The following is a 62,454-nucleotide window of genomic DNA, read 5'->3' as shown; positions in this document are numbered from 1 at the left end:
CTGCCATTGTCATTATTGCTCTGGTTTTGTCTGGGTTCGCTTTGATGCCTTCGCTGCTTATGATATATCCGGGCATCTTCCCTTTTGTGACTCCAAATATGCATTTTTCTAGGTTGAGGCGGTGGCCGGCTGTCCTGAGGTTGGCGAAGGTCTCCTATAAGTCGAAGACATGATCATCCTTGCTCTTGCTAATGACCACTATGTCATCGACGTAAGCTATGATGTTTCTATCTAGTTGTGAGCCCAAAACTTCCTTTGTCATTCTGGCAAAGGTCGCGCCAGCATTTTTGAGGCCTTCCGGCATTCTGGTGTAGCAATATGTCCCGAATGGAGTTGTGAAACTTGTCTTGTCTTCGTCTTCTTTTTTCATCCAGATTTGGTGGTACCCAGAGAAATAGTCTAGTAGAGAGAACCTCTGGCATTTGGCTGCCTTGTCGACGGAGGCATCTATTCTTGGCAATGGGAAAGGGTCTTTTTTGCAAGCTTTATTCAGATCTATGAAATCTATGTACATTCTCATTTTGCCATTCTTCTTTGGTACCAGTACTACGTTTGCAAGCCATTCTGAATACTTGACTTCCCTGATCACTTTAGCATCTAGCAATCTTTGCACCTCCGCCTTTGTTGCTAGGATTCTGTCCTCCGATATTTTTCTCTGTTTCTGCTTTCTTGGTCTCATGTTTTCATTGATATCTAGTTCATGCTATATGATGTCCCTGCTGATTCCTTGGAGGTCGGAGGCTGACCAGGCGAAGATATTCTTGTTTTTTTACTAGAGTTTCCATGAGCTCTTCCTCCTCTGCCTTGCTCAATTCTGAGCTGATTGTTACTTTTCTATCTGGTAACTCCTTTTCTAGAGAGATCAGCTTTGTCTGTTCTTGACCTACCATATCTGTTTTTCCTCTGGGCATATTCGGAGGCTCTTGTTCTTTGTCTGCCAACTCGACTGCATTGATGTTTCTTTGGGCTCTGTAGATAGCTTTTTCTATGTTTCTTACTTCTTTTTGGCTGCCTCGGACTGTGATAATACCATGGAGTGCTGGTATTTTCATGCACAGGTAGGCCATATGCAGTGCTGCGTTGAATTTGGTTGTGAATCCTCTGCCCAAGATGGCATTGTATGGGTAATACAAATCGACGACGTCAAAGGTTATGTACTCGGTTCTAGCATTTGCTTGGGTTCCGAACGACACTGGGAGTGATATTTTTCCTAGTGCTTGTATCTGCTTGCCTTCGAATCCTATTAAAGGGGATTTGGAGGGCTGTAATTGATTTCTGCTGAGCTTCATTTGGTCGAAGGCATTTGCGAAGATGATATCTACTGAACTGCCAGTGTCAATCAACACTCTGCTTATCTCTCATGCTGCTATGTTTGTTTTGATCACCATTGCGTCTGTGTGAGGGTAGCTTTCTAGCTGGAGATCTTCTTCTATGAAGGTGATTGGGACTTTGGACCAATCTGTGTATTTTGCTGTGCCCTGGACTGCTACATTGTTTACCAGGCGGAGGTGATTCTTTTTCTGCTTTTTCGTTTGAAACTCCATTGATGATCCTCCGGCGATTGGCAGTATCATGCCTATTGTTGGCAGTGCTCCATGAGGGTTGACTTGGTTTTCTGGGTTTGGCTCGTTTTTTGGTGTTGGGGGTTGGTTGTGAGGTGGTGGCGGAGGCAGTTGTTGCATTTGCTGCTGTTGTGGCGGATACTCGAACCTGCTTTGGTTTTGTGGCGGTTGGTTTGTTTCGAGGTAGGTTATGTGGGGAGTTTTTGGGTTTATGTAGGTCAGGCTTGCCTCCGACCTATAGTTGCCCGCCGGGGGCTGCTGCGAGGGCGCTGACCGCCATGCTGGTAGGAATTCTGGGTAATAGGCGGAGGCCAGTGTGGAGGGATGTATTTGGTTTGCGTTTAGCACTGGGTACATCGGGCAGTACTGCTGGTGGCCAGTTGTGTAGGTGGTGTTGACCTCCCTTGCGTTATGCTGTGCCGGAGGTTGGGCGGTCTGCTTGTTCTTCGTTCTTTCCTGTGTCTCCTTTGTCTCTGGACAATCTTTGGTGGTGTGCCCTGCGCTTTCGCCGTGAAAAATGCAATATGGCCTGCGTTGTTTGTGGTTGTGGTTTTTGTTCTAGTTTTTGCCTTGGTATCCTTGCCTACCTTGGTTCCTGGTTTAGGTCTCCGGCCCTGCTGGCCCTGGCAGTTGCCCTTGTTCGGGGTGAGGTTGACCCTCGATACTAAGCACCTGCCCCTGGCCTGGTTTCTGATTTGATGCGTTCTGGTTCGCATAGCTCTTCTGTGAGTTTTTGCTGTTGTTTTGCTGTCTGTTTTGACTCTGCTCCTTCAGCCTTTTCCGGAGGTCATTGTCTGATCTGCAGTACTTCTCGAACTCATCGTACAACTGCTGTATGGAAGTTGGTTTCTTTCTTGCTAGGTGTGCTACGAACGGCCCGATTCAGAGCCCTTTGATCGCTGCTTCAATGGCGATCTCTTCTAGGACGTCTGGTGCCTTCGCCTTTAGTTGCACGAATTTCCGAAAGTAGTCGTGTAGTGTCTCTCCCTGCATTTGTTTGCATTGGAACAGATCTGTGGATGTCAGCGACTGTGCTGCTAGCCCTTTGAAGTTTGCCAATATCTTGTCCCGAAGATTTTCCCAGGAATAGACTGTGCCTGGTTTGAGCATGGAATACCAAGCCAACGCGTCACCTTCGGCAGCAATAACAAATGACTTTGCCAGGATGGCGTCGTCTCCGCCGGCGGAGGCTACTGCTGCCTCATAACTCATAATGAACTGATGGGGGTCTGTCTTTCCGTTGAACTTTGGTAGTGTGATTGGCTTGTACGCCGTTGGCCATGGCAATTGTTGTATGCCTTCAGAGAGTGGGGACTTGGGGTCGATAGGCCTCCGTATCGCCTGAGATGGCGTCGTGGTTGGGCTGGTCACTGGCGGAGGCATGTTTGCGGTTGGTGTTGCTGTGGAGGCTGGGATCGCGGAGGTTGACGCTGGTACTGCATGCTGCATACTTAGCATCTCAGCATGTAGGACTGCCAACTGCTGCCTTATTTCTACTACTTGTGCTGACGCTTGAGTGGCTTGCTGATTAGCTGTGAATGTTGCTGCCATTCTGTCCCTCTCTTATTGCGCTCTTTGCAACTGTGCTTGCAGCTATTGCAGTTCTTGCTCGAGTGTTGTACCTGAGTTTGGTTGGGCCTCCGGATCCTGGATCTCTGGATGTTGGGGTTCTGGTTGTTGACCCTAGGCATCTGCCCTGGTGCGATCCTCCACTGGCGAGGTTGCGTAGGTGCTGCGGGTGGTGCGCCTAGGCCTTCCTCTCTGACCCATGGTCGTTGCTGCTCTAGTGGTGGTTTTTCTTTTCCCTGCCATCGTTGGTTTGTCTTGGGCAAACCACGGTGGGCGCCAATGTTGGAACTGGTGGTTCTGGACAGAGTGAGGGAGACAGGGGCCTCCACCCGCCAGGGCTCGCCCTCGAGCGGAGGCTCGGGATAGGAACGACAGGTGTACTTGTGGGAAGTTGGCACAAAAAACTAGGGTTTCATTAATTCGTTCACCATTCATCCGCACGGTTACAAGCGTTCCCTATTTATAGGGCTCAACTATTTCCTGACAAAATTTATTACAATGCCCCTCAACTGCTACAGTACATTCCTGGAATATTCTGCCATTGGTCTCTTGTTTACGGGGCAATCCTGCCACACCGTCTCCAAGTAACGGGCCTCCATAAGCGATCGGCCCACCACGCCTCGATCTTCGGCCCAAAGGCCTGGGTTCCCGATGCTGGCCTCCGTCTTCGGGGGGGCGCCATCGCCTTGGCGGGTCTCTGCCGGTCCGGTCGGAGACGTCAACCATGGGTCTCCGCCCGGCCGCGCGGGGGCCATGCTGGCGCGCTCGCGCGGACCACGGGTGCCTGCGCTTGAGTACCTGCACACACTTAGGCAAGATTGTTTGTTTAATTAGTTCATAGGTAAGGCGGCCTCCGCCCTCATCGTTGGAGACGCCCGTGAGCCAAAGCGGGGCGGCGTCCGCCTGAGCATAGGTCGGAGGTGCCCGCGCCCGGCCTGGGCGGAATTCGCGACAAGCCCGCCGAGCCTGGTGTAGTGCCATACGAGCGTAGCCAGGAAAGTTCCTTTAGTCAACGCCAGGTCTCCGCCCTAAGATGCTCGAAGACGCCTTGGCGACGCCTTGCTGTCGGAGGCTTGCTGTCGGAGGCCTTCGTCACCCGCCGAAGCCGTGTTACAACACACCATATAAATATTCCCTGCAAGAGTCATCATCTCAAGAGCCGTGAGCAATTAGATCACTAGTTAGCGAGATGGGAGGTAAAGGGCAGCCTTGCAAAGGGCACCACCTCCCTACAGATGGCGTATAACAACATTATTTTAAGAACATAAGGGGCTACGTCGTGTTGTCGTTTCCTTAACGGTAATGCTCACGAGCGGGTATCTATCCGTCCGAACGCCGCTTTCTAGGCCTGCGCGTACTGGCTCAATAGGCATGCTTACTCTCTGTGTCTCTCCATCTCTCTAAAAAATATTTTCCCATCGCTCTCACCCATCGCGTGCAGCTGTGTCGTGCGCTCGCTGCTGCCGTCTTCCCCGCCGCGCACCCCACCTCGCGCCGCGCGGCTCCCCCATCTAGCACCGCGCTACATCTCCCGCCCTGCCTGCTCCAGCTCGCCGCGTGCCACGCCACCGCTACCGCGCATCGTGCCTCGTCCCCCGCGCGCGGTGAGGTGCTGCCGAGGTGCTACGGTCTCCACTGTTCCCCACCAGTAGGTCGTGGCCGCTGTCGATGTTGTGGCTGTTGCGTTGCGCAACCTCAGCAAGGAGATGTTGCGATGAAAATATATGTTGCAAGCGTATGTTTCAAGTGTTTCAAAGGTATGTTGCAATTGTTTCATATGGATGTTGCAAAAGTAGATCGGGGATGTTGCACACGTTGAATATATTGCAAGTGTTTCATAGGCATGTTGGAAGTGTTTCAGAGGTTTGTTCAAAATATTTCATCTGTTCCAAACGTATGTTGCAAATGTTGTAATCTGGATGTTGCATATGTTTCAACTGTTTGAGTCTTATGTTGCAGTAAGTGTTTTCAAGTTGCATGTTGTAAGTGTTTTATCTGGATATTGCATATGTTTCATACATATATTGTAAGTGTATGTTCCATATATATGTTTTATTTGTTGCATGCGTATGTTGCATTTAAGTATTTCATGTTGTACATTTTTCACGTTGTTCCGAGAGTTAAGGGGCGTGGGGAGTGATGGTGGCACGGCGTGGACACTGAGGAATGGGGCGTGGCGAGCGGGGGCTGATGGACGTGGCACGACGGGGGCGGGGTGCGAGTGTGGGGTGGGGCGAATGGCCTTGAATCAAGACAGAATGGGCGGGCTAGGAGTGTGAGGCGAGTCCTCACGTGTGGAGCGAAAAAAAAATCAGCGGACAAGGGCAGTCTGCATAGGCGTCGGACCGGACATCTGGCCGCTAGCACCTCCATCTTCTTAAATTTGACTTTATCCTTGAAACAGAAGGCAATGGACTAGTTCAGTAAGTTATGCGCGTCGATTTCCCTTTGAGGGGCACAAACTTTTTTCAAAGATAAAGAAAGCTTTATTTCCAGTGGAAGGACACAGACTACAGCTTATTGACAGTGACACCACCGGCACACGCGCAGTGAAAATCACGAAGCAGACCCTTTTGCTCACTTGGGACCATTGATAGGCTTTGAGAACGACCCATAGGTGACGCTGAACTCAACGAACTTGTCGGCATCAGGGATCGCGTCCACCACGACCGGGTGGGTGCAGAGCCGATCGGCCCAGGCCACCAGGTTCGGAACCTTCGCCTTGTCCAGGAGAGTGACCCCGGCGATCTTCTCCACCGCCTTCACCCAGCCGACATACGACACCAGAGCGATGTCCAGGTACCCGACGCTGTCGCCGCCGAAGTAGTGCTTCCCCTGGCTGAGCTTCACGAAAGCCTCCTCTAAGAGCTGCAGGGCGGCGGACAGCTGCTCCGCCGCTTCGTCCTTGCCCCCGTCATCCATTCCCCTGAGAGTGCGGATCGCCGGAGGGAGCTGCGTGAGTGTCAACCAGCCAGGAAGAGCATGATTAGTCTCACTCTAACACCATTATAAATTGGTACTGAAAACTGATCAGAATTGGTCAGAGAAAGAGCTCGATCGACTAGCTAGTTTTGCCTTACCTTGTCATCGACGTACTGTGCCCAGAACCGCTGGACCGCACGGGTGTAAGCGTCGGCGGCGAGGAAGGCCGGCGCGTCGTCGGAGGACCAGACCTCGTCGATGTACTGGACGATGATGAGAGACTCGGAGATGGGCTTGCCGCGGTGGAGCAGGACGGGGACCTTCTTGTGCACCGGGTTTGACCTGAGCAGCAGCTCGCTCTTCTTGCCCACCACCTCCTCCACGAGCTCGTACTTGACGCCCTTCAGCTTCAGCGCGATCAGGACGCGGATCACGAACGGGCTCGGCCATAGGCCGATCACACGCACGGCCTCTGCCTCTGACATTTTTGTGGTTCGAGTTCTTGGCCTAGTGCAGTTGTGACTGAGGAGAAGTTTGCTGCATGTAGTAGTTGTATGTGGATATATATATATTTATATACAAAACGAGCTCGAGCTCTTTCTTTTCCTTTTCTCTGTCCGGGCTATCTAGACGTCCTTGCATGCGTCATGTTCCGGACAGCTGCCTCTTTCTTCAGCGTCTCGTCAAGTCGTCGTACCTTGAGTTTCGAGCTGATGTGATCGCTTTCGTCATCGAAGCTGCTGTGTGTTGGATTTTATACGGCCGATCAGTTTTAAAGATCTTCACTTTGCCAATTAGCCAGCCGTTTCCTAACCATAAAGACAGAAAGATAGAACGAATTGATTTAGAGGTAAGAGAAAGAACAGTCAATTGCAGAGTGACAGTTTCATAAAAAAAAAGAATTACAGCGACACATAATGACACATTTTTTCTCCTTTTCTATAAGCTAACCCTTCCGTCCCATACTTCAAACTTTCTTAAGTTTGATTAAATTTGTAAAAAAATATTATCATCATTTGTATCTCTAAATAAGTTTATTATAAAATATAATTAATAATTTATCTAATGATACTAATTATGTGTCATAAGTATTATATTTGTTCAAGTTGAAAGTGTTCCACTTCTTGGAAAGTAACCATGACACTTTTTGTAGGAAGAGAGTAGACTAGAAGGATGACAGACACTACTATCCAGGATTGGAATGCTCGTGAACGGTTGTATCGTATTGCTTTCTGTTACCATTTTTCTTTTTTTTCACCATTACTGAGCTTGTTTTTTTTTGTATATATAATTTAAGTTTAAGTCATGACACAGCATTCAGATCGATCATCTAGAACTGGATATGCGGTGTTCCATGCTTGTCGCTAAATGTTACTCCCTCCGTTCCAAGTTATAAGTCGCTTTGATTTTTTGGTTCATCAATTTTGCTATGTATCTAGACATATATTATATCTAGATGCATAGCAAAATAGATGAACCAAAAAAGTCAAAGCGACTTATAATTTGGAACGGAGAGAATACAAAACACTTAAAACATTTTACTTTTACCCCAAATCAAATTCCTCTCACTTTGACTAATTTATAGAAAAATACCCTAGTATCCGGAGCATTAGTAATTTCATTAACTCTAACCTGAAATACATCTTGATGATACATTCACTTAGAGAAGCCTAGTAATAGCCAACAAAATAGGTCCCTTACTTTTTATTTGAGGGCTCCCATACTTTTGAGGGCCCTATTTTCTAGGCTATACTCTAGCAGTAGCTCTCAAAACAATGTCCTCAATCCATTCTAACAGAGAACGACCCATATGATCCACTTGTTATCCTCTTTCCTATCTTCTTTCTTTATCTTCTCTCCGTTGATGAACATGGCTATGTTGGGGGCGCAGCCATCAGGAAGGGCTCCAATGCGGAGAGGAATAGCCATGGCTCCGGATGAGAGTGGTGCAGCTAGGGAGGGGCTCTAGCGGGGAGAGGTGACACGGGGAAGTCATCGGGAGAGGAAGGAGCCAGGACGTGACCTCTCTGGCGAATGCCTACTCGGGTGACGCGCTGATGCATGGGGAGGGAAGAAGCCGGGGAGGTGGTCGCTAGAGCTGCCGTGTTGTTTTCTTGCTCGAGGTGTGACCTCTCCCTCAGATCCAGTGACATGTGGACAAGGAAGTGCATGGCGCACGTAGACGGGGGAAGCCGAAAGCGGGGTGGTGCACGGATGGGGAAACTGGCGACGCACGAACGAGGAAAGGAAACATGGGAAACAACCAGAAACAGTGATTTGAGGGCTTGTCCCAGGATCCCCTAGGAATGAGGGGTGGGAGGGGATTTGAGGCTCCTCTCAAGTTTGAGGGTCTAGGAGGCACCCTGTTAGAGAATAGATTTGGTCTCTGAGCCCTCATAAATAGGATGAGGACTTAGGGGCTCTGCTAGAGTTACTCTTAGTATTACATATGTTCATATATCTTTTTATAAATCTAGTCAGAGTGCAAGTATTTAGCCGCTCATCTCTGTAAATCATGTGTATCCAAAGAGTCAAATCCATGATCTTTAGCCTCATGTGACATGTCTCCACCCACTGCAGTATAGGATGTTACTATTTTGTATTAGCATTTTGTAATCTTGGATTAAATATTTTGACCGCTAAATAATCTAAAATAAAAAAGGTTTCGATTACAAAGTTTTAGATCTTGTGAAGCACTACATTCTCCAACTGAGATTGTTTAAAAATTTCAAAAAATTGAATATAAGAATATGATAAATTAAAACATATGTTTGGTACTCTAAACGAATTGAATAAAAAACTTGTCTACTACAAAGTTGAAGATCACATAGACCACTATAAATTGGGTATTGACTATGTTAACAATTGAGGTCTTTTGAAAAATTTAAAATAGATTTCAAAAACTAAACTACTTAAATAAAAAACTTGACAACTACAAAGTTCTAACTAAAATGTGGTGTAGACCATGTCAACATCGAGATCATTCAAAAATTCTTAAATTTAATTCCAAATTGAAGGAACCATGACACCTAAGACGGGGGAGGGGGTTTAAATTAGGCAACTTAATACTAAACACGACCTCTAATGTGTTGCTATCTCTACCGCAAAAGAGTTATGCAACATAGGTTCCAATCCTATCACTAATGTAACAAGTTAGACTAGGAATATAAAGCACACAACTTAAGTACACAATATAAATGCAGAAGCTTAAGGGTAGAAAATGCAAACTCCCGTTGATGACTCTCGATTTTTACCGAGGTATCAAGAACCCCACGCTTCCCTCTAATCCCCATTGGAGCCTCTCACAAGGATGCCCTCACAAGAGCCAAGCTCTTGACCAGGTAACTCCATGGAGCTCGTGGGCCTTCTCCATGTGCAAGTGGGTCCATTAGGCCTTCTCCAAGATGACTCCAGTGCACACCGGATATTAAGGTGTGCACACTGAAACTATGCCCACGTCAGTTCATTGTGGGAGCACTATGGTGAGCACTCCGGTGACACACCGGAGCACTCCGGTGAGTGCAAAACAACACTATCAAGTGCTTTTCTCTCATCTTCACAAGCAAGCATGCTAACTCCAAAATGTTTTGCCAAACATTTGAGCACTAAGTTAGTATTTTTCAAAGTGTTTTAAAATATATTTTCGCCTGCTACTCACCACGTCACTAGGTCTAATGCATATGCATGTATATCAACACCTAGTGGCATTAGATAACCGTGTAGCTTTAGAGCTCTCCTCTTAATAGTATAACTATGTATCCTAAACCCGAGTACCTAACCACGCACTCCATTGCGTCTCGACCGGCAAAAACAAAACCCTTAACATACATCTTTGACTTTGGGCTTGTTTTCACCTCTTCATCTTCTCTCCAAGTGTGAGATTGTTCCATTTTGCATTGATCATGCTTCATCCAAGTCCTAGCCTTCCTCACCACCTTGGTGTGGACTTCACCTAAATTAATCAACACTTAGGCAAAATGTTAGTCCACTAGTTGTCATTCAATTACCAAAACCAAACATGAAGCTTTCAGACAGACTAAGCACAACAAAAATCTTGAGAAGGAGCAACATGGATTTGGATGCTTACAATTAATTGTCTTGTGCAACTGAGATGTTGAAGAAACTTTGCAACACCTTTTCCTCCATTGTCATTTTTGCAAAACAGTGTTGGAGATTCATCAATCTAGACATTCCACCAAATGGGAGTTTCTCTGAAATCACAAGCTATTTCAAGGCCAAGAGAGTCACAATTCTTCATGGTAGCAGTGGCGCTGCTGTGTTGGGTAATTTGGATAGCAAGAAAGGACTTAATTTTCAAACGAGTCCAACCTAGTATAGTGCTTGCAGACTCCTCTTCTTCAAGGAAGTTCTGTTGATCTCCCACAAAGTCAAGTCAAAACTTTCGCTGCCGTTTGATCAATGGACACAAACTATGGTGTAAATGTGTAATTAGTAGGCTACTCTTAATTTTCTTTGTCTCTTCTTTTTTCTTCATTTACTTCTTGTAAGAGCATCTCCACCATGTTTCCTGTTCTTTATCTCCTATAATAAGTTATAGGAGATCTCTCAAAAGCAACTTTAGGATATGAGAGACTTTTGCTCTAGCAGATTGCCAAAACCTCACCCTGCTTTAGGAGAGGAATAGGTCTCCCCTTTCTTTAGGAGAGATGACGGTGAATAACATAGCGAGAAGAGATGTGATAGGAGATGCTGCAGCTGTTACATTTTCTATTTAAGAGATAGGGAAGAGTATAAAAAATCTGGTGGAGACTGGAGATGATCTAACTTTGCTTCCTCTGATTTAATAATTTAATAATACTTAAGTCTCTTGGAATTGCTATCCGTTCTCTACTAAGAAGAGGCAAAAAAAAAAAAAAAAATGCTAGCCTGCGCAAAAGTATAGCTTTATGAGGCGCATGTGGTCACATGCGCGCTATGTCACCGATGAGGTCATTCACGCAAATGTTTAGCAACCCTATCATTGCATCCATTGCGTACTCAGATGACAGGATATTGTTATCTAATATATGGTGACTTTTACGGGAGTTCTGAAGTCAAAGTAAATGAATTATGAGTTCAACACGTAATGCATTTAGATATAATAATAATGTTAGCTTAATCGCAAATCTACCTACATAAAAGTTATTAAGTATCTTACTATATATTACTAATTAAAAGAGCGTTAATCCTCATTAAACATACTAGGAAAAGTGACAAATCCTAAAAATGAAGAGGTCCGAAGCAGGAAAAAATCCTAAAAATTAAACATTGACCGTCAATTTGTTAGATTCTAATTATTATTATTATTAATAATATATAGTCTTCTATGAGAGGTCCAAAGCCAGAACTTTTCCATTTTCAAAAAAATTTAATAATAAGGGGATTGCTATTATACAGGCGCCTGTTTTTTCGCAAACAATCAGGCGACGTGGGTACCATCGGTCATGCTTCTCGTGTTGCTTACGTCAGCTCAGCAGCAAAAAGCCGCAGACAGCGCACGAACTCAACGCCTGAAATCTCAGGCGACTGAATTCTAGCAAATGTGTAATAATAATAGTCGTTGAAAGTATATATTATTCTTCTAAGAATTACTACTTTGATTGCAAATAACAACTTAAAGGAACACCCCTAAATCTGCATCTAAATTATCCACTAATCTAAAGTAGCCGCTATTTACCTAATTTGCATCTAAATTGTCCACCTTTGCCATTGTATCGTAAGTTTGTAACCTTTGAAATTTACATCTAAATTACTCACCTATATCATCATTAAATTAGTGTCCAGTTCAAAGAGACTTTAACCTCACGAGATGCACTTAAGAGAATTAATATATTGGCGTGGCTAGCATCCGGACGCCGCGCCTGCCGCGCCTGCTGCACGCGCCCGCATGCGCATGCTGCTACACGTCTACGCATGCTGCCCTGGCTCCTGCTAGCTCCTGCTACACGCACCCATATGCTCCTGCTACGTGCCCCATGCGCCTGCTGCTGCGTGCCTACGCATGCCATGGCCTCGTTTAGATTACGAAAAAATTTCAATCCGATGAATAGTAGCACTTTCGTCTTATTTGACAAATATTGTCCGATCGTGGACCAACTAAGCTCTAAAGATTCATCTCGTGATTTCGAACTAAACTGTGCAATTAGTTATTTTTTTTACCTACATTTAATACTCCATGCAAGCGGCTAAAAATTGATGTGATGGAAAGAGAGTGAAAAAACTTGGAATTTGGATGGCATCTAAACAAGGCCCATATTGTTGCGTATGCATGCCATGGCAGTGGGCATGCACGCGGGACCGTCTCTGCTTGCGCTCGCTTTCCGTGCAGGCTAATGAAAACACTTGTAGCTTGAAGCACTTGTTGCAACGTATGTCTGAAACAGATGAAACATACGTTTGTAATATGTGTATAGCCACTGCAACATATGCAACATCCAGATAAAACACTTGCAATATACTTCTAAAAACAGATAAAACATACACTTGCAACGTACATGTATAGCCATTGCAACATATGCAGCTTCCACATAAACACTTACAACTTGCAACATGAAAACACTTACCGCAATATAAGACTAAAACATTTGGAACATACTATTGCCATATATGTGTGAAACGCTTGCAAACATATGTCTGAAACAGATGAAACATTGTGAAAACGCTTGTGTCGACGAAATATGGTCGGCAGTCTACCTAGGGGTATGCCCAAGGTAGTAGATTATCGGCAGACAGATGCGCAAGCCCCAAACAAGACGGTGACGCAAGACAGACACGAGGTTTTATCCAGGTTCGGCCGCCAAGAAGGCGTAATACCTACGTCATGCGTCTGATTTGTATTGCTGTATGTTAATGAGAGATATCTTTTAGAGGGGTCCCCTGCCCGCCTTATATAGTCCGGGGGGCAGGGTTACAGATCTGGAAACTAATCCTAGTCAGTTACAACTGCCATATCTGGCCGGATAAGGATTCCTATTCTAACCGACCAGGATCCTGCTTGGTTGCCAAATCCGTCTTGATTCCTTGTGCGGGACTCCGATCAGGTTAACTGGGCCGCACGTCATCTTTCGGGTGGACTGAACCCATCGATCCGGGCCAGCCCAAGCTTAGCCGTAAGGGTATAGGGGTTAATACCCCCACAGCTAGTCCCCGAGCATCATGTATTATGCTGCGACACGCCTTTTGAACCTTCTCCGACAAGCGAGGCTTGAGTTCTTGACGCCTCCGACCACCATCATCACCGGAGAAGTAGGTTGTCCGAAGAATGTATGGTGCTCCTAAGAAAAAAGAAAAAGATATCTGTCCCAGGAAGTGTGCCCACTTGTATTTCTGAAAAGAAATGTAAGTGCATCTTGAAGCGTAGCACCTTTGATCATCAGAAGCGTAGGGGTCGAAAAACAAACACATTCACCGCAAGGTGAAGTGTGCCCACTTAGTCCCCGAGCCTGGTAGTAGGTGACATAGGCACGTGGTGCCAGGGTCTAAAAAGAATTCCCAGTTATGTTGAGAACCCAATCGTCGTACAGGCGATACGAGATGCACCGGCAGGTGCATCGTACCGATGTAGTCCCCGAGCTTGCTGGAAGGCGAGGGATGAGCCTTGTAGCAAGGTCTAAAAGAAAAGTCTCTTAACTGTATGTGAGTACAAATCACATGTAGCCAACGAGAACCACTATTCTAGCAGTGGTCGGGGCAGTCCCCGAGCATACTAATATTCCTCATAATCATTCAAACACAGGGGTCAATTTAAACAAACACATTCACCGCAAGGTGAAGTGTGCCCACTTAGTCCCCGAGCTTGCTGGAAGGCAAAGTATGAGCCTTGTAGCAAGGTCTAAAGAAAAATCTCTTAACTGTATGTGAGTACAGATCACATGTAGCCAAGGAGAACCATTATGCAAGCAGTGGTCGGGGCAGTCCCCGAACACGGCCGTGGTCGGAGCGATCCCCGAGCACAAAAATGACCTGGGCAGCATCCAAGCACAGTAGTGGTCTGGGCAGTCCCCGAGCACATTAGTGGTCTGGGCAGTCCCCGAGCACTTTAGTGGTCTGGGCAGTCCCCGAGCACTTTAGTGGTCAAGGCAAATCCACGATCACTTGCGCTGCTTGTACCATTATTTTGTGTACTTCTCTCTATTCTCTGCCAAGTCCAGTCTGACACGTCTGGTCAAAAAAGTAAATAGGTATAGTACGTCATTCTGTCTTCTCTCTTTTTTTTTTTTGCAAACAGTCGGTTGACACCTGTATTGAGGTGTGTCAGTGTGGGCCCCCTTACACCATCAACGAAGAGGCGCGTACACTGTTAACGAAGGAGCGCGTTTATTGGCGCAGATTTCGAGGTTGTGTGAACAACCGTCTGCGGCGCGTGCGCACGACTCCCAATATTCTCGGGCGGACGAAACGACGGTGATCTTTGTTTTATATAATGCAGATCTGGTAAGTTACTCATACCATTCCCCATTATCATCCGCCGCCGCAACCTTCTTCCTCCTCCTGCCGAACCCTATTCCCCAAAAATCATCACCAATCCCCTCGGTCTCCCGCATCCACCCACTTCGTAAGCACGAACTAATGGCGAAGAGAGACGCCCAGAAGAAAGGCGGGGTCATGGCGAAGGAATGGTGGAAGTCGCGGAGCAACGAGCAGACCATCGAGGACCTCGTCGCCATGGGAGTGCTCCACAACCAGGCACTTGCGGGATGGCGTGCACCGGAAGGAGAAAGCTTCCCCGATCCACAACCAGGTGAGATTGTGGTCTTTGAAGATTTCTTCAAAAGGGGTTTTGGGATTCCAGTGCACCCATTCCTTCAGGGTCTCTGTCTATACTACGAGATTGGGATTTGCAATCTGCATCCCAACTCAATTCTTCTTGTCTCCACCTTCATCCATCTCTGCGAGGCTTATGGCGGCTTCCAGCCCCATTTCGACCTCTTTCGCCACCTATTCTGTCTTCGGAAGAAAGGGAGCGGTGGCTCGAAGATCGCCGGAGGCGTTTACCTGAACCTGCGCGACGGCATGAAGGCTCAATACCTACACTGCCCCTAGAACACCTCGTTGGACGAGTGGTACAAGAAGTGGTTCTACATCCGTGAAGAGCCGAACACCATCACTCTGTGCGATGTGGGCTTGATTCCAGAGAAGAAAAGCAGCTGGTCGGAGAGGCCCGAGAACTTTGAGCAGATCGCCGAACTGCTCGGGATGATCCCGTGGGGAAGGCTTGATGGCCCGAGTGTTGTCGGCAACTTCATCAGCCGAAGAATTCAGCCTTGCCAGAAAAGGATTCACCCTGGCTTCGAGTACCAAGGAGGCGCTGATCCGACGAGGACCAGAAAGGAGCCGCTCGACAAGATGGAGATCAAGGCCAGGATTGGAGAGCTATTCAACCTGGCCGATCCCAATTATGTTGCACTGAACGCCATTGAACACGCCTTCAAGCTGGCTCGCCCTCCCCCAAAGGTAAATGACGCCTCCTTTTAACTTTAAAGTCATGTTGTATCAAGAAAATAACTGTCTTTTCCTTCATTTTGTGTCTCAGTATAATGGCCGTGACCGGGCAGGAGCGTTTGTGTCGCCTCCCCCCGGTGTAGAGTGGCCGCAAGCTACTGGGCCAACCGCCCAGACCAGCGTTAGGACCGACGGCGTTCACTGGGCGGTACTCGAGACCGTAGAGGACGCCTCGACCAGAGCCGCCGGCAAACGTCCGGCTGCCAGCAAACGTCGCCAAGCCATCATCTCCCAGTCGGACGACGAAGCGGAGGATGCGGACATCTTCCGGCTCGTCCCCCGAAAGAGGAGAAGGCAAGTGGGGCCGTCGGAACAGGGTGGCTCCTCTGTGCCGGCAGTGGTCACAGCACCGACCACAGCAACACAGAGCACAGACGAAGAGAACATGCCGCATCATCCTCCGACGCCCGTACTGGAGGTTGAACAAGTCTCGGTGGAAACTGCCGAGCAAGCAGAGCAGGGGCGGTCGAGGAGGCGTTCCTTCGCTACATCCTTCTGCAAGTCAAAACTGTAAGTATATATATTTTTGATGTAAGCTTTGCATTTTGCAGTGGATGCTATTGTCTTCTGAATTTGTCTCTGAATGTATTAGATCCGCGTCCACCGAAAGCCCCGACCAGCTAGCTGGGTGCAGAACGTCCTCTCCAAAAACGGCGGAACAAACTGCTCAGCAACCGGCCGTGGAGGAGCCCATGGCAGGGACTCTGCCTGGGGCTCAGCAGGCGGACGACCAGACGCCAGTCCCCGAGCAGAATACAAGTGCTCCGAGCACAAACCCTGATGAGGCGGATACCACAGCGTCACAGGAGCTGGATCTAGCCGAGGAGCAGCAGCCAGAAGTTGCCCAGAACAAGGGTGCCGACGCGACGGCTCGTGGGAAAGCCTTGGTGGTCGTGGAGTCTGCAAACTCCGGACCACCGCCGCCTCCCGAACTGGAGGCTGAAGAGGATGAAGTGGAAGAAGTCCTGGGCCGTCCCCAAGATAGACGACAACATGTATATGTGTCGCGCTATCGGAACGACGAATGGGTAATGCACGAGGAGATCCCAGAGGCCGAGGAAACCTTAAGAGTTGAACGAGCGGCCAAACGCCTGGTGACTGAAGTCCAGGTATATTTGGCTTTAGTCTTTAAACCTGTTTTGTAGTCGAACTATCTGACGTAGCTTGTCTGTATGCAGGACGTGATGAAAACTGCAAGGTACCGAAAAAGGTGCTTCGACCAGATAGAAGTAGTCATGAAGACCAATAAGGAGCTGACGGCTGAAGTGGAACGCCTACGGCGCCAACTTGAAGCCACCGACCAGGAGAGGACAAACCAAGAAGCACAGAACCAGAACCTGGTCGGCCAGCTCAAAAACACAGAGCAGGAGAAAATAGGTAAGTATTCACCGTATCATAGCAAGTGCAGGACTTGCGTTATTTTGTTCTTGACAGCAATAGCTGTGATGCAGGTTTAGAAGCTGAAGTGACCCGCCTCCAGGGGGAGAACGGCCGCGCGCTTGCAGAATGTGGTCGCCTGAAGGAGGACAACGAGAAACTGGCACGCCGCCAGTTGGAACTCCAAGACCACACCAACAAAATGAAGGACGACCTGAAAAGTAAGCACTCCAGACCACCTTTCTCGTTCAATTGCCCACATTGCCTTGTCGTGTCATCATGTTTGATGTCTTGTACTGTTTTCAGTTTTGAAAGTCAATGCCAAGAGGCACCTTGAGGCCGTGATCAAGGAGCGCGACGACTGGAAAGCACAATGCCTTAAGGCCACCGAGGAGCGGGACACGTGGAGCAAGCGGTGCCAAGAAATGGCAACTGGCATTGTTCCCGTCCTCGATCCTTATCGACCCGGCTCTCACAGAGGAAGAGCTAAGGACGCCTCAGCTCGGACTGGTCGAGAGATGCAAGCAAGCATGGGGATGGTTCCAAGACTTCGTGAAGGAGGCGGGTGAGTACACGGGTGCCCATGTGCTAAGCATGGTTCGTGCTCACTACCCCCTGATCGATCTCCAACGCTTGGAGGCTGGGTACCCGAAGGAGATAGACCCAGACCAGGCCGAAGAGCTTCGGACGACCCATCTGGACTTGTCGTCAAAGATAATTGGCGATATTAACCTGTGCGGAGGTGGGACAGCACCTGTGCAGGGTATGCCATCGACAAGCCAGCTGGAAATGCCATCAGCTACAAGCCAACCAACGGAGCCTGCGGTCTCGACCAGCCAGGCACCGGTGGGGCCATCCCCTTCAGCTTGACTAGCTCCAGAGTCCCCGAGACTCGAGTAGGGTATCAGAGGCGGCGAGCAGTAAATGCCATGCGCCCCGACCAGCCAATGTAATAGGCTTAGAGCTGTAGAAGGAGGACATAGTTGTGTTATTGTAAACTTGGGCCTTTTCAGGCAAGCTTGTAATAACGTAACTGTATATCATTATAAGCTTGTTTGTTTTATACAAAACGTACTTTAAGCTTGAAATTTTGTGTTGGTGTAACTAAGTGGGAACGTGTTAACGTTCTGTTTAGTTGTACCGTTTTGCTCGACACGTCATCCTGAAAAGTTTGTGCGGCCCTAGTCTGGCATGTGGTCGGAGTATGAGGTACTATGACCTGTGCACACGTGAACGCAGACAAGCCAAACCAGGGGGGGACCTGCCGATCACCCGCAACGTAGAGAGCGGATCCCGCGCACACGTTGGGAGGAACCGGAGACAGGGCCTGCTCCGAAAACCGTAGAAGGAGTGGTGGTCGGCTTGTACTGGCTTAAGTTAGAATAACCATAAAATTTGGAGTGACACATTAGAGTGGTCGGAGAAATCATAGTTGCTTTAGTAAAGTAAATAAAAAACACAAGTATAGTACATATCTCAGTAGTTAAGCATAGAAGCGTCTAAGCTTGTCGATGTGCCATGAGTTCGGTACGTCCGTGCCGTCTAGATGAGCTAACCTGTAAGACGTTGGACGTGTGACTTCCTTGATCATGAAGGGTCCCTCCCATGGGGTTGCGAGTTTGTGGACACCAGCCTGGTTCGTCTTCCACTTCAAGACTAAGTCCCCGACCACGAAGAAACGCTCTTTAACGTTCTTGTTGTAGTACCTGCGCAAAACAGCAAGGTACTTGGCCGTGCGTACGCAAGAATCAAGCCTTTTTTCTTCTGCGCTGTTGACTTCTAGCTCCCGTACTTCGTCGACCTTGCCTTCGTCGAAGTTCTCTACCCGTGCTGATCGGAAAGCTATATCTGGTGGGAGGACTGCTTCAGCGCCGTAAACCATAAAGTATGGTGAGACGCCAGTGTTACGACTGGGCTGAGTTCGGAGGCCCCAGACAACGGCTGGTAACTCCTTGAGCCATCTTCCAGGAGCTTTATCGTTTTCTCTGTACATCCTCTTTTTTCAATGCGTCCAAGATCATGCCATTTGCCCGCTCGACTTGTCCATTAGCTCTAGGATGCGCCACCGAGACGTATTTTACAACTATGCTCCTTTCATCGCAGAAGTCCCAAAAAGCTGTTCCCGGTGAACTGAGTACCCAGATCAGTAATGATGCTGTTGGGCACGCCGAAACGGTGGATGACCTGGTCGAGGAATGTGACGGCTTTCTCTGAGGATGCCTGTACCAGAGGCATGTATTCTATCCACTTAGAAAACTTATCAATTAGCACGAAGACGCATGTAAATTTCCCAGGGGCTGGTTTGAAAGGCCCGATCATGTCCAGTCCCCAGCATGCGAAGGGCCAAGAGGCTGGAATCGTCTGGATCTCGTGTGCCGGTACATGGATTCTCTTGGAGAAAAACTGACAACCTTCACAGCGGCGGACTAGCTTCTCTGCGTCGGCCACTGCTGACGGCCAATAGAACCCTGCTCGGAAAGCCTTACCGACCAGTGTTCTTGATGCCGCGTGGTTACCGCAGGAGCCAGAGTGGATTTGGTCTAGGAGATGCTTGCCTTCTTCCTGGGTTATACACTTCATCAAGATTTCCTCCTTAGCGTTTTTGCGCCATAACTTGCCATCGACGAGCAGATACTGCTTACTACGACGCATCAGGCGTTCATTTTCTGTTCGATCGATATAACCGCTACCGTCTGTTAAGTACTTGATGAAAGGTGTTCTCCAGTCTGGCTCATGAGTGGTCGGAAGCGGCTCGGTTGTGCTTCGGCGCTGGAACCGTAGCCACTAATTGCTGGTCTGAGACTTTGTCGGTCGTTGAATCTTCGTCTTCAATAGAGGGCGTGAGCAGGTCTTGGACGAATACGCCATGTGGGATTTTGGCTCGGGATGATCCTAACTTTGACAACGCATCTGCTGCCTGGTTCTTGTCCCGGACCACGTGTATGTACTCGATGCCATAGAACCTGCCTTCCAGCTTTCTTATCGATTTGCAATATGCGTCCATCTTTTCACTGGTCGTGTCCCAGTCCTTGTTGAGTTGGTTGATGACCAGAGCCGAATCTCCGTAGACATAGAGACGTTTAACTCCAAGCTCAACCGCAATGCGTAGACCATGCAGGCATGCTTCATACTCGGCGGCATTATTAGATGCTGGGAAATAAATCCTGAGGACGTACCGGAGCTTTTCCTTGGATGGTGATACGAAAAGAACTCCTGCTCCCGCACCGTCAATGTTGAGAGAACCGTCGAAGTACATCGTCCAACATTCGTCGGATCCCGGAGAGGCGGGAGTGCTTAAGTCTGTCCACTCGACGATGAAATCGACGAGTGCCTGAGACTTGATTGTAGTACGGCTTGCAAATTCCAAGGAAAGGGGGCATAGCTCCATTGCCCATTTGACGATGCGCCCGTTCGCGTCCTTATTGCGAATAATGTCCCCCAAAGGATACTCGGTCATGACCACCACACGATATCCGTCGAAGTAATGTCTCAACTTTCGGGATGTTATCAGTATGGCGTAGAGCAGTTTCTGAATCTGTGGGTACCTGGTCTTGGATTCGTTGAGTACCTCACTAATGAAATAAATTGGCCGCTGTACCTTGTAGGCGTGGCCCGGCTCGTCACGCTCGACCACCAGTGTAGTGGAAACCACCCGATCGGTTGCCGCAATGTAAAGTAGGAGAGTTTCGTCTTCTCTGGGAGCAGTAAGTACCGGAGGTGACGTGAGGTATTGTTTCAGCTGCATGAAGGCAGCGTCTGCTTCCTCCGACCACTCGAACTTCTCGGACGCTTTGAGCAGTTTGAAGAACGGTAGTCCTTTTTCTCCTAATCTTGATATGAAACGGCTTAGAGCAGCCATGCAGCCGGTGAGCTTCTGGACATCCTTCACCTTTTTTGGGGGCTTCATGTCTAAGACAGCTTTGACTTTCTCCGGGTTAGGGCGTATGCCGTCGTAACTGACGACGTTGCCGAGCAATATGCCAGAAGGGACACCAAAGATGCACTTCTTTGGGTTTAATTTCCATTGGAACGTATTAAGGGCTGCGAAGGCGCGTTCCAGATTGTCAACAAGGGTATGTGCTTCCTTGGTTTTGACAACTACATCGTCGACGTAAGCTTCGACGAGGCCGTCTCTTATCTCGTCGTTGAGGCAGGCCTGTATAGCGCGTTGGTAGGTAGCACCGGCGTTTTTGAGCCCGAACGACATGGTCGTGTAGCAGTAGGCGCCGAAAGGCGTGATGAAAGATGTCTTGATCTGGTCGTCCTTTTTGAGAGCGATCTGGTGATAACCAGAGTAGCAATCGAGAAAGGAAAGCAGCTCGCAACCGGCGGTTGAATCTACGACCTCGTCTATGCGAGGTAAGCCAAAGGGGTCCTTAGGGCAGTGTTTGTTGAGATCAGTGTAATCAACGCACATTCTCCATTCATTATTTTTTTTGCGTACAAGAACCGGGTTGGCTAACCATTCCGGATGATACACTTCTTTGATAAACCCGGCTGCCAAAAGCCGTGTAACTTCTACCCTAATCGCCTCCTTTTTGTCGCGAGCGAAACGTCGTAGCTTCTGCTTGATTGGTTTGGCTTTGCTGTTGACATTCAAGGAGTGCTCAATCAAGTCCCGAGGTACACCGGGCATGTCGGAAGGTTTCCATGCAAACACATCCACGTTGCCCCTCAAGAACCTGACGAGCGCGTCTTCCTATTTGGGATCCAGGTCGGCCCCGATGAGGGCCGTTTTGCTGGGATCACCCTCGACCAGCTGGATCGTCTTGTGCTCCTTGCACCTGATGTTCTTGCGTGGAGCCTCGAGCTCTGGGATCTCCAAGTGGTCGGCCGTGGTCTTCTTAGCGTCGAGAATGGTCTCGGCCATGCGAATAGAGAGGTCGTGGGCCTCTGCTATTTTGAAGCTGTCGTCCTCGCAGGTGTAAGCTGCGTATACGTTGCCCCTGAGGGTTAAAACTCCTTTCTCAGTAGGCATCTTGAGCACCAGATACCTGTAATGAGGTATGGCCATGAACTTGGTGAGCGATGGTCGACCAAGAATAGCATGGTAGGTGCCGTCGAAATCAGCGACCACGAAATTGACGTAGTCGGTGCGGAAGTGGTCCGGAGTCCCAAACTGCACCGGTAGCGTGATCTGCCCGAGAGGTGTAGAGCTCTGTCCAGGGAGAACGCCCCAGAACTGTGCCTCGTACGGCTTCAGGTCCGCCTGGGCTATTTTCAGAGCAGGCAGGCTGTTCTTGAACAGTATATCAATGGAGCTGCCGCCGTCGATCAGTACTCTGTCGAATTGAACCTTGTTGATGCAAGGATCGAGGACCAGGGGAAAACGCCCTGGCTCGGGTATGGCGGCCCATTGGTCCTTCCTGCTGAAGTAGATTTCACGGTGAGACCACGGAGGAAGCCGCGGATCGGTAAGAAGGTTGTCGTTCTTTGCCACGTTCAAGCAGGCGCGGGCGAGCAGCTTGCGTTCTCGTTTGGTCTCAATGGACACCTTGCCGCCGATGATGGTGTGCACGCGATCCGTCGGCTTGACGTATTTATGACGAGGATCTGCATCGTCGTCGTCGTTGTCCTCGTTGCGCTGTTCCCTCACGTCAGTAGGCTTGTCGGACATATCCGGAGCCTGTTGGCGCGTGTAGATAGTCTTGAGGACGCGACAATTCTCCATGGTATGGTTCGACTTGGGATGGAGCTGGCAGGGGCCCTTCAATGCCTTGGCGTAATCGTCCTCGTAGTTACGACGTCCCCCGCCCTTTTTCACAGTATTGACCTCGCCATCATCTTCCCGAGCACGCTTGCTTCTGTAATCGTCACGGCGGTTGCGCCGCTGATTACGTTGATCACGGTGGTCGCGGGAGTCGTTGCGCTGGTTGCGGCGGTCAAAATTGTCGTTCCGACCACGGTTGCCGCGGTAATCATCGCGGTGTGGGGGGTGGTCGGAGCGTGGGACCCTTGCTTCTTCTTCGACGATTATCTTTTTAGCGTCGTCGGCGTCCGCGTATTTCTTAGCGGTGGCCAAGAGCGCTGTGACTGACTCAGGTCTTTTCCGGAGGAGCTTGTCTCTCAGGGCGTCGTGGAAGCGGAGGCCGGTGACGAAAGCCTCGATTGCTTCGTTGTCGGATATTGATGGGACCTTGATGCGCATCTCCGAGAAACGCCGAACGTACTCGCGCAGTGGTTCGTCTTTCCGATCTCGGATCCGTTGCAGATCGTACTTGTTGCCGGGTTGTTCACAAGTAGCGATGAAATTGTCGATGAAGGCCTGCTTGAGTTCCTGCCAAGAGTCAAAAGAGTTTGCCGGCAAGCTAACTAGCCATTGGTGACCTGCATGACCAACGGCGACTGGGAAGTAGTTAGACATAACGTGCTCGTCAGCCATGGCTGACCGGCACGCGGTTTCATAGAGCATGACCCATAATTCGGGGTTTTCTTTGCCGTCGTACTTCTGAAGCTTTTCGAGCTTGAAATTCTTGGGCCATATGACTTGGCGCAGGTGTGGAGTGAACTGCTTCAGACCCGGCGGACCGTGGACGGTGTCGTACTCCATACGGCGATAGCTTTCATGGGATGCGCGATCGTCGGCTCTCTGGTTGATGCGAGCACGCAAATCACGTCCACCGAGGTAATGGCGGAGATCGTTATTGCCATCGCGGTGATCTCGATTGCCACCTGGATTAGCGCTGCGACCGCGGTTATCACGGCGATTGTCGCGGTTATCTCGGCGGTTATCGCCTCGAACGTCGTGGCGGTTATCCTCCCGGCGGCGGTTGTCGTCCCGACCACCATCGCGACCACCGTTCCCGCCTTGACGGTTGTCCGATGGGTCATTATTGCGCGAGCCACGTAGGTTGAGTGGCTGTGAGCGACTTGAGTATTGGCGGCTGTGGCTTGATTCGACAGAAACGGATGGAGCCCGGGCTTGGTTCATCTCTGCGGTCTGAGCCATAGCAGCCGTCAGATAAGCTTGTATGTCATCACGGATTACTTGAGTCTCGGGAGTGTTGGGCAGCCGCTGCATCGTCGCCATGGCGACGGCTACGTTGGCGCTTGGGGTCCTGAAGACTTGTTTATCCCCCACCCTGTCGAAAGCATTGTTGAGGTCGCGCGGTTGGACTCTTATGCGTCGTGCCTCCTGGTCTGCTTCAGCTTCGATTTGCCGGCGATTAAACCGGTCAATATTGCGTGCTTCGCGTGCAGTCTTTTCTTGTTCTGTTTCGCCAACTGCTGGCGGCTCGTCGTTGCTGACAACATGGATCAAATCCCCTCGTCTTGGCGGGAAAGACGGAAATTGGGGGAAACCCGGGGCGTGGTCTGGTAGATCCAGATCGTATTGGGCGCCTTCATCTTCGTGACGCTGAAGCTCGGTGTGGACAGATGCGTTGGATGCGATGCCGGATGAGGAGCTGGAGTCACCTTCTCGGACTGTGTGGACGGATCCTTCCCGATAATCTTCGATCCGGACCATGTTGACGATGTTGCATGGCTTCGGCCGAGATCGGTGTACAGGACACAGATCCGAGCGGTGTCGCAGGTTGTACGCGTAGCAGGAGGCAGCGTTTTGCAGGCCGTAGGGCTGGACCTGGTGGTTCTCCGTCGGGGCTTCGTACTCGCAGAGTCGGAGATCCGTCGCAAAGGCTGGCTGGCGACGAGCGGAGCGCCCCTCAGGAGTAGACACTGACCACAAGATCTGTTCCGAGTCGTGCAGGACGACTGGTCCGAGCTGGTCGGATAGATCTGCTGTGGGGAGATGTTACCTGCTCATCAGGTTGGCTTTGAATCGTACTTACCAGAGCTAGGGTTTCAGCGAGTTTGATGCCGACCCGATCGATGGAGTCGAGCAAGTCAGTATCGTCGATCTGTTTTCCTCTGTAGCGGGGAAGCAGACGACGGGTTGTCGGCGTGGCTGTAAGCGTGGTCGGAGCCAGATGTACCGTGGTCGGAGCCAGATCCATCGTGGTCGGAGCCACGTTCGTCGTGGTCGGAGCCGTGTTCACCGTGGTCGGAATCGTGTTCACCGTGGTCGGAGCCGTAGCCGATGCAGGTGAAGTAGTCGTCGGCGCGAGTTGAATCCACGCCTCCTCCGCGGTCATGGTGATGGAGACGTCGGGGCCGGTGGTCCAGGTGATCTGGCCGACGGTGAACGTGAGGCCGTTGGGCGTAGCCATGGAGCCGGAGACGATGACCATCTTGTTTGCTTGACGAGCAGTACGCACACCCCCTACCTGGCGCGCCACTGTCGACGAAATATAGGTCGGCAGTCTACCTAGGGGTATGCCCAAGGTAGTAGATTATCGGCAGACAGATGCGCAAGCCCCAAACAAGACGGTGACGCAAGACAGACACGAGGTTTTATCCAGGTTCGGCCGCCAAGAAGGCGTAATACCTACGTCCTGCGTCTGATTTGTATTGCTGTATGTTCAATGAGAGATATCTTTTAGAGGGGTCCCCTGCCCGCCTTATATAGTCCGGGGGGCAGGGTTACAGATCTGGAAACTAATCCTAGTCAGTTACAACTGCCATATCTGGCCGGATAAGGATTCCTATTCTAACCGACCAGGATCCTGCTTGGTTGCCAAATCCGTCTTGATTCCTTGTGCGGGACTCCGATCAGGTTAACTGGGCCGCACGTCATCTTTCGGGTGGACTGAACCCATCGATCCGGGCCAGCCCAAGCTTAGCCGTAAGGGTATAGGGGTTAATACCCCCACAGCTTGTAACATTCATACGAAACACTTGTAACATATGCAACATCCCGATCAACTTTTGTAACATCCATTTGATACGATTACGACATACCTCTGTAAACTCTATATATACCACCTCTCCTCGTTTGCCATCCGCCAAGAACAAGGAAACACAAGAACAAAACCAAGGTCGAATCGTTCACACGAGCGTAGAACAAGTTCTGCTTGAAATGGCCGGACAAAGCAATGAGCTGAAGCTTCTAGGCTCGTTCGCGAGCCCGTTTGTGCTGCGAGTGAAACTTGCACTAAGCTTCAAAGGCTTGAGCTACGACTACCTCGAGGAGAAGGATCTCCACAACAACAAGAGCGAGCTCCTCCTCAAGTCCAACCCTGTGCACAAGAAGGTGCCCGTACTCATCCACAACGGTAAACCTGTATGTGAGTCCATGATCATCATTCAGTACCTCGAGGAGGCGTTTGCTGACGCCGGACCCTCCCTCCTCCCTTCTGAGCCCCACGAACGCGCTGTTGCTCGTTTCTGGACCGCCTACATTGACGAGAAGGTACATACCACACCACAGCACGTCAAATCATAGTCTCATATTATCCCTGACTAATTAATTTGTTATAAATCCTGATGCGTGTGTGATTTTTGTGCGTGTGCAGCTCTTCAGCTCGTGGATGATGGTGTTCAGGGGCAAGACGGATGAGGAGAAGGCCGAGGGCACGAAGCAGTCATTCGCCGTGGCGGCAACGCTGGAGGGAGCCCTGAGCGAGAGTTCCAAGGGGAAACCCTTCTTCGGAGGCGACACCGTCGGGTACGTCGACGTCGCGCTTGGAGGGTTTGTCGCCTGGATTCACGCCATCGAGAAGCTATATGGACTGAAGCTGTTCGACGCTGGGAAGACCCCGCTCCTGGCGGCGTGGCTGGAGCGCTTCTGCGAGCTGGATGGTGCCAAGGCGGTCATGCCGGACGTTGAGAAGCTGGTCGAGCTCGCCAAGATGAGGCAAGCCCAAGCCGCCGCTGCCGCCGCCGCCGCCGCCGCCGCCGCCGTTGCTCAAGATTATTGAAGAGGTTGAAGTCAACTTTGGGTTCAGTCTGGTGTCCAAAATAAACATATGTAGTTTGATGCCCTTTGCTGTGAATGGTTTGTTACTTTTGTCCTCTCCAGTTGATTCTTCGTCGTGTTATGTCTGGTGAATCGTGTATGTATAGTTCTTTGTGAAGTTGCATGTGATGTATCTATATATGTGTGAGCTATTTGGCCGCCATTTCCAAAAGAGAGAGAGAGAGAGAGAGAGAGAAAGTTAGGAACACATGTCCATGTATAATCATCTAACGCCTGAGATGTTGTGGTCCTCCTTTTTTTTTAGCATCAATGGGAGGTGCTCTGCCTTTTCATTTAGTAGATAGGAGTATCAATATGTACAGAGAGTTTAACAGTAAACAGGAAAAAAGAATAGCAGAAGAAGCAGGCTAAATAAGTAGCCGAACAAAAGGAAGGGAGGAAAAAGAGGGACAAGAGAAAAAAAATCCATATCTGCGGCTTACTCCTCCCATGCCTGCTGAACTGCCTGAAAGTCTTCTCTGATTGCCGCAAGCAGCTGTTCTGCAGTTCGCGCTCTGTTCTCAAACACTCTTCTGCGTCTTTCTTTCCACAGATTTCAAGCTGTGTAGATGATGATTGTTGCTCGCTGGTTTTGTGCGTTGCCTCTTCCTGGGTTCAGCTTAGTCCACCCAGTCACTGACCTTTGTTACATTTTGGTTCAGTTGCAGCTCCTGTTTTCCAGACCAGCCTTTCATTCCTTGCCAATTCAGTTTCGCGAATGAACAGTTGGCAATCATATGTGAGTGTGATTCCTGCCTGGTTAGCATAATTTGCAAATTGGGTTTGCCTGGCCCCCCGCTTGTTTATTCTGTCCGCCGTCGGCAATTTTCTTTGTAGCAGAAGCCAAATGAAGAAGCGACATTTTGGTTCAGCCTGGAATTTCCAAATACTCCAATCGAGTTCTGTGTTGTGGTCCACCTGAATTTATGCAATAGTTTTTTTAATTGCTCCTCCTGAATTTATGAACGTTGGATGCTTAAATGTGGACATGTGTGGTGAATCTGTGGCAATTCCTCACAGCATCTCCATGCACTACACCACATCCCAAGAACAATGACTAGTACATTGGAGTTGTTAAAGCCGCTGTACCAACTTAACGTCAGTCAATATAAATGACAGCTCCTCGCATAAGTCGATGAAAGTGGCATTGGTATCGACCAACAGAGTTTTACCAACTGACAGTTCAACTCCCTAAGGATGTTTTACCAACCAACAGTTCGACAAGATCATTAAAATCGATAAAAAAGAAAACTAACTAGACCCAAAATTTAAGACTAATTTGGTACCCATATTATGAATTTTATCACATCATTGACTCATTCATGTATGTTCAAGTCTCTTTAGAATCCCACAATCAACATCGATTACACTCGATACTAAATTACACATCCTAGATGAACATAGCTATCCATGGAAGGATGGAAGCCATCAAACTAAAACTAAAAAGCTCAAAATTTTTCACAATAACCAAGCTAGATACTAGGTTGCAAAAGATTGGTTGAACACAACAAAACATGTCATCTCCAATGAGTCCAAAATAAATCCCAAACTCGCATCCATTAGCATTTTGGTCAGCTTGATGCTTGCAAGCTCCTACATAACGTCTCCTAGTTCATGAAAAATCAAAATTAGCATGCAATTAGCAAGATCTACAATCCTCTAGTCTCAATGCATGAGAACACAACCTACACAATGGCATTTGCCTTGCAGAACAATAAAACTGTTTTGATCCTCTATGATGGACTGAAACGGTGACAAGAGGAGGGGGGGGGGGGGGGGGGGGGGGGGGGGGGGTGGGGGGGGGGGGGGGGGGGCGGAATGAGAGCCAATCAAAATTATCTAAGAACTTGGGCTATATCTCAAACTTTGCCAAAAACTTCTCTCCTCTAATAAAATCAAGTCCTCAGTCATGACAAGGCTACAAGATTTATTAGATATAGTGCTAGGAAAGACCAAAGATCAAGCAAAAGCAAGAACAAGTCAGACAAACACTTGAGAAACTCATGAAGTCAATTTTCAGGTCAGCATGTGCGGAGGCTCAGCGAGGTCCGCGCAGACAATTTTGATCATGTCGAATCCAAAGAGAAAACAATGCAAAACTCAAGTCCAAATGACACAAAATTTTGTACACACCTTCCCTATAACATGGAGAAGGTATCCACAAGTGATCTTGCCCATTGTTCAGATATTTGGAAAAACAAAATACGGTCAAAGTTGAATAGCCGGTCAACAGAGACACCCGTTTAAAATGGTTCTCCTTATGTAAAAGGTTATGGAGTATCTGGTGATCTTATCCTTCCAACATGTGCATGTGCCATTGCACAATTGTCTATGCAGCGATTCTAGCAGTATTGATGATACAAAAAAAAGCCATATCTTAGCCAATGACCAGGAACCATAAACTACAGTTACCTCTCTCTCTCTCTCTCTCTCTCTCTCTCTCTCTCTCATAACAACAGTTACCTCTTTGATAACAGCAGTGAGAAACTGATAACACACGCGAAAAGGAGCTCAAGCTCAAACCTCTGTACGCCAAGCAGAAAATGGCTGGGGAAGAGGAGCTGAAGCTGCTGGGTATGTGGGCGAGCCCGTTCGTCCTACGTGCGAGACTTGCGCTGTGAGCTTCAAAGGCCTCGATCAAGTATGAGTACGTCGAGGAGGAGATCTTTGGAAACAAGAGCGAGCTTCTTCTCAAGTCCAACCCGGTCCACAAGAAGGTACCCGTGCTCATCCACAACGGCAAGCCCATCTGCGAGTCACAGGTCATCGTGCAGTACATCGATGAGATATATACGGCGGCGCCGGTCCTTCTCTCCTCCCCGTCGACCCCTACGACCGTGCTGTGGCTCGCTTTTGGGCCGCCTACATTGACGACAAGGTACATATGCCACCATTGTATAATCCCGCTGTTCCGTGTATTTCCAATGTGTGTTTGGCGATTGGCACACTCCTTTTTTTTTTTTGCCAAAGAAGAGTAAACGTGTGTGTGATTTTTTTTGGCAGCTGTTCAGCTCGTTCATGACGATGATAATGGGCAAGACGGACGAAGAGAAGGCAGAGGGGACGAAGCAGTTGTTTGCCCCGGCAGAGACCTTGGAGAGGGAGCACTGAAAGAGTGCTCTAAGGGGAGACCCTTCTTCGGCGGCGACAGCGGCGGGTACGTGGACATCGCGCTCGGAGGCTTCGTCGCGTGGGTGCAGACGAGGGACCTGTTGTCTGGCTTGAAGCATTTCAACGCCGACAAGACCCCGCTCCTGGCGGCGTGACTGGAGCGCTTCGGCGCATTGAACGAAACCCAGGCAGTCATGCCGGACGTGATATGAAGCTGGTCGAGCTCTCCAAGAAGAGGCAAGCCCAGGCTGCTGCTGCGGCTGCCGCCGTGGTCCAAGGTAATTGAAGTGGCTGCCGCGCCCATTTTGGAATTAGCTTGGACTCACGTATTTGTTGCTGCATCCTCTCAGAATGAAAGAACAGCTATATGTTTTTTTTTTGAACAAATCAGCAGGGAAGCTCCTTACCTGATTTTTTTTCATTTTCATTAATAAAGGATACAAAAATTTACAGATATATACATGTTACAAGGGCTACTAGGACCAAAAGAAAAGCGAAATACATCTTAGACTCTCTCGCCACTGTTTCAAAAGATGGCCCCTGCTGGGCTTTGGCTTTGGTGCACACCAGTCCAAGCTCCTCTTTGAAATTGCTCTTCCAAACCGAGACGCGCTAAATAAAGTAATAATTTCTAAAAGTTCTTACAAAAATCAAAGAGATTTTAAGTGTAAGGCTTTAGAGTGTAAGCCGGCACTAGTCTGTTCTACACATTGAATGAACCACACATTTTCATCAACTCACTTGCATTTTCAACTTCACCTCTTGTAAAAAAATTAACCCGGAGTTACGGATGACATTGACTCTACAAAGCTTATATAGTAGTCTAGTCCATGCTCAACGACTAACCAAAGGTGGAACTACCCCACAATCTCACATTATCGTACAAGTGAAAGTACTGTGGACCAAATCTAATCTCCACTAGGATGTCACACTAGAGGCTAGAACTTTGTTCCCTTATCTAAAAAAATAACACTTTAAATTTGCATCTAAATTGCCCACTTATGCCGCTATTAAAAATAAACTAAAAATATCTTATTAAATGTAAATCTAAATCACCAACTTTTTCTATTATGAAAAGTTTAAATAACGAAAATTATGTCTATATATATTTGTTTCTTAGTAACCCACTTCTATGGCTATTACTCCCTCCATTCATAGTTATAAGACGTTTTAGCTTTTTTAGATACATGAATTTTGCTATGTACTTAGATATACTATATGTCTAGATACATAGTTAAAACATTAGAAAAGCCAAAACATCTTATAATTTAGAGCAAAGGGAGTAGCACATAAAAGTAAATTTTAACTGAGAATACATGTTATCTCATCATGCCAATCAAGTATCCATGCATGAACAATAAACATACTATTTTAGTAATCATGAAAATTAATATTCCATTCATGATTCATATATCAATAAAATCCATGAAAATAATTTGTGCAGTTTGTAACTTTCAATAAATTTGTACATTTTGATTGAAACATTGTGATATACCTCTGCCCGGTTTGGATACCCCTCTAATTATAATAATCAGATTATATAATCAAATTTTAATCTAAACAAGATTGCTTATACGATGAATTATTATAACCAAAACTCTTGATTACCATAATCACATAATCCAAATGAGACTAGATTATAGGGAATTTTGGGTGCTGAAGTCCAACTTGCCCTCCAACTGATTGTCCAACTTGCCAAAGTATAAAAGGAAAAGATAGGAGTTTCTCACTTTAACCAATTATAATCAATCACCATATAATCCATAGCCCAAACACTCCGATTATTATAATTCATATTCTTTAATATAATAATTGAGATTATAATAATCTAGCTACAATCCAAACAGGGCCCTATATTAATAATACAATCGTATGTACTTTTTTTGAAAGAAAAATATACTACCGCAGTAACCTTAAGATTGTTGTGCAGTGGAGAAAGTCTAATTTCTTACTTGGCTAGACTACAGTGTTTGGCAAAAGTTCTAAACACGCCCGTATTGGCATTTGGCAAGCTTCTCCCTCGGGGGAGTCTACATGACGCCCTTTCACGGACGGCATCGTGTGACGCCGATTCCTTCAACTTTACAGAGTCGATGAAGTCACCGTAGTTTGTACCATTCTCAGATATTTCGTGGAAATATGACAGAATTGATTTAGTCAAATGACTTGCACCACACTGCATACACACTGACAAATAAATGCGTCGAGTCACACGTCTCTTGCAACCGATTGGAAATTAAACTTCTCTATCGACGGGTGGGATTAATTATTGACCGCATGGAAGAATAACCATCGCATTTTTCTTTGATTCATATCCACGTAAAAAGGTCTGCAGATTGCTGAAATGTCAGATTATGCAACTGATCGAGGGAAAAAAAAAACTAAACCTGCAGAAAAAATAAACGTGATATGCAACCAGTCAAACACGTACTCTAAGCAAACACAGGAGTCGTCGTCTCAGCCTAGGTTGCTTTAAATTTGTAGTCATTTGGGACTACCTCCATTATCTCTGCATATACAAAAACACAAACAACAACTCATCTTAGTCGGGAAGCTTGAGGTATCAGCAAATGGCTGGAGGAGATGAGCTGAAGCTGCTGGGCTTTTGGGGGAGCCCGTTCGTCCTGGGAGCGAGGTGCCCAAGTACAGAACAAACGCACGCATGTGACTCGTGGGCATGTGGCAGTGCTGAACTCCGCCCCTGCTTCCATTTCGCACGTGCGTACGCCACCATCCATCCGAACAAAAGTCAAATTCTAGTCTTCTTTTTTTTAAGTCAGTTAATCAAGTTCGACAAATCTATATTAGGCCCCGTTCAGCTTGCTGAATCTTGGCTGAAACTGGCTGAAAAACACTGTTCTGGCTGAATTGTTGTGAGAGAAAAATACTGTTCCGACTGAAAAAACAAGCCGAAGAAGCCGAATATAGGGTAAGCCGAACGGGGCCTAAAAAGTACTAATATTTATAATACTGAATACATTTTTCATGATAAATCTATTTGGAAACATAAATGGTGACTCTGTTTTTTTATAAATTTTGTTAAGTTTTGAAAAACCTAAAATTACACTATTTGTTTGAGGGAAGGTGGACTGTTACTCTCCTTTGGTCAGGACGTGCTGACATCACTGATTGTGCCGCAGTGCCTACACAGTGACCAGAAGTCAAGAAGAAATACATCGACGATGACGGACTGGAACGGGCACGGGATTTTTTGCTCACGATTTACTTGGGTCCTTATCCAAGTAATAAACGGATTCTAGGTTGTTTCAACAATCAGAAAAAATGAAGTGGGACAGTCAAACAAAATACAGTCAAACACGTAAAAAGGTCTGCAGATTGCTGAAATGTCAGATTATGCAACTGAGGGGAAAAAAAAACTAAACCTGCAGAAAAAATAAACGTGATATGCAACCAGTCAAACACGTACTCTTAAGCAAACAAAGGAGTCGTCGTCTCAGCCGAGGTTGCTATAAATTTGTAGTCATTTGGGACTACCTCCATTATCTCTGCATATACAAAAACACAAACAACAACTCATCTTAGTCGGGAAGCTTGAGGTATCAGCAAATGGCTGGAGGAGATGAGATGAAGCTGCTGGGCATGTGGGCGAGCCCGTTCGTCCTCCGGGTGAAGCTCGCGCTCAGCTTCAAGGGCCTGAGCTACGAGTATGTAGAGGAGGACATCGTCCGCGGCAAGAGCGAGCTGCTCCTCAAGTCCAACCCGGTGCACAACAAGGTACCCGTGCTCATCCACAACGGGAAGCCCGTCTGCGAATCGCTGATCATCCTGCAATACATCGACGAGGCATTTGCCGGCACTGGCCCGTCCCTCCTCCCTTCTGACCCCTACGAACGCGCCGTTGCTCGCTTCTGGGCCGCCTACATCGATGACAAGGTATGAAAAGAAAACCCCGTCTTCCAATCGATCGCATCAATTGACTGCGACATTGCCTGTTTCGTTGATAGATGGGGCATGCCATGCGTGATGTTGTCTTGCAGATGCTGGCCGCTTGGATGCAGGCGTCGAGGGGCAAGACGGAGGAGGACAAGGCTGAGGGGAAAAAACAGTGGTCCGTCGCGGTTGAGACGCTAGAGGGAGCGCTGAGGGACTGCGGCAAAGGGAAGCCCTTCTTCGGCGGCGACAGCGTCGGGTACGTGGACGTCGTGCTCGGCGGCTTACTTGGGTGGGTGCACGCAAACGAGGAGGCGTTCGGCATCAGGTCCTTGGATCCCCAACGGACTCCGCTCCTGGTGGCGTGGTCGGAGCGCTTCGGCGCACTGGAAACCGTCGAGCCTTTGATGCCCGACGTGAGCAGGCTGGTCGAGTTGGGCAAGATGGTGCTGGCCCGTGAAGCGGCTGCGGCGGCTGGTGCAAGCAACTGAAAGTGCTTGTTCTATCGATCCAGATTTCCCATGTGTTTCAGCCTTTCAGGCGTTCAGCTAGCGTTGAAATTTGTGCGGGGGAAGGTTGCAATTGGGATTTTGCCGTTTGACCTGTAACTTCAGAAATATCCGTTTGGTTTAGTAATTATTCATTGAATAAGGAATTGTATTTTTTTAAGAATTACACAATACAACGTAGACGCCCACAATGCACGCACACTCATCCGTATGAACACACGTACGTAAACCCTACCTCTATGAGCATCTCCGAAGGACTGCCGACAGATCTCGAGATTCATGAAGTCACCACAGGCGCCTGCCGTCGATGGGGACGTCGCCTACCACTGAAAGCATAGCGCCGTTAAACCCTGAAATAAATTCAGGAAAATACGAGCATCCGTGTCAAATCGAGGACTTAACCCAGGTGAACAGGTTCCACCACAAGGGACCCGACCAACTGATCTATGATCAGTTCGCATATAAGGAATTGTATTAAACTTGCAAGACATGCACGTGGGTTGCAACGGAAGAAAAAAACTATCAAAAGATACGTGTATTGATATATTTTTATATTATAAATTTATAATTTATTTTGTGTAAATTAATATTGGTAATAATATGACAATGCTCCATTAAATCCATATCAAATTAAAATGGGAAAATTAGATTTGTACCATGAAAGAACCAGAGTTTAGAAAAATAGCATCCAAAGATTCAGCTTGAGCAATTTAGCATCAAAAGATTGCTCTGATGTTGCCTTCTACCATTTTCGTTAAATTGACGTTAACTGGAATGCTGCGCTCCACTACGACCACCACCGCCCCCATAATGGTGCTGCGAATGACATACGTTCCCATGAACCCCAAGGGGGCTGCTCCTGTGTCTAGTCCTCGTCATCTAGGTCCATCACGGCATAGAGCTTTCCTGCTCTGCGTCTCCGCTAAGATCTCCTCAGGGGGCTGCTCCTTCGACTTCAACGGGTAGCCGATGGATGCTCCATAGCCGCCGGCCATGGAGCAAGAGCTGCGCGGATAAGGAGGGGTGCGGCGTCTAGCACGGGGAAGAGGAGATGACAATAAGCACCCATGCAGCCGTAACCGTCCTCCTCCGCCACATTGGCCTGCGCGTCTTCAGCCTGGTTTCCTCTCCGGCTACTGGGACGCTGAGAGGTAAAGGGTAGAGGAGGTGCGCGCACCATGTACGAGAGGTTCGAGAAGCCAGTGTCCCAGGCGAGGAGGCCTGCCAATGGTCCTCGCACACCCTTATGCTGCTGCGTGCGTGTGTCACTTCCTCCTCCCTTTTGCTGTGTGTGTGTTCTGTTCTTACGAGTTGGGTGGTTAATGTGTTAGCGGGGAGTTAACAAAATTATAATGGAGGCATCTTTAAATGCTATGTTTCTAAAGCTTAATCTTTGAATGGTATTTTTCTAAAGTTTGCATCTTTTAGTGGTACAACCCCAATTTTCCCTTAAAATATAGTTTTGACAGATGTTTTCTCTGTTATGATGTACATGAATATTTACTCGCTAATATAACATAACTTTAATTTCCTTACTATCAATGTGTCAGTAGAGTTAAATATAAGTTTCAAGATTTCCTTTAAGACCCATGAAAATATCTATACCTAATACTTGTTTATTAGAGAAAGATCAAGGTTCAAAGAGTCATAATAGTATATTTATAGCAATGGAGTTTGATCCTTGCAACGGAACCTACGGTTTATGGTGCAGTCAACGACTTGCGGCTCGGTGATTTATTTAAGGATTGCGCCATCTATCCCAATGCATATTGGTGTCGGACGCCATAGCATTGTTGGACACATCTTGTAGTCGGACACTATATCATCATTGGACGCATGTTGTTCTAACTTACATGACCATGGCTCGTGAGTACAAGTCACATGGGGGACATAAATTAATTCCATATCGGTGCTGGACAGCATATGGGCATGAGTTCAAATCATGGATGGGACAAAGAGAAGCGCAAAGGTATTGTAAGAAGTAAAAAAAAAAGGCAGTTGGAAGAATCCTTTGCTCTCTAATATCAAGTATGTAGATGTAGAATATAGATATAAATTAGACCGGACAACGAACTGCTCAAGATTTCAGTTTACAACTTCATTAGTACCATTGATTGATCTAAGTTGTAATAAAATTAAGTTTTATTTCTAATCAAAACTATATCAAGAATCTAGTGGTGAGAATATTTGTTTATTAAAGATACAGAAGGGTTAATAAGGATTCAAAGACTGATAATATTATATTATATTATTGGAGATGATCCAGTAAAAAATTATTGAAAAATTGAACAAAAAGGACACGAAAGAGACTCAAGATATTCCTCCAAAACATAAGAAACAATGAATGAGAAAAGAAAAATAAAAAAACAGAATGGGAACTGGAAACAAACGCCGAACAGAAAGAAACAGAACAAACGCGGAAAACAAACCTGAATGGGTACGTGGTGAAACGATGAACAGAAAAGGTAATCCCAGCCGAAATAGAAAAGAAAAAAAAGCTCCGAACAGACACGGGAAAAACAGGCGAACAAAAAAATAATCATAGGTTACCGAGCGGTGGAAAGTTGGACGAAAAAATTTTAGTGGCAGAAATTTTGCCTCGATAATAGAATAATAGATAATAGATAGATATAGATATAGATTTGAAAGCTGAACTCGTCATATGGATAGCTGCAAAAATGAAAACGTAGGAATTCTTAGGCTCTTCCAATCGTTTTCGAGATCAAATTCCAACAACATAAAAACATCTCCAATACTACTATCTAAAACATGGTTCCTATTTTTTTTGTTTGAGTAGCCACCTACTTTCAAAGGGCTTGTTTTCACATGACTATCAAATTTATCTTAATAGGCACTATCATGTGGGACCCACTTTCCATTCTCCAATTATTCTTCCTCGCTCTATCAACTAAGCTATGCGTGTCATGCATGAAGGGAGACCACAATGAAAGGGCCGACAGGGAGGGAGCTCTAGTGGGCGTTGAGGAGGAGCCGGCGAGGGCCAGTCGCATCTAGGCTTGCTGGACATGGAGGCACCAGTGGTGGAGAAGGGGCCACCGGCGGTTGGCGGTCCCGCAGAGGGAGGTGTCTCATGGGGTGGAGAAGTGCCAGCGGTGGCTGTGGAGGCATGGCTAGGCCCGCGCACCAAGATCCGGCTGCGGGGATGGGTTTGATGACGGTGAGGGAGGCGTGTGGTGGTGGCAGACGTTGCGGCAGCAGGGGAGGTAGCAACGCAGGCATTCACGAATGGGCAGAAACCGTCGAACTAATTTTTAGGTGCCTATCTGTTACATAGATGGTCTATTGGGTAGTGCTGCTGGAGATGCTCTAATCCTGTTTTTTCCTTCCTATACATTCAGAGAGTCGACCGGGGTCATTCGGACTATCGCTTCCTTTTGGGGGACTTAGCATACTCCCCAATGCTAGGCTCTCGTCACAAAAGCAATATGAAATCCCAATAGATCTAGGCTAAAGTAGCTAGCTAGTCCCTATACATAATAGGTCTTATTCTAACTGATCATCACCATCACCTATGTCATCTGTAGTCTTGAAGTTGATATATCCTGAGATAACAAGTAGCAATGAACATAAATGTCTACTTTTTTCTTTGTGCTAGTTAGTTAGTTTTGGTGTTGCTGGCTGAACCAGAAGGGTCAGTTAAGCATAGTTGACAGAAAACACACCTTTTGGCTCTAAACCCATGGAGACATGACAAGGCTTCTACATTCTTTCCTGTACTCACTAACAATTATCCAAGTAGTAGAGAATGCAGCCTCTGATGCTATAGTTGAAGCCGCTACAGGAAGTACATCTATTGCCATGCGTGAAATTGTAGGGTATTTGGTAGAATGCATCATCCGCCATTACAAAATATCGAAGCTCTTTTATGAGGGAAAATATCATTTTGTCTTGGCTGAGATTTTTTCAAAGCTTTTTGATAATACACATCAAGATCATTTTTCAATTTCCTCCTTTTTTGTTGTGTAAGGTGTTGTTCCCTTTTTGTCTAGTCATCTTTGTCATAAGCAATCTCATTAGTTCGCCTTGACTGAGAATTGTTGTTTACATCAGGCAGCATTGGTGAATATGTAGAGAACAAATCCTTCATTGTTGTTTTCACTTTTTCAATACATATGAGACCTTTATCAACAAAACCAACATCCAATAGAAACACTACAAAATTGAACTTGAACCTAAGATCTATTACAATTGGAACACAAATTTGCAGCAAAGATAGGTTCCATTACTTCTGAAACTTCTCTTTCATCTTAACCAGCATAGCTACAATAGAAGGACCTTTATATGAAACCTCCTTTACTATCCTTTCTTTGACCTTCTAGAGGACATGGAATAGAGGTTTGATGTTGGGAACAATGAAACTGAAACTGCATTTGTGTCAGCATAGAAAATCTTGGATATGATACAAAGTAGATATGTCATTTCCCATTCTAGAACAGATGGTATATCTATAATGTAACTCAGATCATGTGAGTTCAAACATTCAAATATTGTCTTGTAATAATCTATTGCAGACTTCAGTATTAGGCAAGTTGAATTCCAACGTGTTTATATATCAAGAGGACACTTCTCACACCACTACAGGAACTGCTGGATTCCCCGAGTGCCGGTTGCACTCGGGGAAGGCCAAGTTGCACTCGGGGAAGCCTTCCCCGAGTACAACACTCGGGGAAGAGCCTCCGGTTAATCCTCTCACAGGAAAGTCGCCTTCCCCGAGTGTCAAAAATCGTGCACTCGGGGAAGGCTTTGCCGAGTGCCGTGCTGGCACTCGGGGAAGACTTGACGCCGTTGGCCGGCGGCCGACGTTGTTTTTTTTTTGATTTTCTTCCCCGAGTGCAACACTCGGGAAAGATTTTTGAATTTTTTTTTAAATACTCTTTGTCGAGTGCCGAAGTTCAGGCACTCGGGGAAGAAATTTGTTTTTTTTTATAAAAATCCCTCTTCCCCGAGTGCCACAACACAGGCACTCGGGGAAGCCACCTCTAAAATTCTTTTTTTTTTGTTTTTTGCTTTTCCACGTAAACAACAAAGCATATATATATATATATATATATATATATATATATATATATATATATATATATATATATATATATATATATATATATATATATATATATATATATATATATATATATATATCACAAACCAAACCACAAATCAACACCAATATGTCACAAACCACATTTATATATCACAAACGACCAAATTTGTCCGAAATCCACAATATATTACAAACCACACGTTCAAAAGTACACACTATTCCAAGTTCACAAGTTCAATAAAAAAACGACTCCGAAGGCGGCTCACGGCGACTGTGAGGGGTGGGACGCCCCAGCGTGCGATCCCGGCGACGGTCCAGGTGGGGATGGCCCGACGTGCGATGCCGGCGACCCTTCGACATGGTTCGACGCCCCACCCGATTGATGCTGCAAAAAAGAGAAGAGATTGCATGTGAGTGACAAGATAAAAATATAAGGAGTGTAAAGAAAAGTTGAAAATTTCGGCAGCACCTCCCCTGCATGGGAAGGTTTCCAAAACCTGCAAGAAAAACGTCGGCACGAAGGCCGACAACCACATTTCCAGCACGAAGGCCGACACATCAACAAATCCGGCACGAATGCCAACACATCAACAAATCCGACACGAAGGCCATCACTAGGTTTGACACTAAGCATGAGCAAAGAAAGTAAAACATCCGTACTCATACTCACCGGAGTAGACTCTCGACTGATATGGTGGTGGTGGTGGTGGTGCAAGCAGCTCTACTGGAATCTCCCAACCTTGTTTCTGCCCAAGTTGTTGCACGAACTTGAGCAAACCATCTTGCTGGGCCTCCAAAGCTTGTACCCTCTAACGCTCGGACTCCCGCTCGGCCCACTCAGCCTCCCTCTCAACTAGCAAACTCTTCTGCTGAGCCCTGAAGTTGCTGCAGCTCGGCCTGCAACATTTGACCCCAATGTTTCAATAATGCAGAGCTAAGGAACAGTAAAAGTGAAAGAACGATGAATGAAACTGGAATACTTACCTGGATTGAAGCCACCGCTGTCGGACCGTTGGCTTATGGGCACGCTAGAGCTCGTGCTCGCTGCTCGTAGGCGGTTGAGAGGAGGAGTACAGCCCGTCTCGAGGATGCCATCGCCCATGTAAAACCGCCCATGCTTCTTGCCTTGCCCAATCCTCATCACTAGCTCAGGATCAAGGCGCTCCTCGGTCCTCGGATCATAGTCCGACCCGTGGACTAACCTTGATGCCTCCGTGTACGAACTGAGGCGGGTGTGGACGCTGGAGTTGGTGTACGCCTCTGGGCCCGCATCCGGGTTGTACTCGATGTTGGACTTTGCCGGGCCCATGTGGGCCAGAGCATACGCCGTGAGTTGGCCAATTGGCTGGCCACCGTGCGCCGCCTCCTGCGAGAAAGACAACAACATGTGGTTAGAAATCATGCAGAATTGAGCGCGGCTAGATTAGACAAGTGGTGGAGACTTACATATGTCTTTTTGTATTTGCTGAGGGTGGCGCTGCCCTGATGGTGAGGTACACCTGGCATCAGCATACGGTGCTCGCTTTTCTCTTGGTGCGCCTTCTGCCAGTCCGCGTCCAACCATCTATCCACTATAGCAGCCCTAGCAATCGGGAAAGGTGGCGCACCAGCTCAGAATCATCCTACAAGCCATCAGAAGATCAAATTAGGCATAGTTAATCTAAAAAGAGATCAATAGGAGATGTTTTCTATTTACCTGTAGGTACTGCTCCCTTGTCAGAATCTCTATCTCTCTTCTTGCCTGAGTTCCTGTTCATTCTTCTATTACGGTAGGTGACATTGTAGTCAATGTGCGCCTGGAGGCGGGACTCGTGATACAAGTCCAAGACACGCCTTCTACAGGAAGCGGCAGCCACCTCATGCGCCCTTAACTCCTGTCCCGGCTGGCATCTGAAGAAGTCCTGCATAAAGACACGAGGTATCCATTATTTTATTTCAAGAATGTCCAATGAATGCAATGAATTGAGGGTCGTAGAGCGAGAAAGGCTTACCCACAACTCCGTAAGCACCTGATCCGCCAAGTTTAGGTGCCCAACGACGGGGAAGAGGGCGTAGTGGTCGAACGAGGGTATCTCTGGGTCCTCATCCTCCGACATCCACACTAGGCCAGGGAAGTGTTCCCTGCACAGAAGTCCTAGGATCCCATTGACATTGTGAGCCAGGACCCCCTCCTCCACAAGCATCCAGTTCCTACACAAGTGGTTAACAATAGTTATTATTAGCTCTAATTATGATTTTTCAACATATCAAATGAAGAACATATGAAGTTACTTACCTATCCCCCTCGGGTGCAATCAGTGGGCGGCGGTCAACAAGAATCGGTCACTTCGGGAGCTGGCTGGGACCTCGCTTATAGGGTTTTGAGGCTGCAGAGGAAGTCGAACCCCCTGCCCCCTCCTCGGACGTGTGCGGAACCCCCTCCTCGGACGCGTGCGGAACAACGTCGTCGTACATCTGTGGAATGGCGTCCTCGCCCACCATGGGGAGAGGTACGTCGTCAGCCCTAGCAGAGCGTGAGGAGCCGAGGTCGTGGTCAGTCAGCGGCAGGCCCCCCGCCTGGGCCTGCCCCTCGGATGCCTCTGCCTCTCTAACGGCTCTGTCTCTATCTCCTCAGCCGCTGACGTGTCCCTCGGTCTCGAGTAAGTCGAGGGACAACTCCTCCTAGTGGGTCCCATCACCTGCAATTAAAAAGAATAAACCATTATTAGTCATGATAAACAAGAAATACTTAGCAAGGGATGCAAAATAAAGAAAATGTAATTACAAAATAACATAGTATTACATGTATTTCTAATATTCTTCATGATCGGGATTATCTGGACGATAGGTATCGTCATCACTATCAAGAGCCTCCAAATCGTCAACAGCCTCATCCTCATCGCTGTCTAGTTGTAGTCCGTCAAGCATTTTCAAGTCTCTCAGATCATGCACCTCATCTGCAGCTTGCTCGTCAACAACCCATTCCTCGTCTACTTCCATTTCAATCTCCCCAGGTTAAGTCTATCTCAAGCATCCCTGGTAGTCCCTCGTCTTGTTGATAGAACTCCCCGTCATGCGTGGGTGGGTTCAAGTTGTAATCATCATCGTTTGGGCGAGGTAATTTACCATGTGGTGATACCTTGTGCACAATATACCAACCCTGAAGACGTGGGTCGGTTTTGCACGCATATGGACAATAATAAACTTGACTGGCTTGTTGAGCCACAATATAGACATCATCTCCTTCATAGAAGGAATCCTGTCTAGTTTCGACTATTCCAAGTTTAGGGGACTTTCTCTGTACTGCAGGTTTAAACCACTGGCATTTGAATACGACAAGCTTAGGTGCATTTTCACCATGGTATTCGAGCTCGTATATTTCTTCAACTATGCCATAATAGTCCTCCTGATCAGCGTCGGGCGTAACTACTCCGGGCGTAAATACTCTGGTATTTGTGGTCCTTGCATTGGCCTGATTCTTCTCGTAGCCTGTTGTGTGAAAGCGATATCCATTCACATCATAAGCGTTAAATGACGAGACCTTACAGTAAAAGCCTTTGGCCACTTGTCGTAATTCGGCACTTATAGACAAATCACTTTGGCACTACAAGATCAAGCAGGAGAGAAATGAAATTAGGCAACTAGGAACGCCAAACTTGGAACGAGCTAAGTTGGTCAGAAGGTACCTTTCTTTGGAACCATGTAATGAAATCAACCTTGAAATTAGGCGAACCATGTTGAAGAAGGGTATCTCGTTCATGGTCAGAAGGTGGACTTGGATGATGCCAGTATTGATTAAAACATTCTCTGCACCGACAAGCAACAAGGTTGTTGGATGCAGAAAATTTACGGAGTATGTAACAAGTTCATTGAGAACTTACCCTTGATACTTGTCGACTTCCTCAAGGTTCGTCAACACGTAGAGCATGATCTTGTGCCACTCTTCATTGGTCAATATCTTTTTGGACGCTCCACTTGATCTCCCATGTTGCCCTTTGAATAGGCTGAGGGTCGATTCATTTTCGTCCTCGTTGTAACGAGGGGGTGGATTATGCACACTTGGAAGGTTCTCATTATAGTATGATGTTGTGAAGTTTGACACCTCCTCACGAATGAATGCCTCTGCTATGGAAGCCTCAATCCTGCCTTTGTTTCTACATTTCTGGCGAACAGTCTTTAGACATCTCTCTATTGGATAGCACCAATGGTTCTGCATGGGTCCCCCCATTCGTACCTCATTCGGGAGGTGCAAAATCAAATGTTGCATCGACAAGAAAAAGCCAGGTGGAAAAATCTTCTCCAACTTATAAAGCAACTCGGGTGCCGTTTTTTCCAACTCCTCAACCACTCTCAGAGATATCTCCTTGGCACAGAGCTGGCGGAAGAAAAAGCTCAACTCTACCAGCACCTTCCAGACATGCTCAGGGACGTAGCCTCGAACCATCGATGGAAGAAGCCACTCAATCCATATGTGAAAGTCATGACTCTTCATCCCTAAGACTTTGCCAGTTTCTGGGTTCGCTCCCCTCCTCAGATTCGCTGCAAACCCATCAGGGAAACTTAACGTCTGCATCCATTCTATCACTTCCGTCCTGTGCTTCTTTTCCAAGACGTAATCAGCCTTAGGCCTTTTCCATGGTTTGTTGTCTCTTGGAGGCAGCATCTGTAGCTTAGGTCTATCGCATAGTGTTGCCATGTCTACTCTGGCCTTAGGGTTGTCCTTTGTCTTGTCAGGAATGTCCATGAGTGTTGCCCAAAGTGCTTCGGCGATATTCTTCTCAGTGTGCATTACATCTATGTTATGTGGAAGGAGAAGGTCATCAAAATAGGGAAGCCTCTCCAATCCCGGCTTATGAGTCCACATATGTTCCACACCATAGCCCACAAAGCGATCTTTCTTTGGCTTATCTTTCTTTGGATTACCTTTCTTTCTTTTACCCTTCTTTGGATTATCTTCCTGTGCTGGGACCACGAGAGCATCTATCTGAGCATGAACCTGGGCACTTGTCATCTTCTGAGGTGCACTAGTCATCACCGTGGCACCTTTCGTGAAGTTCTTGGTGTCTCTTCTGAATGCATGGTTAAGAGGGAGGAACTGTCGATGCTTGTCGAACGACGAGAACTTGCCACCCTTCTTCAACCAAATGAACTATAGAGCTGCCTTGCATACCGGGCATGGATACTTCCCGTGGACACACCAGCCGGTGAATATCCCATACGCCAAAAAGTCATGCATAGAGTATTGGTACCAAACATATATTTTGAAGTTCCTCCTTGTAGCTCGGTCATAAGTCAATACGCCTTTATTCCAAGCCTTGATCAATTCATCATAAACAGGCTCCATGTACACACCCATTTTGTCTCCCGGGTGTCTAGGAATTATCAACGTCAAAAATATATTTTGCCATTGAAGTAGGTCCCCGGGGGGGGGGGGGGGGAGATTGAGGGGGATAGCGAACACGGGCCAACAAGTGTATGGGGCCGACATCATTCCATAAGGATTGAACCCATCTGTTGCCAGCGCAACACGTACATTACGGGCCTCTTCATCTTTGCCACGATGCTTGGCATTAAAGCTTTTCCATGCTTCACCATCTGCTGGATGTATCATCTTGTCTTTATTGTATCGAACACCATTCTTGTGCCATCTCATCTGTTTCGCAGACTCCTCTTTCATGAATAGCTGTTGGAGCCTCGGTATGATTGGAAGGTGTCGTAGGACTTTCATGGGGATCCTCTCATTCTGCTCCTTCTTGCCATCACCTTTGTCTACCTCCACATATCTAGAGGATTTACACTTTGGACAGTACTTTGCATCCTTATGTTCTTTCCTAAATAGGACGCACCCCTTTGGACAACAATGTATCTGGTCATATGGCATCTTCAGTGCCCAAAGGAGTTTTGTTGACTCGTACAAGTTTGGAGGCAGCTGATGACCCGCCGGAAGCAGATCCCCAATAATTGCCACCATATCATCGAAGCATTTTCAAGTCATGTTGTGCTGTGACTTCAACCCCAATAGGCGCCCAATGGCATCTAGTTGAGAAATCGATGTCTTCTCATGTAGGAACTTCTGTGCCGATTTCAACATGTCCAAGAACACCTTAGCGCTTGGCTCTGGCTCCTCCTCCCCATCCTCCTGCTCGTCCTCCATACGTCCTTCAGCGAACATCGCATCCGCATAGTCACCTAACCATCCTGCTACCCCGCCATCACCATCAAATGCCTCCAAGCCTCGTCTCATGACCTCCTCTCTAGGACGGTAGGGTTCACCATGGTGCACCCACCGGGTATAGTTTGGCATAAATCCATACTTACAAAGATGCTTCATCATGACTTCCCTTGTTCTTCTTTTCTTGTTTTCACATTCGCTGCAGGGATAGAACGTGTCTCTCGCTCCCTTAGCTACCTTAAATGCATGGTCCAAGAATTTCTCGGTCTTATCCATCCATTCACGGGTGATTTGAGACTGACTTGGGCGTCCCATGTACATCCACTCACGGGTATCCATCCTCTAGCATATTCACATAACGGAGTAAAATAACCATCAGTCGCATCTGCACGGCGTGCCTACTGTCTAATAGGTGAGGATAGGTCCTAATCCCACCCGCGGATGCGTAGATGAGGTTAGTTTCCATGCTCTACTCCGATCCGAGACAGAATTTCGGCAGCACCTACCCGCTGCTCTCCCGATACACGTCCTGGAAGGGAGTGTGTATCTAGAGAACAACAGGTAGGTGGTGCCGAAACTCCGTCTCGGATCCGAGCAGAACATGGAAACTAACCCATCTACCCATCCGCGGGCTATCCAATTACACCTGGACAATCCGAAATAGATACGGTCATAGATATGCAGAGATCCGCATACCTCCAATCGTATCTGTTTCGGACGGGAGATGCCTAACTGGGCTACACCGATCTACGTACGACAACGGTAAGGAAAAGAGCTTAATTATACCTAGGGTGGCGGTGGAGAAAGGCTAGCGACGCAGTGGCGATTCGGTGCAGTGGCGAGTTGGCGCTGTGCAGGTAGGACCGCAGCGCCGACGAAGACGATCGAGGTCGCCTAGGTGCTCCGATTCCCCTGCGACAGGTCCTGCTCTGCAAAAGAAGAAAAACAGCACTATAAGTACAAAATTTCGGCAGAACCTCCCCTGGATGGGGAGGTTTCGATAACCTGCAAGAAAAACCGTCGACACGATGGCCGACGTCCACATTTAGGGCACGATGGCCCACACATCCATAATTCCGGCACGAAGGCCGTCAACACATAAACGGCGCGATGGCCGACAACTAGAACGGGACGGTTCGTATACCTTGGGTGTTGGCGGGACGTGCACGCGGAGAAGAAGACGCCGACAACGGGACAGGATGTGGCGACGGTGGCACCTCCTCCCCTTCTTTCTCCTTCTCCTCCCCTTCCCCTTCTTCTTCCTCCTTCCTCCTCCTTCCTCCACCTACCTCCCCCTTCTCTGCTCCTTGACCAGCGCCAGGGGCTGGGCTCCACACGGACAGACGGATGGATAGGGGCCAGGCGGCTTGCCTCAGGGCTGGGGAGGGGGCGCGCCGGCCGGACGGGCCCCGACGCGTAGGGACGGGCCCCGACGCGCCGGTGGGGCCGCGCCGTCGTCTCGGGCTACGGGGGTGCGCCGGCGGGGCCTGAGGGGTCGACGCAGCGCGGGGGCTGCGGGGGCGCGACGCCGTCTCGGGCTGCGGGAGCGCGCCGGCGGGGCCCTGTCTGGGGCGCGCGGCGGGGGGAGGGGGGGGCTGCGGCGGCGCTCGCGCTGCGGGGGGCGCGCGGGGCTGTCGGGGGGCTCATGGCAGTCTCGGGCTTGCGGGAGCGCGCCGGCGGGGCCTGCTGGGGCGCGCGGCGCGGGGGCTGCGGCGCGCGCTGCGCTGCGGGGGCTGTGGGGGGGGGGGGGGGCGCGCGGCGAGCTGCAGCGGCGCGCGGAGGGAGCTGGCGGCGGCGGGGTAGCACACGGACGGGGCAGGCTGCGGGTGTGGGGTGGGGTGGGGTGGCCGGTTAGTTTAGATAAGGCCTGTTGGGCCTTTTTTTTAAGTCTTCCCCGAGTTGCCCTGTCCTGGCACTCGGGAAAGAGCCTCTTCGCCGAGTGCCAGGGAAGGCACTCGGGGAAGAATTTTTGTTTTTTTTTGTTTTTTACCTCATTTTTTTTGTGAGGCCTTCCCACATTGTTTGAAACTGCATGTTCATATTTGGGACAATTTTGACTTATTTTGTTATATTTCGTTAGTTTTTTTCGTTTCGTTGAATTTTTTTGCATACTTCGAATTTGAACTGCAGGTGCATGAAATAATGGAATTTGGTGATTCAAAAAATTATATTAATGATATTTGGCGTATGTTGATGCCTTATCCAGGAACTCGCATGAAATGTCGAGCATCTTGTTGACGTAACATGACGAACAACTTGCGGGAAAAGTGTATTTAAATTATATAAAATCCGAATGAAGTCCAAAAATCACGAAACTTGTCTGGGCGTCGTGTTATCGCATGTAGAGGCTATGATAAAAAATCGAGAAGGTTTCGACGAAGTTGCAACGTCGGATGCCTAAAACCCAAAGGCATCCGACGTTGCAACTTCGTCGAAACCTTCTCGATTTTTTATCATAGCCTCTACATGCGATAACACGACGCCCAGACAAGTTTCGTGATTTTTGGACTTCATTCGGATTTTATATAATTTAAATACACTTTTCCCGCAAGTTGTTCGTCATGTTACGTCAACAAGATGCTCGACATTTCATGCGAGTTCCTGGATAAGGCATCAACATACACCAAATATCATTAATATAATTTTTTGAATCACCAAATTCCATTATTTCATGCACCTGCAGTTCAAATTCGAAGTATGCAAAAAAATTCAATGAAACGAAAAAAACTAACGAAATATAACAAAATAAGTCAAAATTGTCCCAAATATGAACATGCAGTTTCAAACAATGTGGGAAGGCCTCACAAAAAAAATAAGGTAAAAAAACAAAAAAAAAAACAAAAATTCTTCCCCGAGTGCCTTCCCTGGCACTCGGCGAAGAGGCTCTTTCCCGAGTGCCAGGACAGGGCACTCGGGGAAGGCAGCCTCTTCCCCGAGTGTCCTGTTCTGACACTCGGGAAAGGGCCTCTTCCCCGAGTGTCTTCCCTGGCACTCGGGGAAGAATTTTTGTTTTTTTAAGTTTTAACGGCGTGGGCGGGGTGAACCGTCAAGTAGCATGTTTCTTTGCCGAGTGCCGATCTTCCCCGAGTGTTGCACTCGGGGAAGAGGGCCTTTGCCGAGTGCTTCTCTTTACCGAGTGCCAGGTTCTCTGCGGCACTCGGGAAAGCCTCTCTTCCCCGAGTGCAATTCTTCCCCGAGTGCAACACTCGGGGAAGATCCTCTTTCCTGAGTGTCCGATTTTTGGCACTCGGGGAAGCCAGCGACACTCGGGGAATTTTGTCTCTCCCGTAGTGCACGATATATCAATTTATGCAATGATCTCCTCAAATCACTGCTTATGAGCTTGTGAGCTTCTAATATACTTCGCACTGTCTCGAATGTCCACTAACACTATCAAGTATAATAAATCCATCTTGGACAATAAGATTCAGAACATGTAATGCACACTATCAAGATTTTCTCACAAATAAACAACCATTTTGTTATTGTTCTTTGCACTGTCTAGCTAATGTGATACTAAAAAAGCTTACTCTCTAATTTCCGATCCTGTAAGCTCTTCAATAAAACACTAAACATTGTAAACACATCATGGGAAGAAGAAATAAGACCAAAACTTTTAATTATTTTCTGTAATTTAGAATCATTGTCAATGAAGTGACATTTAACACACAAGCAACCCACATTTTGTATTGATGCTTACAACAAGTGCTTTTACGAGTCTCTCAGTTTGTAGATATCCAAAAAGCGAGTTCATTTAGCTTGTACAATTAAATTTCCATCATAAATTGGTTCGACCTCTTTCCAGACAGAAAATCTAAGTTTACGCCTGTTAGTTTTTAATGCATCTATACCATAAGTGAGCAAGTATTGGTCAGAATAGGATTTTCATCTATACACAAAAACATTTTTTATTACTTCAGTTGAGGAATATACACATACTGTAAAAAACTGCAAGCTACGAAGAATTGGCACACAACAAGGACTAAGCATGAATAAAACTATAACAATGTCGCATGAATTCCTTTAATCTATGAATTAAGGCATGACCAACTGTTGCATTCTAGAACTTTGCTTATACCTTGATCGGGTGAAGGTCAAGCTAAGGTACCAAGACCCACATAGGAGAGAGAGGGGGAAGGGGAATAAGAGATCGAGTTTTGGTTTATATAAGTGGGCAAAATGCCTAGCTCTATTTATATGGGATGGGGAACGGAGCCATCTTCCTCCCAACGCCCTTTGGTTTATGAATTATAATATGGGTCCCTAGCCCTTATAATTTGGGCCTTTTATAAGCACTACAAGAAATCCGTGCTTCTATGACAATTGTCAGATGACAGAGAAACTTATCTATCACAAACAAGTCCTATTTATGATGATTTTGTTGGAGATGACAGATTCTTATGAAAGAGTCATGTTTTGGTCATAAATGTCAGCCCAAAGTCATCATAGCTTGCTTCTATGATACATGTTTGACTGCCATTGTCCCATCCTATTTAAAGTTCTTATATTTTGAATTCAAATTATCAAATTACTCAAACAAACTTGGATAGAAACATTACCAAAACAATATTTGTAGACCTCGATGAGTTCTACCACTTTGTTGTTGACAATTTTTTTCATTTGAAATCATTTACTGTCCCAAAATTCCTTTTAAAATTCTCATATTCTGAAATTCAAATTTTGAATTACTCAAACGAACTCGGATGAAGAAATGATCAAAACCAAAGTTGTAGATCCCGATAAGTTCTGCAACTTTGTTTTTGACAACTTTTCATTTGAAATCATTTACTATCCCAGAATTATGTTCGAAGTTCTCATATTTTTAAATTTAAATTTTGAATTGTTCAAACAAAGTTGGGTAGAGAAATGACCAAAACAAAAGTTGTAGATCCCGATGAGTTATACAACTTTGTTGTTGAACTTTTCATTTGAAATCATTTAATATCCCAAAATTATGTCCGATGTTCTCGTATTTTAGAAATTCAAATTTTGAATCGTCTAAACAAAATCGGATGGAGAAATGACTAAAATAAAAATTGTATATGTCAATGAGTTCTACACTATGTTGTTGACGACTTTTTCGTTTGAAATCATTTAGTATCCTAAGATTCTGCTCAAAGTTCTCGTGTTTTGAAAATTCAAATTTTGAATTGTTTAAACAAAGTCGGATGGAGAAATGATCAAAATAAAAGTTCTAGATCTCTATGATTTGTACAACTTTGTTATTGATGATTTTTTCATTTGAGTTCATTTGATATTCTAAAATTCTGTTCGAATTTCTCATATTTTGAAGTTCATAATTTCAAATTATTGGGCCAGATTCTGGGCCTATTCTAATCATGGTCCCATTCTCATTTGTGACCCACTTCATTTTTCCCATTATCAAGTGAATAAAGAAGGCACCTTGTGAAAGTTCAAACGATTTTTTTGAAAAATAACCAAAACAAAAGTTGTAGATCTCAATGAGTTCTACAACTTTGTTGTTGACGATATTTTTATTTGAAATTAGTTACTATACCAAAATTCTATTTGAAATTTTTATATTTTTAAATTGAAATTTTGAATTATTCAAACAAAGCCAGATGCAAAAATGATAAAACAAAAGTTGTAGATCTCATTTGTAGATCTCAATAAGTTCTACAACTTTATTGTTGACAATGTTCCCATTTGAAAACACTTACTATCCAAAAATTATATTCCAAGTTGTCATATTTTGAAATTTAAATTTCAAATAGTTCAAATAAAGTAGGATAGAGAAATGGCCAAAATAAAAGTTATATATCCCGATGAGTTTTACAACTTTGTTGTTGACGCCTTTTTTATTTCAAATCATTTACTAGCCTAAAATTATGTTCAAAGTTCTCAAATTTTGAAATTTAAATTTTGAATTGTTCAAAAAATGTTTGATGGAAAAATGACTAAAACAAAAGTTGTAGACTCGATGAGTTCTATAACTTTGTTGTTGACTAATTTTTCATTTGAAATTGTTTACTATCCCGAAGTTGTTTACTATGTCAAAATAAATACATCTGATACTTTGTTATACGACTAAGTGAAAGATGGTTATAATTGTGAAACATATATAGTCTCACTTTATTAAAATTGCCTGAAGTTTTTATGGAATACTTGTGGACCCAAAATATGTTGTTGTGTCAATTTGAAGAATTTTCTAACCAAATTTAATTATCACTGTAATTATTTGTTGAATTACCATAGAATAAATGTAATAATATCTAAAATTGGTTAGAAAATTCTACAAACTTGCATGACAAGATTATTTTGATGTACAATCATCCCATAAAAATTTCAAATAATTTTAAGAAAATGGTACTGCATATTGTTCACAAGTGCACATATCTCTCACATAGCTATAAGTAACTATGTGAGAGATGTATGAATTTGTGAACAATGTACAACCCTACTTTATTAAAATGTTTTGAAATTTTTATAACAAGCTTATACACTCATAGTATGCCCACATACTAATTTTTAGGATTTTTGGACCACTTTAGGATATGATTACTTTTTTTCGTCGGAGCCACCAAAATACAAGTTCGAGTAATCCCTAACGAAACACTTTATTTCCATCAATTTTCAGGATGTGAGGTCAAATCGAACCTGTATTCTTGTATAAATTTTTGTCTAATTTTTGGATATTGGTTGGCATCACATGTAGTTCAAGTTGGATTTATCTTTAAGACAGTGCAAAAAGATCATTTAAACCTTAGAAAATAGCAAATCACTTATGTTTAGGTAGTCTAGTTCGTATTGAAATTATGTTGGGGCACATAGAGATCATGTTAAAAGCAATATATAGCTAACTAAGTACTAGTACATATCTGATTTAATTTCAGTAATGCAAAGAAAAAGCAGAATTTTTGTTCCTAACTGTTAGATGAAAATTAAATTTTCATACATGTTAATTACGTATCATATTTAATGCGAGCATCTCAGATATTTGATATTTGTTTCACTACCGGAAACCGGCGCTTTGCCGAGTGCCGGAGGCTTTGCCAAGTGTATTTTATCGGGCACTCGGCAAAGACGGTCTTTGCCGAGTGCCAAATAAAATACACTCGGCAAAAAAAAAAACACTCGACAAAATGCGTCTTTGCCGAGTGCATTTTTTCTGGCACTCGGCAAATATGTATTTTGCCGAGTGCTATTTTTCGGCACACGGCAAAATGCGTCTTTGCCGAGTGCCTTTTGTCTGGCACTCGGCAAATATGTATTTTACCGAGTGCTATTTTTCGGCACACGGCAAAATGGGTCTTTACCGAGTGCCTTTTTTCTGGCACTCGGCAAATATGTATTTTGCCGAGTGCCTTTGTTTGGGCACTCGGCAAAGAGGCATTTTGCCGTGTACATTTTTTTCCCTCGGAAAATCAGTTTTTCAAAGCAATTTTTGAGGCCCTAAATGAATTCAAAAGAAAAACTTTTCAACTATAAAGTTGTATAACTTCTCAAAATCTACAAAGTTTATTTTGGTCATTTCTTCATTTGACAAAGCGACAATAACGTTGTTCATAAAATCTACATATCTCATATTAGTTTCATGAAAGTAAAAGAGAGATATATAAGATTTGTGAACAATGTTACTACCACTATGTCGGATGAACAAATGACAAAAATAAACTTTGTAGATCTTGAGAAGTTATGAAATTTTGTAGTTGGCAACATTTTGATTTGAAATCATCTTGTCATGCAAAAACGACATTTGAATTTGAAAATTTGAATTTTTCAAAAGACCTCGGATGGAAAAACTTCCTAAATGAAAATTGTAGATCTCCAAAAGTTATGAAGTTATGAAACTATGTAGTTGACAACTTTTTGATTTGAAATCATCTTATCATGCAAAACTATGTTTGAATGTCTCAAATTTGAAATTCGAATTTTTCAAACGACGTCGGATGGAAAAACTTCCTAAATGAAAATTGTAGATCTCGAAAAGTTATGAAACTTTGTAGTTGACTACTTTTTTATTTGAATTCATTTAGGGCCTCAAACAAGCAATTTACTCTCAGTTTAGTATAATATATGAGGATAGATAACGAAATCTAGATACAAGTGACAGTGTAGTGCAGTGGTAGAGCAGCAGACACGCGAGGGAGAGGTCGTGAGTTCGAATCCCGCCGGCTGCGTTAGCCGCGAATTTAACGCAAAAAAAATGCACCAACTTCGATGAAGACAGGCTGGTGGCGGCCTCCCTCGAATTTTTTTTTGAAAAATTTTACTATTATTTTTGGGTTTTTTCGTATTTTTATTTTGCCGAGTGCTTTTCCGGCACTCGGCAAAGGTTTTGCCGAGTGCCCGACAAAAAGCACTCGGCAAAGAAGCCTTTGCCGTGAAGGGATATGTCGACAGCTCTTTGCCGAGTGCAGCACTCGGCAAAGGCTTTGCCGAGTGCAAAGCCTTCTTTGCCGAGTGCAATTACACTCGACAAAGCACGCGTCTGCTGTAGTGTTTCAAGGATGATGAAGCAAACTGAGTGATGGCCTAGTACATATTTTTTGTCTCCAATGTAATCTGAATACCAATCGGCAATCGTTGATGCAGTTGCAAGGTTGATTAATGTCGCAGAGCCGATTTGATGAAGGAAGCTGAGGAGGCCAATGTTGTTAGATATTTGGTTTGTCTCAGTTCTGAACCGTATTTTCATCATCGGTATGATTTTTTTGTTAATTCTTACAAGCTAGGTCATACATATTTTATCTTATATGTCGTGTTTTTTTTCAATGTTTAAGTTTTCTACCACATGGGATCATCTAAAAATTGATGCACAAACTGAAACCATGTCATCTCTAATTAATTGGGAACCTGCCTAACTTCTCTATCTGAAAATATTCTGATGTTGTGAAATAGGATTCTGTACTAATAGAAATACTCCGAGTATGCATATGGCACATAGGAATACTTTTTTATGCTGTTAACTACGCACCTAATATTTTAAATTTTGGTATATAACCTTCAGATGTTTCGCATCTACTTATATAAGGATGGAATAATATATTTGAATATTCATGTATATGTAACAAGCACTTCTATTCCAAAGAAATCCAACATCAACAAGAGCTGGTAGATCTAAGACAATTGCTCCTGTTGCCCCTTCACTTGTGTGCGCTAATCGTGCTAACAACAGGAAGGAGGTGTGCATATAATTTTCTTGTATTATTTTCAGATGATTGCTAAATTCATACTGATTATTCACAATTAACAAGGACTTTTATTCCAAAATGGGTTTGGGTAGCAACCTAGTTTTTTATTTACTAGCACTTCGACATGTATATGTGTACAATGTGACAATCTTGCGCTAGATAAAGTAGTTTACCTACTCATATTTCTGTTTTCGAAAACTTTTCTATGAATAGTGTTGTATCCAATGATGTCAATTTGCACGTGACTAATACTGTTTTTATGATGCTGATATTAATATTGTTCTTTATTGTTGAACTTGATAGTGTTGCAAGTTGAACTTGATAGAGCTACAAGAAGCGGATCGAGCTGGTGGGTTAGCTGCAACGGTGTCATGTGATAGCAGAGTGTATAGTGAAGTTCAATTTTTTTTTTCTATGAAGTGCTTTGTTACTACTGCTGACTGATCATGTAAGCGTACTGATGCCTCAATGTTAACAGGCTATTAACGTGCTCCTTGTTTTGATTTTCAATCTTGTCTAATGGGCTTGTAATTAGTATGTACGTGAAATGGGCCTTAAATTAGCCATTCATTAGCCATAATAATTTGTTTCTTTATGATTGTTTAAATATGCGTGTTTTGTCCATGTCACAAAGGGGCTTGGCCCACAACTACACTTGTTTAAATATGCGTGTTTTGTCCATGTGACAAAGGGGCTTTGCCCACAACTACAATTGTAGAAAGCAACCGTCATGGATCATCTCCACCAAATGCAAATTTATGACGATTATTACTTTTATTATTGATTGATGTATATACAACGTCACCTGCCATGTCATCTACTACATCAGATATGACATGTCACTAGGCACATGTGTCAACTCCTTGTTTTCAACTGCCAGATCATACGCCAATCCGGCAGTGAAAACATTTATCACCGCCAGTTTGTCACCCCACTACGCCTTGCCTGCCTTTGAATCGACGGTCAAAGTTCAGGTAGTGGAAACACAATCTATAGTAGTGTAACCGGTGTACCATTAGATTTTAGCTTTGCTAATGGATATAAGAGTAACAATCTATTTGACATTTGTACCCACGCTTTATAAATACAGTAATAAGTAAGTCTATGGAGGAAATTTGTTAGTCAAAGGTGCTCTATTTTGCATAGTGCTTCTGCTATGTGCAGCCACGGGACAAACAATCAATTGTTTAGTGCTCTCAACTTTTTCACCAACGTATTATCCAGTGCACTGTGCTCCTAAATTCGCAGCCTCTGTTCCTCGTCTGATAAAGTATAACTGTGCAGTGATCTTCTCCTCCCTTCATAGGACTATTCGGTATTCACAACTACACACTGTTCGCAGTCACTATGATCACTGGACAAATAGTTGATTGTCCTATCACTACGGGAGACGCGCTCTTTGCCGAGTGCTCGGAGCTTTGCCGAGTGTCGAAACATGGGCACTCGGCAAAGAGACAGTTTGCCGAGTGCCGCACTCGGCAAAGCCGGCACTCGGCAAAAGGCCGTCTTTGCCGAGTGTCAAACACTTGGCAAACGTCCTCTTTGCCGAGTGTCAGGCACTCGGCAAAGAACAACCCTCAGCAAAATACCTCAGGCAACGCCGGTGGCCCCTCCGTCATCCTTTGCCGAGTGCTGGCCGTTAGCACTCGGCAAACGTGCTGTCTTTGCCGAGTGCTGCAAGCCCGAGTGCCAATTGCGACACTCGGCAAAGTATTTTTTTTATTTTTTTTATTTTTGTTTTCAAATTTTTTCTGTGGCATTTATACAGTACCTAGAAGCACATGTTCCAATTTGAATCTTTTCTATGACTTTTTGGTATATTTTTTTATAATTTTTTATGTTTACTTGAATTTTTCTCGAAAAAGTAAATTTGAACTGCAGGTGCATGAAATATTTGAATTTAGCGATTAAAAAAATGGTATTCATGTTTTGAGGCCATGTGTAGAGACATTCGTGAAATTTCGAACATTTGTTTCACGAAACATGACCACCAACTTGTTAAAAAAAGTTTTTTAATTATATAAAATGCAAACGAAGTCCAAAAATCACGAAACTTGTCGAGGTGTCGTGTCATCGCATGTTGAGGTTGTGGTAAAAAAATTAGAAGTTTTTGAGCAAGTTGTGACGTACGATGCCTAAAATCCAGACATCTCCATATGTGATTGTGGACCAGGCGGCCCCGGCACGCAATGTGAATGGCATCCTAGGACTTCTGTGCAAGGAACACTTCCCTGGCCTGGTTAGGAAAGGAGATCAGGATTGGGAGCCAGCCTGGATGTTCGACCACTATGCCCTCGTGCAGGATGCTCCAGATCATAATGGCATCCGCTATAGAAACAAGGCAGATCGGGTGATTAGGGAGTTGTGGGTAAGTCTTTCTTGCACCACATTCCTCAATTCCTCGCATTTATTGGACATTCTTCAAATAAAATAATGGATACCTTGTGTCTTTATGTAGGACTTCTTCATAATCCAGGAGGGACAGGAGGAAAGTGCGTATTAGGTGGCTTACGCTTCTTGTAAAAGGCGTGTCACGGACTTGCACTACGAGTCCCGCATCCAGGCCCACATAGACTACAACGCCAAGTTCCTACTCAGGCGTGTCAACAAAGAGGAGGCAAGACGGATGACGCTGATAAGGGAGCAGTACATACAGGTAAATACAAAACATGAATATTCATTTCTTTTGAGATTAAGTATGCCTAATTTGATCTTCTGATATGTCGTCTACTTGATGTCCTGTAGGCGATTCCAAGCTGGTGCGCCACCCACCCCGATTGCTGGGAATATATTGTGGACACCTGGTTGGATAGGGACTGGCAGAAGAAGCATGAGGAGGCCCACGACAGGCGTTTGCAGATGCCAGGTGTACCTCACCATCAGGGCAGCCGCAGCCTCAGCAAATATGGAAAGGCATATGTAAGTCTCCGCCATTGCTCTAATCTTGCCGCGCTCAATTCTGCATCATTTCTAACCACATGTTGTCTTTCTCGCAGTCGGATGCACACGGTGGCCAGCCAGTTGGTCAACTCAAGGCATATGCTCTGACTCACATGGGCAAGGCGACGGCCGACATCGAGTATGACCCAGATGCCCCGGTTTAGGTGTACACCAACTCCAGCGTCCACACCCGCCTCTCTTCGTACACGGAGGCGGCAAGGTCAGTCCATGGGCCGGGCTACGATCCGAGAACCGAGGAGCGCCTTGATCCTTAGCTCGTGATGAGGGTGGGGCAAGGCAAGAAGCATGGGCGGTTCTGGATTGGCGATGGCGTCCTTGACATGGCCTCTACTCCTCCTCTCCACCAGCTCTGAGCATCGAGCACAAGCTCAAGCATGCCCATACGCCAACGGCCGACCGCGGTGTCGGCACTCCAGGTAAGCATTCCTGTTTCATTCATTGTTCTTTGACTTTTACATACCTTACCTATGCATTATTAAAACATTGGGGTCAAATGTTGCAGGCCCAGGTGCAGGAACTGTAGGCCGAGCGGGAGGTCGAGCGGCAAAGGCTACATGCTTTGGAGGCCCAGCGGGAGCAAGATCAGCGGCAGATGGTCGAGATGATTAAGTTCATGCAGCAAATTGGCCAGCAACAAGGTTGGGCGATCCCACAGACGCTGCTTGCTCCAGATCCACCTCCACAACGTCCTGATTCTACCCCGATGAGTATAAATACGAAGTTTTACTTTCTATACTGAAACTTAGAGAAACCTAGTGAAACCTAGAGAAACCTAGTGGTGGTGGTGGTGGTGGTGTGGTGGTCATGGTGGTGGTGGTGGTGTGGTGTTGGTGGTGGTGGTCACGGTGTTGTGGTGCTCATGGTGGTGGTGGTGGTCATGATGGTGATGTGGTGATGGTGGTGTGGTGGTGGTGGTGGTGAAGTGTTGGTGATGGCGGTGATGTGGTGGTAGTGGCGGATATTTATCTTGCATATTTATCTATTCTCTTATCGCTCACGTGCAATCTCTTCTATTTTGTGTAGCATCAATCGGGGGCGGCGTCGAACCACCTCGGAGGGTCGCCGAGATCACACTTTGGGCCATCCCAACCCGGACCGTCGCCGTGAGCTTCAAATGGCAGCCATTGTGATATAATGCACTTGTGAACTTTGTGAACTATGCTTGTGTGTTTGGACTTTGGACTTGGGAGTCGAGATTGTGATACTTGTATACTATGTTTGTGTTATATATAGTTATGTTATATATATATATATATATGTATATCATGTATATCTTGTTTGCAACGATGGAAGACTAAAAACAAAAAAAAATTGAATTTTTTCACTTCCTCGTGACACTCGGCAAAGCTGGGAATCTAGGACACTAAGCTTCCCAGCTTTGCCGAGTGCCTAACTACAACACTCGGCAAAAAAAATCCAAAAAAAAAAGAAAACAAGCTTTACCGAGTACCACATTCAGGCACTCGGCAAAGCATTTTTTTAAAAAAATAAAAAACACATTTCTTTGTCGAGTGCCGACGCGTGGCACTCGGCAAAGGGGCCGTCACTGTGACTTGGCGGCGGCTTTTCTTTGCCGAGTGCCGTCGTGACACTCGGGAAATCCTTTGCCGAGTGCCCGACATGCGGCACTCGACAAAGAAGCCTTTGCCGTGAAGGGATATGCCGACACCTCTTTGCCGAGTGCAGCACTCGGCAAAGGCTTTGCCGAGTGCAAAGCCTTCTTTGCTGAGTGTAATTGCACTCGGCAAAGCATGCGTCTGCTGTAGTGTATGTATGCATTCGATTTTGCCACCCTTGGATCCTCCAGAGTACATATTTTTCTGTGTTTTCATGGTTGAACTTGGTTTCTTCTCCGAACTTTACACCACTTGTTATTATTGACTGTGTTATCTCAATCACCAAAAATACTAAAAAACATGGCATTGAGTCTATGTTTGCTACAACATCAAGTGAAAATTAAAATTTAAGCCTAACAATCATTATTTACTTTAAGAGAATTTCAAAAGCCCATGAGGCTGTGGCCACCTTTGGCCCGCACTAATCTCCTCCATCGCTCAAGATGAACTAATCTCTGCATTAACTATTCACTGATGAGGCAGAGGATTTGCTTCCTTCTAGCTGCTTTCTGATGATCCAAGAGCCGTCGCAGATTGTCACTATCCCACAGGAATAATAAGTGGCCGCGCGGGAAATCCTGATCATCAAATAAACAACGGCAAATGCAAAGCAAGCATCTCGAGTATGCACGGATGAGATCCCTTTTTCACCCCAAGCAGGCAAGCAGAGCATGTATATATATAGGCATGTCTCAAGAGCACAGCAGAGGAACACAAAGTAAAAAGAGCCAGAACAAGGAATAGAAAATGGCCGGAGCCGGAGGTGGAGGTGGAGGTGGTGATGAGCTGAAGCTGCTCGGTAGCTTGGCGAGCCCATTTGCTCTAAGATTGAAGCTCACTCTTAGCTTCAAGGGCCTGAGCTACGAGTACATCGCGGACGACCTCCAAAGCAAGAGCAACCTGTTAGTTGATCTCCACCAATAGGCGCCCTTGTCTCTGCTCCCTGATTGGGGGAGCCCAACCCTAATACGGTTGGTGGGCCCCTGTCGCACAGCACACATAAAAGGAAGGTGGGGATCAAGGCTCGGGCTACGAGGTTCACTGGAGCCGCCATCCCACCCATAGAGAAACCCTAATCCGATCCTAAAGAGGTGCTGCCAGCGATGGGATGTGCCCGCTCACCGTCGCGCCTGTAGGGTTCCACCATTTTCACTGCAGCACCACCGATGTCTTCTACACCGTTACAGCGGTGTCTACCCGCTGCGGTGCTACTGTCCCAGGCGAGTGGAGAAGCCCTAAAGGGAGGAGATCGTCCCCGGATCTACGGGTTACACAAAGGTACACATTCGATACTAACAATGGTACCAGAGCTAGTTGCCTCTGTGTAACCCTAACCCTAACCGGGTAAAAGAAAAGGGAAAGGACCGGGGGTGGCGGACGTCACTAGAACCCCGGTCACCACCGCCACCACATGGGGAAAGAAGCCGCACCATTCAACGGTGCACGGCAAAGAATAGAAAAGATCAAATCCAGTTCGGATCTGACAAGAAAGAGGGTTCTTCCCAACTCTAACCCTAACTCGCATGAGAAAGAGAGTGGGTTCGGATTTGGCTGAACCCTAAGACCTAACCCTAGATCCCCTTTTTTGGATGAACAAGCGAAAAGAAAAAGAACAAAGAAAAGGGGTCGGCACATGAATCCTAACCCCAATCGGTCAAACAAAGAAAAGCAAACAAGATCTAGATCCGATTGGGGAAGAAAGAAGAGAAAAGAACAAGGGTCGGAACCCTAATCCTAACCCTACTTTCCCATTTGGATGAACTCCGAAAAGAAATGGAAGAACAATACAAATCCAAAAGGGGAAGGGGTGGATCTACCTCGCCGTGCGTCAGGATGTCCCTTCGCCGACGCGGAGAAGAAGCCGAACCAGGGAAGCTGGCTCACCGGGCTCGACCAAGGAAGCACCGCGGCCAGGCCACTCGGCGGCGGCGTGCTCACCCATTGGGGAGCAATGCGCGCCGGCGAGGGGGCCGGCAACGGCTCCATGGATCGCCCGCTCCACCACCTTCGAGTCGCTCTCGGTTGCGCTCGCCTCGCTGCTGTGTGAGGAGAGAAGAGAGAGAGCAAAGAGAGAGAAAGGAAAGAACCGAATGGCCTCTAGGGTTTGAGGACCGCGACCGGAGAAGATTTTTATTCGGCCGAAACGAACGGATGACCGTCGGATGAGATCTAACGGTGATAGAAGCACGGGCCGCATCGTGGCCCAGGCGAGCGCGTGGAGCTTTATTGGCCTAGGCTCAGGTTTGCGGCCTGGGTGCAGCCTGCGCGCGCCCGGTGAGGTGGGCCGGGCTGGCTTTTGCTGGTTTTGGGCCGAGAGAGGCAGAATGAGCCCGTATTTTCTTTTTTCTTTTCTGGAAAATTGAAAATGCAAAATGGCTCAAAAGAAAAATAGAAAAAGTAATTTTTCCCTATGGGTAAAATTCAAGAAATTGAGTAAGAATTTTTTCACAGCCAAAGAAATTGTTTATTCTCCAGTTAATTTGTACCAACGTGATATTTAATTGGAGAAAAAGAAAGTTTTTCCACTGCTAAAGAAATTATTGATTCTCCAGTTATTTTGGAACCAATGTGTATTTAATTGGAGAAAAAGAGATTTGACATGATTATGATGTTGTTATTTTCTGACAAATGTTGTTAATAACAATATCATAATTTTAATGATTTATGCATTAATTCTACTTCTGCCCAACGGTGATGTAGAATTAGTGTATAAGAAGAGTTGTAAATTTTAATGATTTATACATTAATTCTACTTCTGTCCAACGGTGATGTGGAATTAGTGTGTAAGAACAGTTGTCAAAGTTAATGATTTATGCATTAATTCTATTTCTGTCCAACGGTGATGTAGAATTAGTGTGTAAGAACAATTGTGAAAGTTAATGATTTATGCATTAATTCTATTTCTGCCCAACGGTGATGTAGAATTAGTGTATAAGAGTAGTTGTATGTTTTGATTTTGACCAACATTGGAATCAAGGCATGCAAATGGTGTTAATTTTATATTAAGAAAAGTTTTGACCTGGTTTTCATCTTGTCTAAGGTGGACTGGGTAGTCACCTCACCGTGTTCTACTGAGTTTGTGGCACCGGTGAGGGAGACAAAAGAGAATGATGCCACTTAGGCAACTAAAGAGAGGGATTTTAAATACCAAAAGATAGTCCTATGACTTTTGTGCATAGGAAGTGGGTCACTGCCAATAAGAAATATTTGGCTATGATAAAGAATATGATTGAATCTACAATTGTGGGCTTAAACCTAGAGTGTGACACGG

At 46.2% G+C, this 62,454-nt stretch overlaps 3 protein-coding genes and 1 pseudogene across 3 annotated transcripts; 3 read left to right on the top strand and 1 right to left on the bottom strand.

Moving 5' to 3' along the window:
* Nucleotides 1–5,594: 5,594 nt before the first annotated feature.
* LOC136539470 (glutathione S-transferase U17-like) lies at nt 5,595–6,597 on the bottom strand. Its single transcript, XM_066531430.1, has 2 exons — nt 6,212–6,597; nt 5,595–6,083 (listed from the first exon to the last, which is right to left on the bottom strand). Exons 1-2 carry the CDS (start codon nt 6,536–6,538, stop codon nt 5,709–5,711), a joined length of 702 nt encoding a protein of 233 aa, XP_066387527.1. The 5' UTR covers nt 6,539–6,597; the 3' UTR covers nt 5,595–5,708.
* A 19,206-nt stretch (nt 6,598–25,803) lies between these two features.
* Nucleotides 25,804–26,837, top strand: LOC136539468 (probable glutathione S-transferase GSTU6). The gene is made up of 2 exons (XM_066531429.1): nt 25,804–26,181; nt 26,285–26,837. The coding sequence occupies exons 1-2, from the start codon at nt 25,849–25,851 to the stop codon at nt 26,687–26,689; spliced, it is 738 nt and encodes a 245-aa protein (XP_066387526.1). The 5' UTR covers nt 25,804–25,848; the 3' UTR covers nt 26,690–26,837.
* Nucleotides 26,838–29,270: 2,433 nt separating this feature from the next.
* Nucleotides 29,271–29,993, top strand: LOC136536936 (probable glutathione S-transferase GSTU6; annotated as a pseudogene).
* A 3,366-nt stretch (nt 29,994–33,359) lies between these two features.
* LOC136539467 (probable glutathione S-transferase GSTU6) lies at nt 33,360–34,358 on the top strand. The gene is made up of 2 exons (XM_066531428.1): nt 33,360–33,732; nt 33,837–34,358. The coding sequence occupies exons 1-2, from the start codon at nt 33,406–33,408 to the stop codon at nt 34,218–34,220; spliced, it is 711 nt and encodes a 236-aa protein (XP_066387525.1). The 5' UTR covers nt 33,360–33,405; the 3' UTR covers nt 34,221–34,358.
* Nucleotides 34,359–62,454: the final 28,096 nt, after the last annotated feature.

This window comes from Miscanthus floridulus, chromosome 2, assembly GCF_019320115.1.
Source record: "Miscanthus floridulus cultivar M001 chromosome 2, ASM1932011v1, whole genome shotgun sequence".
Lineage (NCBI taxonomy): Eukaryota > Viridiplantae > Streptophyta > Magnoliopsida > Poales > Poaceae > Miscanthus > Miscanthus floridulus.
The sequence above is the reverse complement of the archived record's forward strand: the minus strand, read 5'-3'. Positions and strand labels throughout refer to the sequence as shown.

What these genes read in the sequence shown, in the direction of transcription:
- LOC136539470 (XM_066531430.1), bottom strand. Translation starts at nt 6,538, where the DNA reads ATGTCAGAGGCAGAGGCCGTGCGTGTGATCGGCCTATGGCCGAGCCCG. An exon ending in CACAGTACGTCGATGACAAG is followed by an intron (nt 6,084 to 6,211) that starts GTAAGGCAAAAC and finishes ACACTCACGCAG; the next exon opens with CTCCCTCCGGCGATCCGCAC.
- LOC136539468 (XM_066531429.1), top strand. Translation starts at nt 25,849, where the DNA reads ATGGCCGGACAAAGCAATGAGCTGAAGCTTCTAGGCTCGTTCGCGAGC. An exon ending in CCGCCTACATTGACGAGAAG is followed by an intron (nt 26,182 to 26,284) that starts GTACATACCACA and finishes GTGCGTGTGCAG; the next exon opens with CTCTTCAGCTCGTGGATGAT.
- LOC136539467 (XM_066531428.1), top strand. Translation starts at nt 33,406, where the DNA reads ATGGCTGGAGGAGATGAGATGAAGCTGCTGGGCATGTGGGCGAGCCCG. An exon ending in CCGCCTACATCGATGACAAG is followed by an intron (nt 33,733 to 33,836) that starts GTATGAAAAGAA and finishes GTTGTCTTGCAG; the next exon opens with ATGCTGGCCGCTTGGATGCA.